At 54.5% G+C, this 54,622-nt stretch overlaps 1 protein-coding gene and 2 long non-coding RNA genes across 6 annotated transcripts; 2 read left to right on the top strand and 1 right to left on the bottom strand.

The window, feature by feature from the left end:
- The first annotated feature begins 3,998 nt into the window (after window positions 1-3,998).
- On the top strand, window positions 3,999-4,591 carry LOC146764196 (uncharacterized). Its single transcript, XR_014950983.1, has 2 exons — window positions 3,999-4,131; window positions 4,413-4,591. It is a non-coding gene; the product is annotated as an uncharacterized LOC146764196 (long non-coding RNA).
- A 16,878-nt stretch (window positions 4,592-21,469) lies between these two features.
- On the top strand, window positions 21,470-36,653 carry LOC146764195 (uncharacterized). 4 transcript variants are annotated; one of them, XM_085565677.1, is made up of 2 exons: window positions 21,470-21,548; window positions 31,648-36,653. In XM_085565677.1, exon 2 carries the CDS (start codon window positions 33,345-33,347, stop codon window positions 34,317-34,319), a length of 975 nt encoding a protein of 324 aa, XP_085421803.1. In that variant the 5' UTR covers window positions 21,470-21,548; window positions 31,648-33,344; the 3' UTR covers window positions 34,320-36,653. The 4 variants fall into 4 exon arrangements, with proteins under 4 accessions (XP_085421803.1, XP_085421806.1, XP_085421802.1 ...); XM_085565680.1 differs by having other exon boundaries at window positions 31,648-32,501; XM_085565676.1 differs by lacking the exon at window positions 21,470-21,548 and adding an exon at window positions 31,188-31,330.
- Window positions 36,654-39,120: 2,467 nt separating this feature from the next.
- Window positions 39,121-40,309, bottom strand: LOC146764194 (uncharacterized). Its single transcript, XR_014950984.1, has 2 exons — window positions 39,428-40,309; window positions 39,121-39,340 (listed from the first exon to the last, which is right to left on the bottom strand). It is a non-coding gene; the product is annotated as an uncharacterized LOC146764194 (long non-coding RNA).
- Window positions 40,310-54,622: the final 14,313 nt, after the last annotated feature.

Here is a 54,622-nt window from a genome sequence, read left to right as displayed (position 1 = left end):
AAGCTAAAACTTAAGGCATCAGCCTGTCCCATGTTCCCTTGGTTCCATGGGGACACACAGTGTTACAATGGCTCCTCCGTGACACTCTGGGCTGCACAGTGTCACCCTGGGCCCTTGGATCCATGGGAGCTTCCCAATGGTCCCCTCTGATTCCACAAGGTCCCCACAGTGTCACAACTGACCCATGGCTCCATGAGGTTCCCTGGTGTCACCAGGGTGTCCTTGGACCTGCCTTGTCACAACTGACCCATGGCTCCATGAGGCTTCATGAGGTTCCCCAGTGTCACCACGGTGTCCTTGGACCTGCCTTGTCCCAACTCACCCATCGTCCCATGAGGCTCCATGAGGTTCCCCAGTGTCACCGTGGTCGCTGTCAGAGGCTGGATGAGATCAATGTCCCCAGACACCTTGGGCTGAGCTGTCGATCAGTCACTCTGCTGGGACAGCGCTGACCCAGCTCTGAACACCTGAGATATCAGAAGTCCCAGCTGGGGGGAGGCCCACAAAGGCCCAGGGGCTTAAAACCAAGGAGCACAAGGTCAGCCCCTGGTATAGACTCTGCCTTCTCCTGGGGTTTGTGTCTCACCCACACTGGAGCCCCGGGAGCTGGGAGCCACATGTGTGTCTTTCTGTGGAGCTTCTGTCTTCCTGTCTCTCTCTCTCTTTCTTCTCCTTCTAATGCTCTTTATATGGAACAGTTTTGGGTACCTGAACAACTTCAGTGTTTAGGGGTTTCCAGGCTAAATGGGTGAGTGAATGAAGTTACTGCTATGACAAGTGATTTAAGTTGGATTGGATTTGTATTAAAAGCTTTTCCAAAGTTCCTTGTTCTTTTGTACTTTGCCAGTAAAATTTTGGGCGTCCCGAATGGGCGCTGAGGGGCACTTGGGGGTCCCGGAGGGTCTGGGGGACACTGATGGGACAGATGGGGGCGGTACCGGGGTTCTGTGGAGCGCGGGGCATGACGGGCGTTGTAGTCCCGGCTTTAATGGGGCTCTATGGGGTCGCAGAGCATGACGGGAGTTGTAGGCAAAAAAAAAAGACGGCGCAGGCCCCAGGCACCGCCCCCAAAGTCATGATCCCTGGCGCTGATTGGTTGCAATCGTGATAGGCGGGTGCCTCGGCAAATGGGAGGCAGTGCAGGCGGGAACAGCCATTCAACCCTTCCAGTCCCTCCCAGCCCAGCCCAGTTCATCCGCAGTACAGCCCCAGTGCCTCCCAGTACAGCCCAGTACATCTCCCGTGCCCCTCCAGTCCCTCCGAGCCCAGCCCAGTTCATCCCCATTACAGACCAGTACAACCCCAGTGCCCCTCCAGTCCCTCCCAGTACAGTCCAGTTCATCCCCAGTACAGCCCAGTACAGCCCCAGTGCCCCTCCAGTCCCTCCCAGTACAGCCCAGTCCCTCCCAATACACCTGAGTTCATTCCCAGGCCCTCCCAGTTTCCCCCAGTTCCATCCATATCCCGCTCCAGTGTCCCCCAGTCTTCCCCACAGCGTTCCTGCCCATTGCGGGGCAGCGGCGCAGACGGAATGTCCTGTGGCCCAAACCTCCTGCTCCTGCCACACAGCGCCAGCCTTCTCCCCTCCTCCTCCTCTCCCAGCACGGCACAAATTCCAGCTCGGAGGAGGCTTCCCCAGAGAGGGCTCCGGCTCCTGTCTCAGCCCGAGTGTCCCTGCAGAGGAACAGGGCATCTTTCAGGCACTTCCACAAGCTCAGGGTTCCCATTTCATGGCGAATCTGGGATGCCGGGGGAGAACGCCGGGGCATGGCCGGCCCGGGGCGCTCGGGCGGCGCTCGGGGCCGCTCCTGGCCCGTGCCGAGCGCTGACAGCCGCGTCCCGCCCGCAGGGAAGGCGCAGGAGGCCCGGCAGGAGCGGCCCCGGCGGGTTCGCTGCTGGGCAGCGGCGGCTGCGGCGGCGGCTGCGCGGCCACGCGGCTCTCGGACGGCGCCCGGGGAGCGGCGGGGCCGGCGGCGGGCACGGAGGAGGGGAAGGAGGAGGAGGAGGAGGGAGAGAAGGAGAAGGAGGAGAAGGATGGGGCTGTGCGGGGCAGGCGGCGAGCTCAGCCCGCTGCTGCCCTCGGCTCGCAGGTGGCCATCAAAAGGGTGCCAGGGAACCGCGTCCGGCGCCGGGGCGAGCTGGTGATGAGCCGGGCCAGCGGCAGAAGCCGGGCCGTGCCGGGCGGGGCTGAGCCGGGGCCCGGCAGGGTGGGAGCTGCCAGGATGCCTGGAGGGAGAGCGGGCGTGGGGCCAGCGCAGGGCGCAGAGCATCCCGGGCTGGCTGAGGGGTTCCCGACCCCCGGCACGGCATCAGCCCCACTGACGGCATCGTGCTCCTCCCGCAGCCCCACGGCACCAGCGCAGCCCTGGAGATCGTGCTGCTGGACAAGGTCTCCTCTGGCTATGCTGGTGTCATTCAGCTCCAGGAGTGGCCTCAGCTCCCCGACAGCTTTGTGCTGGTGCTGGAGCATCCGGAGCGGTGCCAGGACCTGTCGGGTTTCCTGGCGGAGCGGGGGTTCCTGCCGGAGGAGGAGGCACGGGGGCTGCTCCTCCAGGTGCTGGAGGCTGCAGCATCCCCCTGATGAACTGTGTCTGTGTTCCACAGGAACCCTGTCCTACAGCCCACCAGAGTGGATCCACCAGCAACACTACCACGGCGAGGCAGCGACGATCTGATCCCTGGGCCTCCTGCTGCACCACCTGGTCACGGGGAAGCTCCCATTCAGGAGGGGCCAGGAGATATCTGGGGTCAGATCTTGTTCCCACCATGGCTCTCTCAAGGTGGATCCTCATCTCTGGCCTCGGGAGCAATACCAGTGCTGGGAGACAGCAGCAGCTTATGGGCATTCTGCTCTGGCAGCTGCTGAGGAGGTGGCACATGTCCTGCTCTCCTGCTCTCCTCCAAACAGAAAATCCATGGGGAAGTTTAGGCCCACCTCTAAGCACACCCAGCATGGCCTGGGCACGGGAAAAGGGGGCAACTTCTCCAAATGACTGGTGATTTCTGGTTTCTCTCCCCAGAGTGCCAGGATGTCATTAAGAGGTGTTTGTCCATGCAGCCCTTGGACAGGCCATCCTTAGAAGAGATTTTCCGTGATCCATGTTCCTCTGCCCTAGAAGATGGGAGAGATCCAAGTGCACAGTTGGATCCAGGGGCCTGGCAGGTAACAGCTCCACACATCTCTTGGCACTCAGTAGCAAAGCCAACCAGACAGGTTTTGTCCTGCCTGTAGCTCTGAGCAGGGGTCAGCAGGAGGGAACACAGCTCATGGGCTGGAGCTGAGCTGGAGACCTGGTGTGGCAAGCACTGGTGGCCAACATCCCCCTGGTTTTGCCTGCCATGGTTCATGGATGGCTGGGGCCCTGGGCAGAGCCCTGACAGCCTGGTCTGGCCCAGGGAAGAAGGAGCCCCTGGAGAAGCTGTCCCAGGTGGGGCTGCTGCTGGGGACAGTGAGGACACAGGGGAATGCTCCCAGATTTAGGCATTGCACAGCCTGGCTGGGAACCAAAGGTTCCCCCTTTGCTGGGGCGGATGCAGCTGATCCTTCAGTCGGCTGCCAGGCTGCTTTTGGCAGGGCTGGGGGCATGGGCTGGGGTGGGTACGAAATGGGAGTGGGCTCCTGGCCCTGCCAACAGCCCCCAGCACCCACTGTGCCCCGGACTGGGGCTGGGCTGGGGCAGCCAGCCTGACACAAACAAACCCCCATGGTGGGAGCAGAGGTGGGACTCCAGACCCTGTGCAGGGGCTGCTTTGCTTTGCAGGCAAGGAAGGGCTTGGGCTGCTCCACTGCCCTTGTTTGCTTTGGGATCACCATGGGGGCAGTGCAGGGGAAGGGAGAAAGCCTGGGATTCCCTCCCCCATGGTGGGTTTTTCCCTGGCACGCAGGGGTTGGGCCTTCCTTAGGCCCCTGACAGAGATAAGATCTTTGACCTTTTTTCTTGTTCCCCTTTTTCTCTGTAACCTATTTTCCATAATTTGATGTTTGTCTTTCTAGAGGAAGCGTTTCAGGTGGAGTCCAGTCTGGATCAGGACGTGCTTGGGAGCAGCTGCAGCGTGGATGGGCTGTGCCCTTGGAGAAGGCTGAGGGCATCGTTTGGGACCAGCTTTTCTTCCAGCGGGGGATGGCGTGAGGTGGGTCCTGTCTGCTGGGGATGGTGGGATCAGAGCTCTGGGGAGATGGCAGCGAGCACAGAAGCGTCCTGCTCTGGGCAGCTGCTGAGGGCTGAAGGTGCCGTGGCTGGCTGCAGGCTGGGCACATGTCCTGCCCTCCTGCTCTGCTCCCAAAGGCAGCAGTGATGGGCAGCTCTGGGCACAGCTCTGGCACGGCCAACATGGCCTGGGCACCGCAGGTGGCTGGGACAAGGGGACAGGAGCCTTCAGCTGATGGGGCTTTCTGGTTTCTCTCCTTGCAGCCGGGCTCTGCGGGTGCTGAGGCTGGTCTGGGCTCTGCCAGGGCCCTGCTGGAGCTCAGCACGGGGCTGCAATCAGCCAAAGGAGAAATGGGGTGCCCTGCAGCACAGACTGGCTTGAGCATTTTAGCAATACAGCTCAAGAAAACATGCAGCCACCCAAAAAATAAACTTGTTCAATAACTTCTGAAATGAAATCAATCTGGGATGACCCCTAATGACTTTTTGCAGCTTGCTCAAGCAGTAGCTCAGCCCTTCTCTGAACTGTTCTCTCTTCTCCCTGCCTTTTACATCCCAACTGCTTCCTCTTTTCCCCCAGTGAGTTCCCAGCCTATTCCAGTCTCCATCACACTGTTCCCTTCCTTGGTGCCCCTCCCCATGAGGAAGGCTGAGCCCCAGGCTTAGGGACTCATCCTGTCACTGGCTGAGGAGCAGCAATGTCTCAGAGGTCTGGTGGGATTTTAGTGTCATTGAGAGCTGCTCTCCAGCCCCCAGCTCTCCTCACTGCTGAGTTCCCGCTCCTTTTTCCTCGTCCTTGCAGCAGAATGAGCTCTGTGAATCCCCTGGAGCCTCCCCACTCTTTCCAGCCCACGCACCCACCTCAGTTAGGCTGAAGCTGCAGCTTCTCTGTCTCCTCTGGCACACCAGTGCAGTCCCCTGTGCAGGGAGCCCCAGCCCCAGAGCACAGCACTCAGCAGTGCAGTTGGGGCTGGAGCAGCTGCCCTGCAGCCCTGCCTTGGCTCTTTGTGGCAGGGAATGCTCCCTGTTTGCAGCTGTCCCTGCAGGATGGCCCCAGGGCAGAGCCCAGCCGGGCTCCCACTGCAGCCCCTGAAGCTTGGGGCAGACAGTGGTCCCAGAGCTGAGGTTCACGGGGAGCCCCCGGAGCTGTGCCTCGCACTCTGGTGCCGTGTGTCACCGTGCAGGCTGGCTTGTACGGGGTGAATGTACCAGCCCTGGTTTGACTGACAGGGGCCGGGCCCATCACATCTCTCCCAAGGCTGCAGGCATTGCCCAGGCCAGAATCTGAAGGGACACAGAGATCAGAGCAGTGAAATCATCCAGACCGGGTTTTCAAAGGCCCTTTAGAAGGAAGGGCTTGAGAATAAACGTGCTCTGTTTGCCACACAAACATAAGGGTGAGTGGTCTCTTTGGCTCCAACACACTTTCCTCCCCGAGCCAACGTTACCCTCTCCCTCACACGTCCCCCTCGTGCCTTCCCACTGCCTTGTCCTGTTAGGGCTCCCGCAGCCCCTCATCCCTTTGTGGCCCCGTCCCCTCAGGGTCTCCCCAGCCCGGCCAGCCTGCCCGGCAGCAGCGCCACAGCCCCACAGGAGCTCCAGAGGAGCCCCAGCAAGAGGCACCTGGGAGCCCTCAGCAATCCAGCCAGCAACACACGGGCAGGAGGACACGGATGGCGCTTCCTGCCTGGGACAGGGCTTGTGGCCATCTCCAGGCACCGCTCTCACAGTGATCCCCACAGCTCCAGCCCCTGCCCATCTGCTCTGTGGGCAGCACAAGGGCTTCATCAGAGCCACCAAAGGCCAAGGGGCTTCTGGCCATTTTCCCTGCAACCCTGCAAGCCTGGGCAGCTTGCTGAGCCCAGGAACCCTTTTCTCCCTCTTCCCCTCAGCCCTGCAGAGCCTGGGCAGCCAAAGAAAGATCCTGGGAGTCTGTCTATAGCAACACATCCTATATTAACATGCTAAAGAAAAACAAAAAGAAAGAAAAGAACAATCTTAATGAAACAAAACATTCCTGCTGGCTCAGGTGGCCCCAGCAGACAGAGCCTCTGGAATCAGCTCTGTGCAGAGCTCCAGCAGCGCAGCCAGCCGAGCCTCGACAGACGAGGCCGTCTCCTCCATGCCCTGCAGAGCCGATCACGCAGGCTGTCAAAGATGGAATATGGAGCTCTTTCTGCTTCCTGGACGATGTATGGTGTTTGAACTGCCAGGCTTGCGACTTCGACACTGATGTCATTTTCCATGCCTTCAAGGGCTGAAAGAGAGAGGAACAGAGCCATGGTCAGTTCCCACATCTGAGGGGACCCGAGGGGACTCTGTGCCAGGGCCATCCCAGCTGGCTCTGGCCATGGCCAGCAGGGAGCAGGGACCAGCTGGATCAGCCCAAAGCTGCTGGCCACGAATCCCCCAGGTGCCCTGAAAGCTCTGTGTGCTCTGCCCACGCCGGCCCTGGTCCGCACAGGGAGCAGAGCCCTCCGCAGCCGGGGCAGGGCTCGCAGCTCCCCCGGCAGCCCCCGCTGGCAGCCCGCTGCCCTTGGTCACCCTCAGAGAGGAGCTGGAGCTCTTCCTTCCTCCCCCTCAGGTGCCGCCCGGCCGTCCCTGGGAACACAGAGCCTGTCAGGCCCAGGGCACAGCTCCCTGCCAGCGGCGCCGCCAGCCCTGTTCCCACACGCCCTCCTGGCCCGGCTCGTGGCTCACCCATGAACCTGACGGCCGCCTCTCGCAGGGGCTCCTGTGGGCTCTGCAGGTAGGGCAGGGCCCGGCGCAGGTGCTCGGCCATGCTGCTGCTGTCCTCTGCCAGCTGGAGAGAGCGGCAGGAGGGAAGGGTTGGCCCCGCAGCCCCCCGGGCCGGGGCTCCATGGGCACCCGGCTGGGGCCGCAGGAGCCTGGAGCAGAGCCCGGGCGGCCTCGGGCTGCAGCAGCGGGCAGGGGCACAGCTGCCAGCCCGCACACCGAGCACCGCGCTCAGGGGCTGCTCCAGGCTGGGGCTGCGGCTTCCCGGCCCTCCTTACCAGGCACTCGGGGAACTGCCACAGCTTCTGGTTCTTCACCAGCTGTTCAAGGTCCCTCCTCCTGAGGAACTCGGCTGCACAGAGCAGTGTTTCCTGAGAAGCCTGGAGAGCAGCAGAGACGCGGAGATGGCCCCACAGCCCAGGGCGCAGGACCCCGTCCCTGTGCCAAGGCCAGCAGGAGCTGCAGCCTGCGAGGCGCCAGGGCAGGGCCAGCCCAGCCCCTGCCAGGGGCCAGCGGCAGCTGCCGAGTCCTCACCTCTGCCACTCTCTGGTTCTCATCGTGGCAGTGGAAGAAGAGTGGCACCAGGCTCTGGCGCACATGTGCCTTCAGGACCTTTTTTTCCTCTTCTGGAAAAACATCCAGCATCTCCTTGAAGATAAACATGGAGCACAACTGCACCTCGCTGTCCTCCTGTATGGATGGGAGGAAGAAAGGCCTCAGCGTCAGCTGCTTCAGGCCCACCTGGGCACAGCCTATGAGTGCACAGGGCACAAAGTGTGCGGGCAGCACCCGCTGGCCGTGGCTGGAGGCGCAGAGCCTTACGTTGTCAAAGAGTGGCAGGAGCGCCTCAGCCAGCTGCAGGGCGAGGGTGCTGGTTACTGGGGCACCATTGCACAGGAACAAACCCCTGAGGAGAACCGTGGTCATCCTGAGCATGACGCTGTCATCCTCCTTCAGGAGCTCCACGAGCCTTTCATGCAGGCTCCACATCCTTATGGCCATCTACTTGTGGAACACAAGTGTGTGAAACACATCCTGCTGCCACAGGGCCCAGGGGCCAAAGGCCTGTGCCAATGCCCTGGGGCAGCTGCAGCAGGAGGCAGGACAGCTGGCAGCAGCTGCCCCAGTGCCCCAAGGCCAGCCAAGCCCCAGGGACTGCCTTCCCCAGCCCCACGCTGGCAGCACGGCTTCAGCCCCTGCGCTCTTCTCACCGAGACACTGGTGGTGCCGAGCGCCACGAGGCCTCGGAGTGCCAAGTGACGCCTCCCCCTGCACTCGCCCTGCAGGTGCTTGGACAAGAACTGCAGGACGCTGTCCCGGCACTCACTCAAGTTCAGGTGCTCCAGGATCTGAAAGGCACAGGCTGGTGACGGGGGAGCGGCCGGCAGGAGCCCAGAACTGCCCAGGGCCGGGCCCAGGCAGCAGCACAGGGCACGGGCTCCGTCCCAGGCACTGCGGCCAAGAGAGGGCAGAGAGCCGGGAGGCAGCTCAGCGAGGCAGCGCCGGCCTTCAGGCTCACCTCCACAAGGAACGCCAGGGTGGCCAAATCCCGGCACGGCGTGTCCTTGCTGAGCAGCCCGAGCAGGTGGAACGCAATCCTGGAACACGCGGCTTCGGATGCGCGGTGCATTTCTCTGACAGGAGGAAACACGAGTCAAAGCCCTCAGCCAGCGGGGGCAAACCTCTCCCAGGACTGCCTCACAGAGGTCTGGCCTTTCTCCACCACCCTGCAAGGGGCAGCTGAGCCCTCGGGGAGGTTGCTGCTCTTGGGCACGCTCCTCTCCCAGCCTTTTGCAGCCTCCTTGGCCGTCCCTTGGTGACAAGGCCTTCTGGCCCACGGCCACGGGGACTGTGTGGGGCACCTCGGGCACAGGGCACACATGCCGGGGACAGCTGGGGAGCAGGGGGTCTCACCTGGCCAGCACGCCCACAGCACAGTGGTGGGTGTCAGCACAGAGCAGGGTGTCCCAGCCACGCTTGTCTTCCATGGCCACCACCACATCCTCATAGTGAAGTTGGCAGAGCAGGGCCTTGAGGGTCTGCTCTGCAAAGCTGTGCACAGAGCAAAGCTGAGGTTACACTGGGAGCACTGGCCCCTGCCCTGGGCACATGGCAGGGACAGGAGGACTGGCATGGAGCACCTGCTGGGGCTGGTGGCAAGACCATGTTGCTGCTGGCATCCCTTCCAGAAGGTATCGACCTCCTCTGGCACATCCAGAGTGCTGAAGAGCACTTGGAAGAGCAGATGCACAAAGAGGCCGGGGAAATGCACGGTGACTACATGTGGCACATAGGGCAGCTGGAGGATCTTCCACATCACCACGGTTGCCTGCAAAGGACAGAGCAGCCTGAGACAGCGCTCAGTGCCGAGGTGTCCGTGTGGCAGGGCCCGAGCACAGGAGGGAGATGCCCGGAGAGACACAGGGGGAGCACCGGGCCTGGTGGCCCTGGAGCTGCCCCGAGGCCAGGTTTCAGCCCAGCGCCTGAGGCAGGGAAACGCCGAGGGGGAGGGAGGATGGAGAGCTGCTGGAGAGGTGGCCTTGGGGCCAGCAAAGGCAGAAACTCACAGCCAGGGCAAGGACAGCCACATGGTCCCCATCGGAGGTGCACGTGCTGTGCTCTGGCCAGCTCCCCAGCACATCGAGGAGCACGAGCATGGCCGGCTCTGCAGTCCTCAGCGAGCACATGATGTTCTTCCACATGGCCAGAGCAGCTCTGTGGGGTCAGAGCTCTGTCTCAGAGGAGTCTGGGACACAGCAGCGTGGCCTGGGCAGCAGCGGGGAGCTGAGCTGCTCTGCCAGCCCTGCCTCTGCCCACTGCCCCTCACTGGCAGCACGCAGGCAGCCCAGCCCTGTGGGCACTGGCCCCTGAGGGGCAGGGGGAAAGCATGGCAGCCCTGGCAGGGGCCAGGGCTGGCAAAGGGAGCAGCCAGAGGGCCCTGGAATTCTCTGTGTCAGACACCTGGGACAGGCTGCACAGGGGGAAGGGCTGCTGAGCCCTGAGCCCTCTGGGCAGGTGGGCCCCGTACCTGTCACACAATGGGGCCACACGCAGGAGAGCCATCACCACGTCAGAGGGCTGTGCCTCTGTCAGATCCAGAAGGGGCCTGTACAGATTGTATTCAGGAAACTCATTGGCCATGAGCCACTGGTGGATGTACCTCACCATGGCGGGCACCTGAAGAAGGAAGGGGAGACTTGGAAAGCTGCCGGAGGAAGGAATGTGCCCAGCTGCCCCAGAGAAGTGCTTCCCTTGCCTCCACACTGCCATGGCCTCAAAGGCTCCCAGGGAGCAGCAGGTGTGGCTTGGGAGGCCAAGCAATTGCTGGGAGAAGAATAGCCAGGCCACAGGCTGCTTACTTGCTTTGGGCTGGAAGGACCCTCCTCCACAAGCATATCCAGCAGGGCAGCGCTGGTCTTGGTTTTGAAGATGGGAGAGTACGCTCTGAGCACGGTGCCCATGGCGCTGCTCTCTTCCTCCCGAATCCTCTTCATGAATTTGCAAACCATCTGCAGCAGAAGGGCAAGAAGCCCGGGATGCTGCATGGAGTGCTCCGAGCACAGTGCTGGGCTGAGCAGTGCCAGCAGGCCCAGCCCAGGTGGGGATGGCTGCAGGTACCTGCGCTGTTCTGCGGAAGCGGCCACGGGTGCGTTCCTGCTCTCGTGTGCGCTGCACGGCTGCACCTGGCAAAGAGCGAGCGCAGCCCGAGCTGAGGGGCTGCGGGAGAGGCCGGAGAACACAGCCCAGCCCTGCGCTGCCCAGGCAGGGACAGCCCCGCGACGGCCCAGGGCACGGAGCACGGCTGTGGGGTGTCTGCCCGGCCCCTATTCCAACCTGTCCATGGGCATGGCCCCAGGGGATGGCATGGCATGGCATGGCATGGCATGGCATGGCATGGCATGGCATGGCATGGCATGGCATGGCATGGCATGGGGCCAAGCTGGCTGCAGGCACCAGCCCTGTGGCCCAGCTCTGCCACTCACCCTTCTGCCGTGGCTGGAACTGCTCCACCTCTTTAGGCTGCTCTGCTGGGGCAGATCCAGGGCCTTCTTTCTCCTCCTTCCCCCAGGCCAGCTTGGGCACGCTCGCAGGTCTGTGCTCTACGACACTGCCTGGATTCATGGCTGCTTGCAGAAGGTGAAAAGGAAAAGGTCCAAGTCAGCAAGTGCTGCAGTCATGCCTTGAGGGCACCTGCAAGAGTGAAGTCTTGGCAAGGCTACAGGACAGCAAGTCCTGCACTCTGGTCCTGGGGGCTCCAGCCACAAGGACAGGAGACTCCTGTCAAGGGCAGTGAAAAGCAAATGCCACGGTCTGCCCTCGAGGGCAGCTGCAGAAGAGATGCCTCGGGAAGGCCAGGGGTCACCAAGTGCTCTGGTCTGGCCACGAGCTCACCTGCAGGAGTAATACCTCGGGAAAGCTCCGGGTCAGCAAGGAACGAGTGGCTGTGCGAGGGCTCCTCACAGCACCGCTCTCTCGCGTCCTCTCTCGTCGTGTGCACCGAGCACTGTGGAGTGTAACTGTAACTTGTAACTGCCAACACCTCTGCCAGAGCGTGTCACCAAGGGCCCTTGGAATCCCTGCCCCGTTCCATTCCACGGTGACCATGCTGCACCGTGTCACCAAGGGCCCTTGGATCCCCTGTCCCGTTCCATTCCACGGTGACCATGCTGCACCGTGTCACCAAGGGCCCTTGGAATCCCTGCCCCGTTCCATTCCACGGTGACCATGCTGCACCGTGTCACCAAGGGCCCTTGCACGCACTGCCACCTGCCCTGGGGCCAGCCCCAGCCCCCCAGAGTGGCCCAGGGTGGAAGGAATGCCTTGCCCCAGGTGTGTCAGACAGCCCAACAGGATCTTTAGGAAGGGCTCAGCCCATCAGCAAACGCTGCCCTGCTCTGCGGCTCAGAGCAGCAGGAGCCCCCGCAGCTGCCGACGCAGCCGCGGCGGGAATGGCACGGGGCCTCCACAGAAGCTGGCACGGCCTCCTCGGGACACGTCCCACATGGTGGCCATCCTGAGCACAGCCGTGGGACACAGACCGGGAACGTGTGGGCCAGGGCAGGAATGCTGCTCTGAGCCCTGGGGCCCGGGCAGCGCTGACAGCAGCAGGTGAGGCACAGTCCCTGCCCAAGCAGAGTTCCCCTGAGCCCTGGCAGCACCGGTGCCCGTCTCCTGCCCAGAAATCTGTGCCCCAAAAGGGCTTCTCTGCCAGAGGGCAGCCAAAGCTGGTGTGCACTGGGGGCTGTGCTCCATCCTACAGGGGCTGTTGGGAGCAGCACCTGGAGCAACTGGTGGCAACACTTGGTGAGTGTCAGATGTTGTTGCTCCTTCCTGGGATGATTTTTTCATGGAAGGGATTAGCAGCAGCACAGAAACACCAACAGCTACTGAACTTCACAGGACAAAGAGACTCCACCAAAACACTGTCATGTTTCCTTGTGCTTTTGTGTCTTTCTTGCACTCTGAAAGAAGAAGAATTGGCCCAAGCCCTGCTATTCAAATCTCCAGCTGCTGTGTGTCTGCCTGTGGCAGCTCCCTGCAAACACAACTGGCTGCCTGCTCAGCTGGGCAATGGACAGCCACAAACAGGGAGGGCCCTGGTGAACATCTCTTTGGTCTCGTGGGGCAGCGAGGGCACAGGAGACAAAGACTGCTCCTCCCGAGTTCATGGGGCAACAGAGAGATTTTATTTCCCAAGCCCCCCCTTACACAGGGCATTTGAAAGACCAGGCCTGGAAGCTCTCATTGGTTTGAGCTCCATGCCCCTTCAGGTTCTGGCCCGTGAGGTGCCTGCAGTTTTGGGAGATATTTGATTGGTCAAGACCCCTGTCAATCATGGTAACACCTCACCCTTCTTTTCTTTATAAAATTCTGTGTATTGTTCTCTGTCACCCATCTGCAAGGGCCCTTTGCCAACATGCTGACAGAGGACAGCGTGCATCTAATTTGCACTGGAGCTGCAGCATTCCCCTCCAGGAACTGTTAGGGGAGAACTCAGGCCACAGGCATAATGCTTCTTGGTTACAAATTGAACTTATCTCTAAAAGCAGAAAGCTATTTAACCCTGAGCCCATTTAACCCTTAGAGAAAAACCCAATTTTAAAAAACAACCTTTAAGCACTTGATCCCTTGGGGAAAAACTGAACTCCCAGAAAACAATCTGTAAACAGAAAAACTGTTTGTAAACATGAGAAATAATTTGTAAACAAATCAAGTCCTTATATGAACTGTCCATGAGGCAGGTGATCATTTGTAATGCTGTCTGTGGTTTCCAGTGTCCATATTTTAGGCAGCTGTATTGTACTGTTGTAGGATTTATTGTAAAACATGAGAACAGACTCAGAGGGGAGGAGGGTGTACCCTCAATCCAACCCCTTTCCCCTTTTTTCGTTGTCTAAGAAATAATAATAGGATTAGAACATGGATTTTGAATACTATTAACTTATGCAAAATTTCATCCACGTTTACTGATAATATTTTTCTTTACCAGCCAGGTTCAGGGTGAAGAACTTGATTGGGAGATGTTTTGATCAGGGCAAGGAACTTGGTTAGGAGACATTTTCTGTATTTCTATTTTTTCTAGTGCAAACCATATACTTTTTTCCCTTTGTTCAAAGTTAGAAATTTTGTTGTTGACTTTAATAGCTAACTTTTAAAATGATGACAAGTGGCAGAATTTCAGTGAAAAAACTTTGCAACTGCAATTTGCTTATGATAAATCGATGTTCTATGTGTACCTCAGTGGATATTCTTTGAATCATACCAGTTTATCTTAAAGCAATGCAAGAATAATTACTCGAATATTAAGAAAAGACATGTTAATGCACATACTAGGACTTCTTTAGGACAATGATTTACTGAAATATGAGTATCAATTTAATATCTATATCCAACTGAGATGGACAAAAACTCTCTAAGGGTTTAAAGTTAGAAAGTGTATGTTTATTGAGACAGCCGGGCAGTACATGGGATAATTCCCTAATGCACACTGCAAAAATCACAGGTATTACAAAGCTTTTTTATTTGCAGAAGTCTTGAATACACAAATATGAATGCATATTCATATCCCTGTCACTTCCTCTGCTCCGCTTCATGTGCTAATTGGCAAAAAGGCAATTAAGCATGTGTAGTTCTGTTCCCTGAAATGAGTTGGGGGTCCATTTTGGGGAGGGGTCTCCAAAATGAAGAAGCAAAATAAGTCTTCCTCGTTCTGACCTTTCTGCCTTTCCCATGCATACGTGACAAATGAATCTTTGCCGTTTTCCTGTGCTTAATGGATCCCTAAAGTATGGGAAGTCTGCAACTGTTTTTGTGCCCCTGAAATCTATCACCAGGAACGGGGCTGGGATGTGCCCTGGTGCCTGGGACATCACCAGGAGCGGGGCTGGGATGTGCTCTGGTGCCTGGGACATCACCAGGAGTGGGGCTGGGATGTGCCCTGGTGCCTGGGACATACCAGGAGCAGGGCTGGGATGTGCCCTGGTGCCTGGGACATCACCAGGAGCAGGGCTGGGATGTGCCCTGGTGCCTGGGACATCACCAGGAGCGGGGCTGGCTCTGATGCTCTCCGGTGCCTGGGACATGACAAGGGGCGGTGCTGGCTGCGGTTTGTTTGGTGCCTGTGCAATCCCAAGGGCAGTGTCACAGCGGGGCAGCTCTCAGTGTCCCCAGCAGGTCACAGTGTCCAGGGCAGCCCGTGCCAGCGGTCACTGCGCACACGGGGCAGGCTGGGCTGGACAGGGGACGGGTCAGAAACGCTGCCCTGGGACTGGGGTCTCCCCCTGCCTCTGGGGCCCAGCCCCTGCTGGGAGCGCCTTGGGCAGGGCACGGGGCTGCTGCTGGGCCAGGGGGACAGGCCGTGCCCCCTGTCCCCTGCTGCTGGGCCAGGGGGACAGGCCGTGCCCCCTGTCCCCTGCTGCTGGGCCAGGGAACAGGCCGTGCCCCCTGCCAGCTGCCCAGGCCCCTCTGATGCCTGTCCCTCGTCCCTGTGGCTTCTGTCCCCACCACTCCCCACCACCTTCACTCCCTCTGTCAAAGCCCCACTCAACCCCTTCACAGTGACCTCTGGAAAGAAAGAATGAATGAAGGAAAGGAAGTGTTGTCTGTTCACCCTGGCTGGATGTCAGGCACCCACCAAAGCTGCTCTCTCACTCCCCTCCAGAGATGGACAGGAGGGAGAAAACAGAATGAAGGCTTCATGGGTTGAGCTAAGGACTGCGACAGATCACTCAGCAAATGCCATCATGGGCAAACCATTTTCAAAATTGGAGATATTAATGGAATTTTTGCTATCTGGATCAGGGCAGGATAGTGAGAAGTAAAACAAAGCTTTAAAAACACCTTCTGCCCTTTCCTCCCTCCTTCCCATCTCTACCTCCCCCCGCAGTGGGTGCAGGGAGACAGGGAATGGGGGCTCTGGTCAGTTCATCCCCGGTTGTTTCTCCTGCTGCTCGGGGAGAGGAGTCATTCCCCTGCTGTGCCAGGGGTCCCTCCTGGAGACACTTCTCCATGAACTTCTCCACAGTGAGTTCATCCCACGGACAGCAGTTCTCCACAAGCTGCTGCAGCGTGGCTCGCTCCTCCATGGGCTCACAAGTCCTGGCAGGGCCCTGCTCCAGCGTGGGCTCCTCTCCAGGGGTTTGCAGGTCCCTGCCAGGTCCCTGCTCCAGCACAGGTTTCTCATGGGGTCACAGCCTCCGCTCAGGCATCCCCCTGCTCCAGCACGGGCTCCTCCAGGCGCTGCAGGTGCATCTCTGCCCTCCGTGCCCTCCATGGGCTGCAGGGCCAAGCTGCCTCCCCAGGGACTGACCAGGGAATCTCAGGGCAATCAACTCCAGCAGCTGGAGCAGCTCCTGCCCCTCCTGCCCTGCCCTGCCCTGGGGGTGTGCAGAGCTGTTCCCCTCACAGGTCCTCACCCTGTTCCTCCCTGCTCACAGCCACAATTCCAGGATCACCCATTTCCTTAAATCTCTTATTCCAAAGGTGTTACCACCATTTCTAACTGGGCCAGCCTTGTCCAGCAGCCAGTCTGTCCTGGAGCCAGCTGGAATTGACTCTGTGGGACATGGAGGAACAGCTGCTCTCACAGAAGCTGCTCCTAGATCCCCTGCCTTACCAAAACCTGGCCATGCAAACCTGGTATAAGTATGGTAGGGTTTTTATTACCACTATTAATTCTTATTATTTCTATTCTCTCAATTTTTTGCTATTAATGGTACAGTTGTTGTTATTATTACTAGTATTTTTAGTCTTTTGGACTCTATATTAATAGTGGCTAGATTAGAACTGGAAACAAAGGTACTTCATTGCAAGTAGCGGTTAGAGTTTTGTCAGCCTCTTGCCCTGCCCTGTTCTCTGTCATTGCTGTGTGTGAAGCTGCTGCTGCCAGGCCTCCCTATTTCCCTGGTTTGAGAAATTCCATGGCATTGCTCACATGTCAGAGAGGGCTTATTCCATTCAAACACATGCTCTTAGCTCTTTGAGTCCCATTGTTGGAAGCTTGTTTTCTAACATTGTTGACTTTCTCAGCTTCTGTTAATATTTGTGATTTTATAACAAAATGTTCTTGGGTGTGATTGTGCAAGATTCTCTAATCAGCTTTCAGTTTGCTCTTGGGTTTCTTACCGGTGTGTCCGAGCTGAAGGCAGCATTTTGGGTGGGAGGCTTCAGTGGGAGCTGGGATTGCCTCGGCAGCAGCTGGTTTTGCAATGTGAGCAGCGCTGACAGAGATTCCGTGCGCTGAATATTCCGCCTGGTTGGAGCCGCAGTGCCCGGCTGGAGGGAGCCGCGCCGGGCGCTGCGGGTTGTGCCGGGCCGGGCAGCGGCCGCAGCCCCGGCAGGGCCCGGCCGTGGACACGGAGCCTTTGCTGGGCAGGGCTCGGCCCTGCGGCGCCGGGCGGGCGGTGCCGCTCCCGCCGGGAGCCTGCGGGAGCCGGGACAGCGAGAGAGCCCGGGCCGAGCATCAGCCCCGGGGCACGGCCCGGGAGGGGGCACAGCCCGGGGGTCCCGCAGAGCCTCCCTGCTCCAGAGCCGCGCCTGCCGCAGCGGGGCAGCTGCGGCACCTGCGGGGCACGGAGGAGCCGCAGGCGGCGTTCCGAGCACTCCTTCGGGGCAGGATTTTGTCCCGCTGCGGGGAATTCCCGCGGGCCGGGCGGGCCGGGGCCGCTGCCGAGCGCCGCCGCCTTTCCCGGGAGCCGCCGGGCAGAGCTCTCTGCTCGGGGCTGGGAAAAACACCTTCACTGCCCTGGGAACATTTAAAAAGTTTAATACAGGACAAGAGGAGACAAGGCCATAGAGCAAAGGTTCTTACGGCCGGGTGCATCTCGGCACTGAGCCAAGAGCACACGGTTATCTCCGGAGATACCCCTTGAATACCTTTTCCCTTACACCAGCCTGTTGCATATTCATAGTCCCTTATGCATAGTAAACTTTTTCCCAAGCTAGTTTACATATTCCAAGAACTGTTCAGCATGGCTCCTCCTCGGTTCCACCTTTTTAGGGCATGTGTATTCCTTGGTTGTGGTTTTGGTCCTTTTTTATCATCATCTTCAGTTTTGGCCCCGGCCGACACTGCCTTCAGACGGTGAGTGCTGATGGTTGGCAGATCTGTACAGGTGTCCTCATCCTGTGCTCACTGGATGTTATCCCATCCAAGCAGGAATTTTAACACAAGCATGCTTCTATCAGCTATGGCACTACTATGTCTGAGCGTAATCAATGAACAAGAGAAATAAAAACTATATAACAAAGTTATTGTAACACCACACATATAAAATCCAATGGAATATTTGCAAAAAGCCAATATTATAATATGTATCTATAACAGGGCCAAGGGCCGGGTGCCCGCTCGGTGGCCCCGGGACAGCAGAATTTTGGGGTCCCGGTGCTGGCTGCCGGCAGAGCCCCGGCGCTGGGCCGGGGATGCGTGGGACCCTCCCGCGGTGGGGTTGGGCTGCCCGGGGCAGGCGCTGCATCGTCAGCCCGGAGCCACCGGGGATCGCCCGGTACCGGCGGGGCGGGGCTGGGGAGCGGAGAAGGGCGGCACCGGAGCGGGGGGACCCTCTGCAGCCTGCGATAAGGCCTGCAGCCAGACCGATAAGGGGGTCCCCGGGAGCCTGGAACGTTGTGAAAAACGCTAATCACTTGGTTTTTAAATTTTTAAACGTTTAATAATAATAAAATGGTTATAAAAATAGTAACACAATTAGAGTAATCAAATTTAGAGTTAGGACAATTACAAGACAATAAAAAGCAAAAAATTATAGATGTCCAGATGCTCTCAGACACTTAAGCCAGGACAAGCATGCCTTGTGAACAAAGGAATAACCTTAAAAGCAATAGCCTATTGCATATTCATGTATCTCATACATGATGCATAAATTACTTGCAAATTAGGAACTTTTCTGGATTTTGTCAACTTCTTTCCCTTAATCCTGGTGCTTCCATAAAGATGGAGACAAGATGGAAGAATGTTTGTCTTTTCTGATAAGGAGGTTGTAACTCTTTATGTGCCCCAAGTCACTGCCATCCCTGTGTGAAGAGTTTATTGATTATCTCATCTCTTGCTTGGGCAAGTAAAAAAATCCTACATAGCAGAGTTTCTATTTTAATATTATGTTGTTACCTAAAACTCTATTTAACACACTACTTAAGAGAATGAATACAGCATAACTTTCTAACATTACACATATAATATTCATGGTAACATTTGTGAAAAGCCAATCATAAAATAAGCATTCTACACAGAAAGTGTTGAAATGGTAAAACCAGTCAAAACCCCTTAGGAATTGGAAGGAAAACCAGAGGCAGTGGCAGCTAACACCTCTGAAACCCGTGGCTTTTGCTCCTCTCTTTGACCTGAGAGCTTCCTGGGCAGGGGCGACTCTTCCAATTGCACCAGCGTGGCCATGGCTGGGAAGGGCAGCGAGCAGATGGGTTGAGCTTCTCCTGCCAGCCCCTGAAGTGCCAGCTGTCATTTGTGTGCGCTGAGGATTCCGCTTCAGGCTCGGAGCTGGCGCAGCTGCTCCTGGGCGCTGCTCGCCCGCGGGCGCAGCGGTGCTGCAGCCGCTGTCCCGCACACAGGGAGGGCTCTGGAGCCTCCCAGGGCACCAAGGAGCGGAGCAGGGAACGTGCCGGGATCTGCTGCAGGACCGTGGGGCTGTGGGGGATCCTTCGGTCTCTTGGATGGGGCAGGGAGGGGGCAAATGGAATCAAGGTGAGACAGGGATCAGGCAGCCCCACGCCAGGCAGCGTTTTCTCCTCTGAGAGCTCCTCTGAGCTGAGCGAGCTGGTGAATCCTGCGGAGCAAATGAGACCCGGGAGCGAGGGAAGGGCTGGCTGGGAAGGAGTCAGATAAACCCAGTGGGTATTTCCCTTTCCAAGGGGCTCCTGGGGAGACAGAGGAGACAAGAAGGATTCCCCATCTCATGACATTCCCTTTTTTCCTTCAGTAGCCCTATTGCAGTCACTGCATACAAGAGTTTAGTTGATCCCTTTGATGCCAGGGAGAACCCAGAACTTGAACCTCGCTGGATCCAGCCCTGTCTGCCTATCACCGAGCAGAGGGAAAAGATAAAGAACCTGGGTGGGGGTTGAGCCAAAATGGCATTTTGCCACTTCTGATCTGCTCCCAGCTTTTGCAGCAGGGCACCAACCCCATCGCTGCAAACCACTCCCTTTTGCAAGGCACACGTGGACCTCGCTGGTAGCTCAGGGCTCCTGAAGGGGCTGCTGCAGTTGGCAACTGGAGCTGTTGTTGAACTTTTCACATTGCTAAACCCCCCCTGCCAAATGCCATCAACTGTCTGAGGAAGGACACAAGAATATTACCCTGGAGGGGCCAAAAACTTGGAAAAGGATGAAAGAAATGTTCTGATGATGACAATGACAATGACAAAAAAACACAATTTATTTTTGACAGCAAATGAGTACCCACAGCCCTCCAGCCCTCCCAGACTGGCAGCCGAGTGGGGCCGTTTCCATGGCATGAGGAGCTGGCAGCCTGCAGAGAGAAACCAGAGAGCCACGGTCAGTCACAGAAGGCTCCTGTGCCCCTGTCCCACCACGGCCTGTGCCTGGGCCAGGCTGCTGTGTGCTCAGAGCCCAAACCTCCTGACCCATTCTCCGTTTTTAGAGAAGGGCAGAGTGTTAAGCCACATTCCATCTCCTCTGCTGAAGCACAGCCCAGCAGCCTCCTCAGCAGCTGCAAGGGCGGGATGCCCGTGTGCCTGGTTTCCAGGCTCCCTGGCAGACCAGGGGTTATAGGTTGGGTGTCTCCTGGATTGTTCCCGGAAAGGGCCCATCTCTGCACAGAGACACCGTTTTTCATTTGTAAATTAGGTCTTTCTTTCTCTGCCAACTGTGGTTTCTCCAGCCCCGGCTGCAGCCACTGGTCATTTAAAACTTTAAGAATCTTTTTCTACAAGCACAACTGACTTGATGTATATTTTACAAAATCACGAATTGTGCCATAACATATATTACAATGGGGCTGCAGAGATCCCCCTGCAGCTCCATGGGGAGGCAGAGATCCCCTGCAGATCCATGGGGAGGCAGAGATCCCCTGCAGGTCCCTGGGGATGCAGGGATCCCCTGCAGGTCTATGGGGATGCAGGGATCCCCTGCAGGTCCATGGGGATGCAGAGATCCCCCTGCAGGTCCATGGGGATGCAGGGATCCCCTGCAGGTCCATGGGGATGCAGAGATCCCCCTGCAGGTCCATGGGGATGCAGAGATCCCCTGCAGCCCCTGGAGGAGCCGGGCCGGAGCTCGGCGATTCCTGAGAGGAGGCTGTGAGCCCGCGGGCAGAGGGGCCCCGCTGGAGCAGCCTGTCCTGGCAGGACTGAGCCCGTGGCACAGTGACCCACGCTGCAGCACTCGGAGGGGGCTGTGCCCAGGGGATGGACTCCGCTCCGAGAAGTTCCTGGAGAAGTCTCGGCCGGGAGAGAGCGCAGGGTGCAGCAGGGAACGACTCCTGTCCCTGAGCAGAGGGAGAAGCCCCGGGGGATGAGCTGAGCATGGCCCCATTCCCTGTCTCCTGCCCTGCCGGGGGAGGAGGTGCAGCTGGGAGCAGGGAGGCGTGGGGAAAGCTGCATTTAAGGCTCTGCACTGACTTCTCCTTCTCCTGCTCCGAGTCTTTGGAGTTTTCTGCCAGAAATCTCTCCCCTGCCCCACCCACCCACAGGGCTTCGGGCAGGTTTCCCTTTTCGGGGGAAATCAAAGCGAAGCTCTGATGCATAACGAGGGGCAGGAGAAGTGAGGCTCCTGGGCTTCCCGCAGAGGCGGAGGCACGGGAGGCGCAGGGCCGGGAAAGCCGTGGCGGGAGGCGCGGAGAAGTTTGTTTGTGTGGGCAGCTCAATCCCGGCTCGGCCCGGGCCCGTGCCGGGGCTGTTCCTCATCTCCGGCTTTCCCCTCACGCAGCCCGGGGGCGCCGAGAGCGCGGGGCGAGGCGGGGCCGTGCGCAGAGCCCGCCCCGAGCTCGCTGCCATTGGCCGCCGGTGCCGTCAGTCGCGGTTGCGGCGCGCTGATTGGTGGGAGCGGGGCGCGGCGCGGCCCCGGCGGCGGGCTGAGGGCGGCCGTGGCCGCGCAGCGCCGCCATTGGCCGAGCGGCTGTGCGGGCCCGGCAGCGGCGGCAGCGGCCGGAGCTCGGAGGCGGCCCCGGCGCAGGTGGGAGCCGCGCTGGGCTCTGCGGGGGCTCGGGGCCGGCTGCGGGCGGAGGGGGCGGCAGGGGGCTCCGGCGGCTCGCCGGTGCCGTGTCCGGCCCGTGCCGGCCCCGGGCTGAGGGCGCTGCGGGAGCGGCTGCCCGCGGTCTCCTTCCCGCCGGGGCCGGGCAGGAGCCGCTGCCGGAGCAGCGCTGGCTCGGCCCGGCTGCTGTGGGTAGGACAGAGGGGCTGCCCCGCGGCCGGGAGCGGGCGGGGAAATTCCCGTCGCCGGAGGTTCGTGTGCCCGGGGAGAGCGAGGAGTCCTGTCAAAGTGACTTTATTGCCGAGCAGGGGCAGAGGCCGTGGGGCATTTGCCGTGCGCTCTCTGCCGTGGCTGTAGCCCGCAGCCTCCTTTTTATCCTCATTTTCCCGGCCGCATCTCCCGCTGCCTTTGCCCACCGGCTGAGTTCCTTGGAAGGTTCCGACTTCCCGATGCGCCTGGAGCCTGTCCTCGTTAATGTGCACCCTCCTTTTGTATAACAGCCGATATTCATGGCTCTGTTAAGTCTTTGTTCTTCTCCTCGAAGTTCGGGAATGTAGCGGGACTTTGAGCAGCTGTCTGGGTCAATTTGTACCATTTATTGGAACTGATGGTTTCTCCCCTTCTCTACAAGTGCCCGGCCCTATCTCCAGGCAGATTGACTCCTTGACTCTGTTTTGTTCTTCCCGGGTCCTCTTTGGTTTTGGGATTATTCTCGGTGCCCTCATTCCCTGTCCTTTTGTAGCCGTTTGTGGATCAGGAGGCCTGGCTGCCACCTGCATGCCCTGGCTCAGCTGCTGGATGAGCTGCACTGCCAAGGTGTGGAGCATGGTAAAAAGATGAGAGTTGCTGCAGCACAGAAGAGGAGAAGCAGCATTCCTTTAACCCCTGGTGTGCTGGGGAGCCAGGAAAGTGTGTCCCATTCCCATCCTTTCCATGTTTGGACCAATACATAAACTGCTCTCCTATTTCCTTTCTTATAATTTTTAGCAGTTTTCTCGTCATCTCTTTGCCAAGAGCAGTTTGAGCCATTTAGTTTTCCACAAACTCCTCCTTTTTCTGTTCACAGATAATCTGATCCCATCTCCTGCTGAAATGTTGTGTTCCTCATTTCAGTGGCTTGGTCGGCAGGAAGGTCAGGAGCTGGAGCTGTCTGGTTGGTTCTTATTCTGAGGACAGCTTGTAATCAAATTATGCCATTCAAATGAAAAATGGGTTCTCTGTCTCCTGATATGAATTTGTGAGAAACGCCAATCACTTGGTTTTTAAAATGTTAGAAGTTTAATACTAGTAAAATGGTTATAGAAGTAGAAATACAATTAGACTACTAAAAATTTAGGGTTAGGACAATTGCAAGACATTAAAAAGCAAAGACTTACAGATGGACAGATGCTCTCTTGGGTGCTTAAGCCACAACAAGAATACCTTGTGAATAAAGGAATCGCCCCTAAAAAAATACACTGTTGCATATTCTTATATCCTTCATCGTTATGCATACATTCTATTTCAAACAAGAAACTCTGTCTGTTGTATGTCAGCTATTTTTTTTTAATCCCCACGGCATCCTCCAGTCTGAGCATGGCCTGAAGAAATTAACTTCTTCTAGTAAGAAAACCATAAATTCCTCTTCTCTGGAGAATTTAGGTGTTCCTTGAGCGAATTTAGGTGTTCTCATTCCTTTACCCCCCCCCCCCCACACACACACACATGCATATTTTCTCTTTTAATTACTAAAGCTTAATTTTATCTACAAAGCTACGTTTACCATACTATTAAGATGTTCATACAGCACAAGTTATCATTATAACATAATACATATAGTAACTATCTGCACAGAGCCATATAACATGCATTTTTCACAAAATCATTTTGGTTCCCAGGGGCTGGTCCATGGTGTTGTAGGATTTGTTCTGGTGGCCGTTCATCTTTTCCCCACCTTTGGGCGCTCCCTCAAGCTGGGGCTGCATCAATTGACCATTTTTTTTCTTACTCCTTCATATATACTCGAATTCCAACTGATTTCCCTGAACTTGTTCTAGCAAAACCCCCAGTGCTCTGATACACCCTGTACAGCACAGACAGGGACAGCAGATGTTGGAGTGGGCAGAGGGATGATCCCCCCCTTATTTTAGTGAAGTTTTCCCAACATTCTCCATTTGCTGTTTCCCTTTGCAGCTTCAGCCATTTCTGTTGCAGAGTCAGAGATCCTCAGCATGGGCTCTGCCTTCAGCTGTGCAGATTCCATCTGTGCAAGCAGGCAGAGCTTGGGGTGTGGGGCAGAGGGAATCAGCCAATTCCTGCCCCAGGCAAGAAGAGCCAGGTACATTGTCCCCAGTTTGCCCCAGCAGTGTTAATTTGCATTTCTGAAGCTCCTCCTGGGTGCCTGGAATGCAGCTTCTCTTCCACAGCAGCCTTCAGCAGCCTCAGTTGTGCCCCCCCCACAACCTGCTGCTTTTTTTTTTCCTTCAAATGATCTATTTATTGTTTATGAGTTAAAGGGTCACCTTTAAATCTCATCTAGTTTTGAAAATTTTGAAAAACTCTAATCACTTGGTTTTTAAAATTTTAAAAGTTTAATAATAATAAAATGGTTATAAAAATAATAATACAATTAGAGTTAGGACAATTACAAGACCAAAAGAGCAAAGAATTACGGACGTCCAGATGCTCTCGGACACTAAGTCAAGAAAAGCTTGACTTGTGAACAAAGGAATCACCCTTAAACCAAGACACTTGTTGCATATTCATACATTCTTCATGGTTATGCATACATTCTGTTCTAAACAAGAAACTCTGTTGTATGTCAACTGTTCCCTTTAATCCCCTGGTGTCTTCAAGTCTGAGCAAGGCCTGAAGAAATTAGCTTCTCCTGATCAGAAGCCATAAATTCCTCTCCTTTGGAAGATTTAGGTGTTCTTCGAAGGGAGCATCTCATTCCTAAAAAGAAAACTCCCCCCACATACATAATCTCTATTTTAACATAATGTTGTAACCTAAAACTACACTTAACACAATACGTAAGGGAATTAATACAGCATAACTTTCTAACATGACACATATAATATTCATTGTAACATTTGCGAAAAGCCAATCATAAATATGCATTTTTCACAATCTCACCTCTTACTGCTCAAGCCAAATGATTTATAAAGAATATTTCCTGTCCTCTTGCATTCTTTGGACTCTGTTAGTAATCAAATAAAACATGGGATTAAACAAAGAAGAAATAACAAAACACTTGTAACACATAAAAGGAAGAATCCTAATTTCTTCCAGCATCCCATTCTCAATACATTACCCCACCTGCTAGTTTTTAACATTATTTTCCCATTTTTGGACTGATACCTGGGTCATAATTTTTTTCTGATATCCTTTGTTTTTTCTAGGATGACATCCTCATTGCCATCTATTTTCAACAATCTGTACACCCCATTCTTTAGCCAATAAATAGTGTAAAGCCAACCTATTTTAATGCACTGCAGGTGATGTTTGGCTTTGCAGACTCAATATTAATTCCAATGCCTGAGCAGCTTTGTTTATTATCTTCTCTATAACTGCTTGGAGTCATTTAATATGACTCAGGATATAATTTGGGGTTAACACAGAGCTAGACTGCTGTGCTTGTTTTACCTTTTTTTTTACTAACTGTCTCTTTACCGAATCTTGGACTATATTGGACTATATTTCTAAGATCAAATGTAAAACAAATCCATCTCTCCTTTTGGACATTCCATGCCCCAAGTATTACTACTTTTTCCTAAGTTCTTTGTAATGTGATAATTTTCCCCCTTTTTCCTGAAGGTACTTAATTTGGATGGGTTATAACAGTGGCTGTTGACATGGGTGTGTGTAACAAAAAGGAACTTTGGTTTCTTTCCATGTGATACTTTCTGTAGCATTTGTGACACGATCTTGCTGCTATCTCAGAAGGGAAAAGACAACAAATGAGAGACAGAAACAGGAATGACAGAGGTCTGGCGTGGCTTATACCCCCACCTCCCCTGCCTGTGGGGCTGCTGCCCACAGCAGGTACGTGTGATCTTCTCGCTGGTGAGTACAGTGCTCAATCCAGGCTTGCCCTCTGTTTCCCTTGTCACTCCTTTTTTACTCATTTCCAGGCAAATTGTTTTTGACACCTTTTAACTGTGGTTTTCCACCATTCCTCAGGTATCTCTCAGTCCACAGGCATTGATAATCCCCATCTACAAAAGCAGTTTATTACTTCAGTTTTTGAGGTCTTTCTGTATAGGGGATTGATTCAGTACTCAATACTTCTTGCCACAAGAACATAGATTTTGTGAGCTACAATGCCAATTATTCTCATAATTTAAACATTCACTTATAACCCAGCTGCCATGTCCAATATGGGGATGAATCAAATAAAGTATACAGCATAGTATTAATGGTAATTTCCCTTCTTGCCTGTACAAGTCACAGGCTAAGGCCAGACTATAAGAACTCTTTGACTCAAACACTCCCGACCCTCCTGTTTGAAGTGGCAGTGTTCCTCTGCCAAGGAGGTGTCGGAGGCGTCTCAGGGCTTATTCAGGCAGGGCTTAGAACCAGTGATGCAAGCTTTGCCTTATTTCTCAGTTAGGTGTTATTCTTTGTACCTGCCTTGGATCATTTGGCTCTTCCCAAACCATTACCACCCAGTCCTGGTTGAAAGTCAATTTGGTATCACCTGGTTTAGATGTGATAGTCCATTCCTCACGTTTCTTCACAAATTCTTTTATTTTGCTGGCATGAATTCACCCTCTTTTCCATGGTTGGGATTGCTGCTTTAGTAGTACCTGGAAAGGACTTCTTAATAACACAGTGTTAAAAGAAAAGAAAAACAATACTGCATTAACTTTCACCATTAGTTTTCTTCAAAACTTTCTGGGTTTAACTAAAAACTTTTTCTGTAGCTGCTTCTTCTTCTTGTATCCAGCTGTGCTAATTGCTGCAGAGGCCAATTCTTCTTCTTGTGAGCTATAATTAGTTAAATAAAAAAAAGACTAGCCCAAATTTAACACAAGATGTATCACATCTCTTGGTTTTTTGCTTTTTAGGCAACATCCAACTGTTTTAGTCTTACAGACCCATTCTTCAGAACAAAAGCCTCCTTTCCTTAATAACAAAAATCAGAAGGAAAAAAAAGAAGTCTTGTTTAAAAAAATAAAGCACATTGTGAGAGTCAGCTATCTCTGCTTTGATCTTATCTCTATTGGTGGTCCAGCTCTCCCTCTTTTTCACAGCTTTGCCTTTGTCTGTACTTCCTCACTCCCCTCCCCTTGTTGTCACTCTGTCTAGCAGGAATGGGGGAGAACTTACAAATAGCGACGGTATGGGGATTTTGGGGTGTATTTCACTCTTTCTCTTTCTCTCTCTTTCCCTTTCTCTCTCTTTTTCTCTCTTTTTTTCTTTTTCTCTTTTTCTCTCTTTTTCTCTTTTTTTCTCTCTTCTCTCTTCTTCTCTCTTTTTCTCTCTTCTCTCTTTTTCTCTCTTTTTCTCTCTTTTTCTCTCTTTTTCACTCTTCTCTCTTTTTCTCTCTTTTTCTCTCTTTTTCTCTCTTTTTCTCTCTTCTTCTCTCTTTTTCTCTCTTTTTTTCTTTTTCTCTTTTTCTCTCTTTTTCTCTTTTTTTCTCTCTTCTCTCTTCTCTCTTTTTCTCTCTTCTCTCTTTTTCTCTCTTTTTCTCTCTTTTTCACTCTTCTCTCTTTTTCTCTCTTTTTCTCTCTTTTTCTCTCTTCTTCTCTCTTTTTCTCTCTTTTTCTCTCTTTTTCTCTCTTTTTCACTCTTCTCTCTTTTTCTCTCTTTTTCTCTCTTCTTCTCTCTTCTTCTCTCTTCTTCTCTCTTCTTCTCTCTTCTTCTCTCTTCTCTCTTCTTCTCTCTTCTTCTCTCTTCTCCCTTTCTCTCTCTTTCGCTCTCTTTTTCTCTCTTCACATTTCAACATCCACATTCCAATATCAGTCCACTTTCTAACATTAGTCCTACATCCTGGAGAGGTGAGTCTGCCAATCACCTCTCCCTCCTTTTTCAACTTCCTTACAAATTTAATTACTTTTGTTATGTGTGTTCTGCAGGCCTTTAATTCACGGCACCCTCCGCCAAGGGCTACCAGCTACCCACACCTGACAGTGCTAAAACTAAAGACTTATTTTGCTGTCACAATTTTCCATTCACAAACTTGAAAGGGTTGTAGGAACAAGGTAAACAAAAACTTACTTCTGAAGTGATCTTGCCTGCAATAAAAAATTTGAGGCAATGCTTGTTAGTGCAATGTAATTTGCAAAGAAGCCAAGGTTTGATTTGGGAAGGGCATCTGAGGACACAGAGCATGAGTTTTACAAATCTATAATTTGAAGAGGGAATAGACAAAATGTGGATACAGTGGGGGAGACAGCAAGTAAGGAATTCATCTCTGCAATACTCTCTTTTTGACTGCCAGGAGACACTCTCTGAAGGGGTTCTTACAGTACAAACAATAACTGGATGGGAAGAGGCACTCTTGAATTTAAGCTTTGGTGTCAAAATAGGAAACTGCCCCTGAGCACTGCAGTGCTGGAGCACCCTGCCTGCAAACTCACCAGAGGCAAGCCACTGCTGCCACGCTGCAGGGCTGCCTGCAGCACAGAGGGAATCATGGCCAAGCCCTCCCTGCAGGCTTGGGCAATCCACACAAGGAATCACAATTGCTTCATAGCTCTCTAACTCATTCAAGAAATAGGAAACTGTAGTAAACAGAGATCTCCCTCACCATCTTTTTCATATGTGTGTGTCACACACCCACTGTGATGCTGGAAGTAACAAATTGTTTACATTAGAAGATACTGAAACTTTTTCTTTATTTAGCTTTGTAGTTTCCCTTTTCTATATGTAGCCACCTCCCATTGTGGGAAAAAATGAGCCCTATTTTTTTACAAGTGTTTTGTATGCACAATTTTATTTGCTGTTCTAGATACACTGCAAGTAGTTAGCACTTCCAGAAAAAACAGCAAACAAACAAAACAAAAAAACGAAGAAAGCAAAACACATTTGGGTACATGAAAAAAGAACTGGTTGGAAGGAAAATTGTTTCTCATTGACCTACCAAGCAGCTGGTGTTGCCTTTAGTTTAACTTTACACACTGAGAACACTTGATTGAACAGCCTGCGTTGACTCAAATTAATAGCAGGTTTTGCTATGTCACAGCTGTAAACTAGTTTTTCAATCCTAGAGTACAGTAAGTTATGTATTTCAAGATAAAAATCACAATGCAAATTGGAAGAAATTTAGTACTGCATGAGGTGTGCACACAATTAATTTACCTCTAGAAGTCAGTTTATGGCTTTCCTCTACCAGGATTGCAGTAGCTGCTATAGCTTGAATACACACTGGCCAGCCTTGATTTACTGGATGCCACATCTTTGATAAATAAGCCACGGGTCTCTTTACTCCTCCCCACTCTTGAAACAAAACCCTATGAGCTACCCCCTTTTTTTCATTTACATACAAATGAAAGGGTTTTGCTAGTGAAGGTAAGCTTAAAGTTGATATTGGGGCTAGTTTTAACTTCTTTTTTCTTAGTTTTTCATTACCCTTTTTGATCCATTTTATATCATCTCCCTCTGTCAGTTTTTTTTATTCAAAAATTTTACTGCCTGTGTATATCCTTCAATCCATAATCTATAATATCCCAATAATCTGAGTATCTTTCTGATTTCCCCCTTTGAAGAGGGAGGGGGAAGGGATAGAATCCCTGTGTTTCAGTCTGGGTTGAGCTTCCAACTACCCTTACTAAGCAAGTGTCCAAGATATTTTACCTCTGATTCTACAAATTGCAGCTTCCCTTTTGATACCCTTAATCTTTTTTCCCCAAGAAAATTCAAAAGCTTTATAGTAGCCTCTCCAGCTTCAGCTTCCCCAGAAAGTAAAAGATTATCCACTTATTGGATAATTTGTATTTCAGGGGGAGTGGGGAAAGTTTGTAGTATTGTTTCTAAATCTTGTCCAAATAAGTTTGGGGATTCTGTAAGCCCCTGTGATAGTTTTGTCCATCTTAATTGCTGTTTTCTCCAGTTAGTGGGTCCTTCCATTCAAAAGCAAAGATAACTTGCTCTCCTGGGCTAATGGGCAAGCCCAAAAGGCATCTTTAAGGTCTACTGCACTAAACCACTGATGCTGGGGAGGAACTTTACTGAAAAGAGTATAAGGATTTGGTACCACTGGATAGCGGGTCTGAGTTCCTTTGTTAACCTCCCTTAAGGCTTGTACCAGTCTATAGCTCCCATCAGGCTTCTTTACTGGGAGTATTGGGGTATTATGGGGAGACATACAAGGTTCTAATGTCCCATCCTTTGTTAGTCCTTCTATTACTGGCTTTAAACATTCCCGTCCTTCTAAAGATACAGGATACTGCCATACATGTATGGGACAATTTTTTTTTCCTCAGTTGTAATCTTTATGGGGTCAATATTTAATCTTCCCCTATTTCCCTCCCCAGCCCAAACTTCCTTGTTAATTCTTCTTCCATCCTCCTGGCCTAGTTTTAAAAGTCTAGCTGTCATCTTCCCATCTTCTGGAACAACCCCTATTCCTAATTTCACTTGTAAATCTTGTCCCAATAAATTGCTACCTGCCCCTGGGACCAAGAAAACATCCCTCATCCAAAATTTAGTTTCTCCCTCTATTACCACATTTTTAATAACGGGTACTGTGAAACTCTCTCCTTTTGCTCCTGTTACTTTTACAGTATCTTTGCTTACACTATAACCTTTTGGAATATTTAACATAAAGGTTCTTTTTGCCCCTGTGTCTACCACAAATTCCAATTCTTCTTCTTGGGGACCCACTCTTGAAATTATCTCAGCATTCCCCACCTGGACCAACCTGCGCCCCCCCTCGGCCCCATGGCCCCGCGAGGGGAATTTGGGGAGGTGGGAGTGGGGCAGCGCCAAGGCCGGGCCCCCCCGCGCTGTCCTGGCGGGAGCGGCTGCAGTGCGGGCGGGACCGAGTGCGGGCGGGAGCGGCCGAGAGCCCAGCGCTGCCCCAGCCCGACCTGCCCCAGCTCCATCCCTGCCCCTGCGCTGGGATGCTGTGGGGCTGGGGGGAAGAGGGAGCCGGCAGTGGGTGCTGGGCCTGGAGGCAGGAGGAGAAGGGAAGGAGAAGCAGGCTTGAGGAACAGAATGGTCAAAGGATGCAGGTGGCAGGAGAGGGTGGGATTGTGCAGGAGAAGGAGGAATAGCAGGAGGAAGAGGAGTGTGAGGAAGAGTAGAGACACAAGAGGAGGAGGAGGAGGAGGAGGAGGAGGAGGAGGAGGAGGAGGAGGAGGAGGAGGAGGAGGAGGAGGAGGAGGAGGAGGAGGAGGAGGAGGAGGAGGAGGAGGAGGAGGAGGAGGAGGAGGAGGAGGAGGAGGAGGAGGAGGAGGAGGAGGAGGAGGAGGAGGAGGAGGAGGAGGAGGAGGAGGAGGAGGAGGAGGAGGAGGAGGAGGAGGAGGAGGAGGAGGAGGAGGAGGAGGAGGAGGAGGAGGAGGAGGAGGAGGAGGAGGAGGAGGAGGAGGAGGAGGAGGAGGAGGAGGAGGAGGAGGAGGAGGAGGAGGAGGAGGAGGAGGAGGAGGAGGAGGAGGAGGAGGAGGAGGAGGAGGAGGAGGAGGAGGAGGAGGAGGAGGAGGAGGAGGAGGAGGAGGAGGAGGAGGAGGAGGAGGAGGAGGAGGAGCAGAAAGAGGAAGCAGCAGAAGGTTCCACCCCTCCCTGTGTCTGCAGCCTCCCCCCAGCCCCAGGAGCGCTGCTCCCCCCACATGCAGCAGGTGACTGTGGAGGGGAATCCACGATTTTCACAGGGTGAATCTTGGTGTTTCTGAGCTTGCTTGGGCTAAATGTTGGTGCTTTGGTTTTATGTGGCAGCTGAATCTTTATTTTTGGGGTAGGTTTTTGCTGACTTGTGATGTTTGGGGAGTTTTTGTTCTGTGTCTTGAAATTTGTGAGATTTGATTTTTGGGCTGAATCTTGGTGTTTTAGAGGTTCTTACAGATACGAGATTCCCAATGACTTCCTGAGATGAACTTGGGCAAGGAGGAACCCCCAGTCCAAGGAGCTCTTCTCTTGTTTTTTTCCCTCAAACCAGGATTTTTAATTCCGTGAGTGTGGCTGGATGGAGGAGGAGGAAAAGCCCCGGAGATGCTGCAGGAGGAGGAGCTGCAAACCCAGCCCAGGGAGCTGCAGGGATGAAAGAGCCCCCCTGAGCCAGGAAGGCGGGTGGAGATCCAGCCAGAGCTCGGAGCTGGTGGAGAAGCCTCATGGCAGGGAGAAGCCCCACAAGTGCTTGGAATGTGGGAAGGGTTTTAGCCAGAGATCCAGCCTGATCAAACACCAGAGGATCCACACTGGGGAGAGGCCCTACGAGTGTGGGAAGTGTGGGAAGGGCTTCAGAGACAGGTCTGGCCTGATGATGCACCAGGTGATCCACACTGGGGAACGGCCCTATGAGTGCTTGGAATGTGGGAAGAGCTTTGGGTGGAGCTCTACTTTGAGAAGACACCAGCGCATCCACACTGGGGAGAGGCCCTATGAGTGTCCCCAGTGTGGGAAGAGGTTTCAGACCAGCTCCAATCTCCTCCTACATGAGCGGATTCACACCGAGGAGAGGCCCTACCGCTGCCCCGACTGCGGGAAGGGCTTCAAGCACAACTCCGACCTCACCGTGCACCGGCGCATCCACAAAGTGTGGGGAGTGTGGGAAGAGCTTCTCCATGAGCTCAACCTTGGCCAAACACCAACGGAGGCACCAGTAAGGGAAGCCCTGTGAGTGCCCCAAGTGAGGGAAGAGTTTGGAGTGAGGGAAGAGAGTGCAGGAAGAGCTTGGTGCACTGCTGCAGCTCCATTCCCCATGGGAGGATCCGGGCTGGATGATCCCCAGTGACCCCCGTTGGGCAGAGCCCTGGTACCCCGGTATGGGGAATAAAACAGAGAGAAAAGCAATGGAGCTGATAAGGGGGCCTGATATCTGAGGCCTGACTGAGCAGAAACTGTGGGAGACACAGACACAGTTTGTCTCCCTGGGCAAGAAGAGGGGACAGTGGGGGGTGGCAGGGGTGTGACAGAGGGGATGAGGGGGTGACAAAGGGACAGAGGGGACAGCAGAGCCCTCCAGGGAGGGGACAAAGCGGACCCTGGGAGGACACTGGGGCCACCACAGGAGGCCACAAGTGCCACCAGGTCTGTGACACCTCCCCTGTCCCTTCCCCAGGTGTCCCCGTATCAGCTGGAGTCACGGGTGAACGTGGTGGCCACCCTGGGTGAGGTGGCAGCCACCGTGACCAGGTTACAGAGGGACGAGCAGCAGCTCATGTCCCCAGAGTCCCTGCACGGGAACCTGAGGAACTTTACCTGGAGTCTCGGTGAGACCCTGGAGCAGGGCGGTGTCACCTCCCTGGGCCACCATGGTGTCCCCTCCCTGGGCCAGGCCCTGGCCGTGCTTGGGGCCACCCCAGGGGCCACCTGGGCCGATGTGAGAGCTGCGGGCTGGGCCTGGCAGGAGTTGGTGGTCAGGCTCGAGGACAGCCGGGCCCTGCTGGCCTGGGATGCCACCGAGCTCCATGACACCCGCTGGGACGCGGCCATCGCTGCCATCCGGGCCGGGGACCTGCAGAACGTGGCCACCCGCAGGAGGACAGCTGGGAGCAGCCTGGTGGCCACAGCCCAGCAGCTGAAGGTGGCCCTGGGCAGGGAAAAGAGGGCCTTGGCAGGGCCACGCACAAGGCCCAGGTGGCTGCGGCCACCAACGAGGCCGTGGGAGAGGCCGTGGTGGCCAGCAGCCAAGCTATGGTGGCCACCAGAAGGGGACATTGGGCACAGGTGGCCCTGGGGCCGCTGGAGCGCTTGGTGGAAGAGTGTGAAGGAGGCAGGTGGTTCCCCGAGGAGCTGCAGCGCCGGCTCAGGGACATCGAGGCCATCCTGGAGGGGACAAAGAAGGCGTCCCCCGATGTCCCTGAGGCCTTGGTGGCCGAAGTGGCCGAGTTTGAGCAGCCGTGGGATGCCAGTGCCTGCCTGGGCAAGGATCACCTGCTGGGGACACTTGGGGACATCCACGACCTCCTCTTGAGTCCCTGTGGTGGCTCCGGCGGCCCTGGTGGCCCCAGCAGGCACGCCCTGGCCCAGCGGTGCCAAAAAGCCATGGAGGATCTCCCGAGGCTGCTGCAGCGATGGCACCGCTCTGATGCCATCAGGGACAGTGACATCCTGGTGGACAGCGCTGGCATCACCAGTCCCCTCCTCGTGAGGGATCTGAGACCAATTCGGAGAATTTTCTGGGAATTTTCATGGGCATTGTCCCACATGCTGATGGGAGTTTCTGGGATGACGTTACCAGCCGCACCTGGGGCCATTCTGAGAGGACTCAGAAGGCTTTTGCATTCCCCTGCTGCCTTTTGCATTTTTCTGCTTTTTCTGTTGGGTTTGGCATTTCTCTGTTGCCTTTTGTACGTTCCTATTGACCCCCAGCATTTTGCTGAGGTGCTCATACTGATACTGATTATTGATAATTCCTTGCAGCTGCTCGCTGGCACAATAAAATCTCAGAGTTTGCATGGACAAGTCCAAGGCAGTGTGAGCTTTCTGCCAGGATTTGGGAATCCTTTACGAATCCAATTCTCACATCCCTGGGCCCCCCCGTTCCCGGCGCTGTTCCCGGGGGTCCCGCGGCTCTGGGGGTCAAAGGGGAGGGGGAGGAACCCCCGTGATGGGTGGGGGGCACAAAGGGGGGTCCGGGCCCGGTGCTCGGGGGGTCGGGGGCACTGAAGGGGTGCAGGTGCGGTTTTTGGGGGGTCCCGGTGCTCGGTGAGGGGGGGTCAGTGCTCAGCAGCGGGGGCTGTCCAGGGACCCCCCCGGCCCCCCCAAATCCCAGCCGGGTGTGAAAAACAAAGTTCACTAAGGGATTACTAAACAAAGTTTAATCAGGGATAAAAAAGGGTTTTGGGGCTGGCCAAAGAACTCGCCCTCAACTTAACCCTTCGTTCTCCGGATCCGGTTCCACTGCAGGGCCAGGAACACACTCCTGAGTTTTGACATTATTCAAACACTCCCGGGAGGTTTGTGTGTCCCAGGAACTCGTGTTTGGGTCTCACCTCTGACTTGTCTGCAGGACATTCTGTAGATTAAGTCTATATTTTTGATTTCTTCTCATGGTTCCACCCTGTTGTTTCAGGCCCCCTGATAAATTCATAAATTCTTCTGAGCTTTGTGTCACTGGTATCACCTGGTGAGGCTGGTCCACAGATGTGGGAAACAACTGAATTGTTTTACACCTGAGTCAGTCACACAAAAGCATTTTAACATTGCATAGTCGCTATTTCAATGTTTATTATTGATCTATTTAATGTTTATCTATTTTTAATATATTAAGGCCTATGATATAATATCTGTTCATTACTCTAGCAGTAAATTTGTTATATGGTGCACACATAAATGGATCGATTTTGTTGTACCAGCGAGCAGCTGCAAGGAATTATCAGTAATCAATATCAAGTACCACAGCAAAATCCTCGTGCTCAATAACAACGTGCAGAAGGCAATACAGAATTTCAAAAGCTGATTATTCTATTGTCATTTATAACCCGGCTCTGCTGCAAGGCACCGAGGGGCTCATTCAGCCCCTGACCCACCGGCACCCCCATCAGTGTCCCCAGAGCGTCCTCAGAATGTCCCCAAGTGTCCCCACTGACGTCACCCCAGGAATTCCCATCAGCATTTGGGACAATTGCAATGAAAATTCCCAGAAAATTCCCCGAATTCGTCTCAAATCCAGTGTGGTTTGGGGAGGGGGGAGAAGTGACAGCAGCGATGTCCCTGAGGATGTCACCGTCCCCGACGATGTCACAGCGGTGACATCGCTGTCCCTGCAGCAGCCTCGGGATGTCCTCTGTGAAAAATGCATATTTTATGGTTGGCTTTTGCAAGTATTAAATTGAATAGGATTTGTATTATGTTACATTGATTAGTAGTGCTGTATTAACATTTTAATGGTAGGGTAAATGTAGATTTGTGGTTAAAATGGAGCTTTTGTGGTTAAAATAGAAACTCTGTGCGTGGGAAGAAAGGAATGAGGTACTTGCACCGGGACGGCAGCCGCAGGACACCGAAATCTTCCAGAGAAAAAGAATTTACAGCTTATTGTAAATGCAGGCGAGCCGGGGGGAAGAAATGACAATGCCTGACTCCAGCTCAGAAGGATGAATGGTTTCTTTATTAGAACTATACTAATATACATTAATATACTGTTTAAAGGAGATACTAAAACTACAAACCCACTTTTTCTATTAATATACTATTTAAAGGAGATACTAAATTACAAACCCACTTTTTCTATTAATATACTGTTTAAAGGAGACACTAAAACTACAAACCTACTTTTTCTATTAATATACTGTTTAAAGGAGACACTAATACTACAAACCTGCTTTTTCTATTAATATACTGTTTAAAGGAGACACTACAACTACAAACCCGCTTTTTCTAACTCCCAAATCTAACTCCTCACAACTCGTGACCCTCTCTGAGATTCCAGCCCCAGGTGGGTTGGATTGGCCCCAGGCTCAAACGATCCTCACCAGAACCCAACCCAGCAACCACCCCACAACAATTTGGGTAACAAATTGGTAAACAATTCTCCAAACACATTCCACATGCTAAAACAAGGAGCAGAAACAGAAATTGATTTCTCTTTCGTTTCCCTCTGTGCTCCTCTGTGGAAAATGCTGGGAGGCAGAGCAATGTGCTGCCACAAGCGCTCCCTGATTAAAGGAAATTCACTCTCCGTGCCCCGCTCAGCCCTGCGGGCGCCGCGGGATTGAGAAGAGGCTGCCACTGCTCCGGGCTCTGTGACTGGACAGGATTTATGCATCATGCATGAGATCGATGAATATGCAACAGGCTGCTGCTTTTAGGTTATTCCTTGTTCAAGGCGTGGTTTTGGCAGCTCAGTGCCCGAACCATCCGGACGTCCGTAATCCCTCGCTTTTTATTGTCTTGTCACTGTCCTGACCTCATTGTCCACATTCTTATTACTCTGATTTTATCGCTGTTTTTTTACTAACTGTTTTATTACTAATAAACCTTTACAATTTTAAAAACCAACTGACTGGTGTTTTCCACAGTGCCCAAAAACATCCGGATGTCCGAAATTCTTCACTTTTTATTGTCTTGTCATCGTCCTGACCCTCATTGTCCAGATTCTTATTGCTCAGATTTCATTGCTATTTTTATAACTATTTTGTTACTAATTAACTTTTTGAATTTGTAAATTTTTAAATTTCAAAAACCAGCGAGTGGTGCTTTTCACAGTGCCCAAGAACTCCTGGATGTCCAAAATTCATTTTTTATCATCTTGTGGTGTTCTCATCCTCATTGTCCACATTTTTATTACTCTGATTTTATTTAGTATTTTATTATTTTTTGGTTTGTTTGTTTGTTTTTTTTTACTCACTATTTTATTACTAATAAACTTTTAAAATTTAAAAAACAACTGATTGTTATTTTCCACAGTGCCCAAAAACTCCTGGATGTCCAAAATTCTTCATTTTTTATCATCTCGTGGTGCTTTGACCCTCATTGTCCAAATTTTTATTACTCCTATTTATTGCTATTTTTATAACTATTCTATTACTAATTAACTTGTTTGAATCAGTAATTTTTAAAATATTTTAAAGAACCAGACTGGCATTTTTCACGGTGCCCAAAAACATCCGGGCATCCAAAATGATTTTCTTTTTATCGCCTTGTGGTTGCCTAAATGTCATTGTCCAGATTTTGATAACTCTGATTTTATTTTGTATTTTAATTTTATTATTTTTATTATTTTAATTTTTTATTTTATATTTTTAATAACTATTTTATTATTAATAAACTTTTAACATTTAAAGAACAAGTGATCAGTGTTTTCACAGTGTCCAAGAACTCCTGGGTGTCCAAAATTCTTCATTTTTTATAATCTCGTGGTGTCCTGACCCTCATTGTCCACGTTTTTATTGCTCCGATTTTATCGCTATTATAATTATTATTTCATTACTAATTAACTTGTTTAGTTATTTATTACTAACTAACTTGTGTAATAATTAGTTTATTATTAATTAACTTGTGTAATTAGTGATTAGTTTGTGATTTTACAGACCCGCGATCGGCGCTTTCAGAGCTCGCGGCGAGCGGGAAACGTTACACAGGAACGAGCTTTGGATCGATTCCTGTGTGATACTGATCAATAATCAATAATCAATAACTAATGCTGGATCGATTCCTGTGTGACACTGATCAATAATCAATAACTAATGCTGGATCGATTCCTGTGTGACACTGATCAATAATCAATAATTAATAACTAATGCTGGATCGATTCCTGTGTGACATTGCTCAATAATCAATAATAAATAACTAATACTGGAGCTATTAATTTGTGATATTGATTAATTAATAATAAATAATTGACATTGGATTGATTCCTCTGTAGCATTGATTAATAATAAATAATAATGAAGAGTGGATAAAAGTTTCTGTAATATCGAGTGATTAATAATTAATAATTACTAATATCTAATAATATAGATTGATTCCTTTGTGATATTGATTAATAATTTATAATTTATATTGGATTATTTTATTTTTAACATTGATTAACACTATTGGATTTGTTACTTTGTAATATTAATAATAATTAATAATATAGGATTGATTTCCTTGTAATATTGATTAATAATAAATAACTAATAACATAGGATTAATTTATGTGTAATATTGATTCTTAATAATCAATAATTAGTAATTAATTTTGGATAGATTTCTTTGTAATATTGATTAATTAATCCTTAATAATTAATAATAGATCAACTTATTTTTAGTGTTGATTAATTAATAATCAATAGTTGATATCGGATAAATTTATTTGTAATGGTTAATAATTAATAATAAATTATCAATAATCAATAATCAATAAATAATATTGGATTGATTTCTTTGTAATATTGTGAAAAATGCCGATTGAATGATGCACTGCTATTGATTATTGATAACTCCCTGCTATTGATTATTGATAACACCCTGCTATTGATTATTGATAATCTGCTATCGATTATTGATAACTCACTGCTATTGATTATTGATAACTCACTGCTATTGATTATTGATAATCTGCTATTATTGATAACTCCCTGCTATTGATCATTGATAACTCCCTGCTATTGATTATTGATAATCTGCTATTGATTATTGACAACTCACTGCTATTGATTATTGATAATCTGCTATTGATTTTTTATAACTCACTGCTATTGATTATTGATAATCCACTATTGATTATTGATAACTCACTATTGATTATTGATAACTCCCTACTATTGATCATTGCTAACTCTCTGCTATTGATTTGGATTTGTGGACATGAAGGAACAATGGGAAAGGAAATCTCCTTTTTTTTCCTTTTTTTTTCCCATTTTTTTCTCCTTTTTTTGCCCCTCTCCCATGACAAAAGCGAAGATTTGATGAAAAATCGATAAAATGGGAAACGGAACTTTTTTAAAATTGCTTTTTAAAAAAAATCCAATGAACAATTGGAGCTGGGTAATTGGTTCTTTAATGACTTTAAATTCGTGCTTTGGGTTTTTTAATCAATGCTTTAAAAAAGAACCTTAAAATCCAAACTGGAACAAACTCCCCAAGTGTCACCAACCCCACCGGTGTCCCCAATGTCCCCAAACTCCCCAAATGTCCCCAAACCTCCCCAAATGTCCCCAAACTCTCCAAATGTCCCCAAATATCCCCAAATATCCCCAAACCTCCCCAAATGTCCCCAAACGCCCCAAATGTCCCCAAACTCCCCAAATGTCCCCAAACTCTCCAAATGTCCCCAAATATCCCCAAACCTCCCCAAATGTCCCCAAACTCCCCAAATGTCTCCAAACCTCCCCAGATGTCCCCAAACCTCCCCAGACCTCCCCAAATGTCCACCAGGGCCATCCCCGCCATGTTCTCCACGCTGGGACTGGTGGCACCTGTGGGGACATTGGGGACGTGTCACCGACACACCCGGGTGGCACCGACACCTCCGGGTGGCACCGAGCCCGTCCTGGTGGCACCGGCCACCCCCCGATGTCCCCAGCTCTGCTCCTGATGTCCCTTAGGAGATCCCAGTCGTGTCCCCAGTGTCCCAAACCCCATCCCCGGTGTCCCCAACCCCATCCCTGCTGTCCCCAGCCATATCCCAGCTGTCCCCAACTCCATTCCTGATGTCCCCAACCCTGTCCCCAGTGTCCCCAGACATCTCTGCTGTCCCAAGACCCTCCAAACCCGATGTCCCCAGCTGTCCCCAACCCCACTCTTGATGTCCCCAACTCCGTCCTGGTGTCCCCAACTCTATCCTCAATGTCCCAAACCCCATCCCAGGTGTCCCCAGCTCCAGTCCTGGTGTCCCAAGACCATCCACACCCCATCCCTGATGTCCCCAGGTGTCCCCAACCCCATCCCTGATGTTCTCAAGTGTCCCAAACTCCGTTCCTGATGTCCCCAGCTGTGGCCAAACCCTGTCCCTGATGTCCCCAGGTGTCCCCAAACCCCATCCCTGATGTCCCCATGTGTCCCTCACCCGCCACCACCACAGTGACCCGGTGTGGCACATCCCAGCCGGGCCCCAGGGTGGTCACCAAAGTGTCCCCCTCGGTGTCCCCCTCAGTGTCCCCCGGGCGTGGCCGGGTGTGTCCATGGGCACGGTGCTCCCAGCGGATCTCCACATCCAGCGGGAAGAAGCCGACGGCGTTGCAGCGCAGCTCGGCCGGGAGCCCCGGGGACAGCCGGGACGGCAGCAGGGACACCCGGGGAGGGGCTGGGACACGGGACAGTGAGCTGGGGATACTGGGAGGGACTGGGAAGGAACTGGGAGGGACTGGGAGGGACTGGGAGGGTCTGGGACATACTGGGAGGGACTGGGACATACTGGGAGCCCCGGCCCCGCCCATTCCCGGCACTGACCAATCACGTGCAGCCGCAGCACCTGCTGCACCTGCCCTGGGGTGCGCTCACGGAGCAGACGAAGGCGCCGTCGTCCGACACCGAGAGCGGCGGCAGCTGCAGCGACACCTCCCTGGCGCCCCCCGGCGGCTGGGAGGACCGAGGAAACGTTCGGCCTCAGCGGCGCCCCCCGGCGGCTGGGAGGATCGTGGCCGTGCCCAAAAACCCCCAGAACCCCCCCCCAAAAAAAAAAACAACACCAAAAATGCTCCCAAAACCCACAAAAATCACCCGCTAAACCCTCCCAGAAACACACAAAAAAAGCCCCCAGAAATCACCCACAAAACTCCCCCCAAAAAACCCAAAAAATGCCCCAAAACCCCACCCCACAAACCCCCCAAAAATCACCCACCAAACCAGCCAGGACTTCCCAAAAAGCCACAAAAAATGCTCCCAAAACCTTCAAAAAACTGTTCACTGCCCACAGCGCCGCCTAGCGGCCAGGAGGACCGAGGCTGTCCCATGCCACTAGGGCCCCCTGGTGGCCGGGAGGGCCAAAATCACCCACTGCCAGTGGCGCCCCCTAGCGGCTGGGAGGACCAATGCAGTTCCATGCCTGCAGCGCCCCCTAGCGGCCGGGAGGACTGAGTTTTTTCCAGTGCCCGCAGTGCCCCCTGGTGGCCGGGAGGACCAAAGCGGTTCCATGCCCACAGCGCCCCCTGACAGCTGGGAGGACCGAGGCTGCCCAGTGGCGCCCCATAGTGGCCAGGAGGCGGCCGGAAGGACCCGACCCCCCCCCCCCCGCTCGGTGGCGCCCCCCACTGTCCCTGCAGGGCTCCGCAGCCCCTCCCCTCCCCTCACCTGCGCGGTGCCGGGGGGGCTCCCGTGGCCCCCCAGGAACAGCAGCACCCCCAGCGCGGCCTCGGTGCGGCGGGTGGCGGCCGAGTCGAAGGCCAGCAGGCGCCACGTGGCGCCGTGGCGGTGCCGCAGCCACTGCAGCGTGAAGGGCTTGAGTGGGGCTTTGACAGAGGGAGTGAAGGTGGTGGGGAGTGGTGGGGACAGAAGCCACAGGGACGAGGGACAGGCATCAGAGGGGCCTGGGCAGCTGGCAGGGGGCACGGCCTGTTCCCTGGCCCAGCAGCAGGGGACAGGGGGCACGGCCTGTCCCCCTGGCCCAGCAGCAGGGGACAGGGGGCACGGCCTGTCCCCCTGGCCCAGCAGCAGCCCCGTGCCCTGCCCAAGGCGCTCCCAGCAGGGGCTGGGCCCCAGAGGCAGGGGGAGACCCCAGTCCCAGGGCAGCGTTTCTGACCCGTCCCCTGTCCAGCCCAGCCTGCCCCGTGTGCGCAGTGACCGCTGGCACGGGCTGCCCTGGACACTGTGACCTGCTGGGGACACTGAGAGCTGCCCCGCTGTGACACTGCCCTTGGGATTGCACAGGCACCAAACAAACCGCAGCCAGCACCGCCCCTTGTCATGTCCCAGGCACCGGAGAGCATCAGAGCCAGCCCCGCTCCTGGTGATGTCCCAGGCACCAGGGCACATCCCAGCCCTGCTCCTGGTGATGTCCCAGGCACCAGGGCACATCCCAGCCCTGCTCCTGGTATGTCCCAGGCACCAGGGCACATCCCAGCCCCACTCCTGGTGATGTCCCAGGCACCAGAGCACATCCCAGCCCCGCTCCTGGTGATGTCCCAGGCACCAGGGCACATCCCAGCCCCGTTCCTGGTGATAGATTTCAGGGGCACAAAAACAGTTGCAGACTTCCCATACTTTAGGGATCCATTAAGCACAGGAAAACGGCAAAGATTCATTTGTCACGTATGCATGGGAAAGGCAGAAAGGTCAGAACGAGGAAGACTTATTTTGCTTCTTCATTTTGGAGACCCCTCCCCAAAATGGACCCCCAACTCATTTCAGGGAACAGAACTACACATGCTTAATTGCCTTTTTGCCAATTAGCACATGAAGCGGAGCAGAGGAAGTGACAGGGATATGAATATGCATTCATATTTGTGTATTCAAGACTTCTGCAAATAAAAAAGCTTTGTAATACCTGTGATTTTTGCAGTGTGCATTAGGGAATTATCCCATGTACTGCCCGGCTGTCTCAATAAACATACACTTTCTAACTTTAAACCCTTAGAGAGTTTTTGTCCATCTCAGTTGGATATCGATATTAAATTGATACTCATATTTCAGTAAATCATTGTCTTAAAGATGTCCTAGTATGTGTATTAACATGTCTTTTCTTAATATTCTAGTAATTATTCTTGCATTGTTTCAAGATAAACTGGTATGATTCAAAGAATATCCACTGAGGTACACATAGAACATCGATTTATCATAAGCAAATTGCAGTTGCAAAGTTTTTTCACTGAAATTCTGCCACTTGTCATCATTTTAAAAGTCAGCTATTAAAGTCAACAACAAAATTTCTAACTTTGAACAAAGGGAAAAAAGTATATGGTTTGCACTAGAAAAAATAGAAATACAGAAAATGTCTCCTAACCAAGTTCCTTGCCCTGATCAAAACATCTCCCAATCAAGTTCTTCACCCTGAACCTGGCTGGTAAAGAAAAATATTATCAGTAAACGTGGATGAAATTTTGCATAAGTTAATAGTATTCAAAATCCATGTTCTAATCCTATTATTATTTCTTAGACAACGAAAAAAGGGGAAAGGGGTTGGATTGAGGGTACACCCTCCTCCCCTCTGAGTCTGTTCTCATGTTTTACAATAAATCCTACAACAGTACAATACAGCTGCCTAAAATATGGACACTGGAAACCACAGACAGCATTACAAATGATCACCTGCCTCATGGACAGTTCATATAAGGACTTGATTTGTTTACAAATTATTTCTCATGTTTACAAACAGTTTTTCTGTTTACAGATTGTTTTCTGGGAGTTCAGTTTTTCCCCAAGGGATCAAGTGCTTAAAGGTTGTTTTTTAAAATTGGGTTTTTCTCTAAGGGTTAAATGGGCTCAGGGTTAAATAGCTTTCTGCTTTTAGAGATAAGTTCAATTTGTAACCAAGAAGCATTATGCCTGTGGCCTGAGTTCTCCCCTAACAGTTTCTGGAGGGGAATGCTGCAGCTCCAGTGCAAATTAGATGCACGCTGTCCTCTGTCAGCATGTTGGCAAAGGGCCCTTGCAGATGGGTGACAGAGAACAATACACAGAATTTTATAAAGAAAAGAAGGGTGAGGTGTTACCATGATTGACAGGGGTCTTGACCAATCAAATATCTCCCAAAACTGCAGGCACCTCACGGGCCAGAACCTGAAGGGGCATGGAGCTCAAACCAATGAGAGCTTCCAGGCCTGGTCTTTCAAATGCCCTGTGTAAGGGGGGGCTTGGGAAATAAAATCTCTCTGTTGCCCCATGAACTCGGGAGGAGCAGTCTTTGTCTCCTGTGCCCTCGCTGCCCCACGAGACCAAAGAGATGTTCACCAGGGCCCTCCCTGTTTGTGGCTGTCCATTGCCCAGCTGAGCAGGCAGCCAGTTGTGTTTGCAGGGAGCTGCCACAGGCAGACACACAGCAGCTGGAGATTTGAATAGCAGGGCCTGGGCAATTCTTTTTCTTTCAGAGTGCAAGAAAGACACAAAAGCACAAGGAAACATGACAGTGTTTTGGTGGAGTCTCTTTGTCCTGTGAAGTTCAGTAGCTGTTGGTGTTTCTGTGCTGCTGCTAATCCCTTCCATGAAAAAATCATCCCAGGAAGGAGCAACAACATCTGACACTCACCAAGTGTTGCCACCAGTTGCTCCAGGTGCTGCTCCCAACAGCCCCTGTAGGACGGAGCACAGCCCCCAGTGCACACCAGCTTTGGCTTCCCTCGGGCAGAGAAGCCCTTTTGGGGCACAGGTTTCTGGGCAGGAGACGGGCACCGGTGCTGCCAGGGCTTGGGGGAACTCTGCTTGGGCGGGGACTGTGCCTCACCTGCTGCTGTCAGCGCTGCCCGGGCCCCAGGGCTCAGAGCAGCATTCCTGCCCTGGCCCACACGTTCCTGGTCTGTGTCCCACGGCCGTGCTTAGGATGGCCACCATGTGGGACGTGTCCCGAGGAGGCCGTGCCAGCTTCTGTGGAGGCCCCGTGCCCTTCCCGCCGCGGCTGCGTCGGCAGCTGCGGGGGCTCCTGCTGCTCTGAGCCCGCAGAGCAGGGCAGCGTTTGCTGATGGGCTGAGCCCTTCCTAAAGATCCTGTTGGGCTGTCTGACACACCTGGGGCAAGGCATTCCTTCCACCCTGGGCCACTCTGGGGGGCTGGGGGTGGCCCCAGGGCAGGTGGCAGTGCGTGCAAGGGCCCTTGGTGACACGGTGCAGCATGGTCACTGTGGAATGGAATGGGACAGGGGATCCAAGGGCCCTTGGTGACACGGTGCAGCATGGTCACCGTGGAATGGAACGGGGCAGGGATTCCAAGGGCCCTTGGTGACACGCTCTGGCAGAGGTCTTGGCAGTTACAAGTTACAGTTACACTCCACAGTGCTCGGTGCACACGACGAGAGAGGACGCGAGAGAGCGGTGCTGTGAGGAGCCCTCACACAGCCACTCGTTCTTTGCTGACCCGGAGCTTTCCCGAGGTATTACTCCTGCAGGTGAGCTCGTGGCCAGACCAGAGCACTTGGTGACCCCTGGCCTTCCCGAGGCATCTCTTCTGCAGCTGCCCTCGAGGGCAGACTGTGGCATTTGCTTTTCACTGCCCTTGACAGGAGTCTCCTTTCCTTGTGGCTGGAGCCCCCAGGACCAGAGTGCAGGACTTGCCGTCCTGTAGCCTTGCCAAGTCTTCACTCTTGCAGGTGCCCTCAAGGCACGACTGCAGCACTTGCTGACTTGGACCTTTTCCTTTTTACCTTCTGCAAGCAGCCATGAATCCAGGCAGTGACGTAGAGCACAGACCTGCGAGCGTGCCCACACTAGCCTGGGGGAAGGAGGAGAAAGAAGGCCCTGGAGCTGCCCCAGCACAGCAGCCTGAAGAGCTGGAGCAGTTCCAGCCACGGCAGAAGGGTGAGTGGCAGAGCTGGGCCACAGGGCTGGTGCCTGCAGCCAGCTTGGCCCCATGCCATGCCATGCCATGCCATGCCATGCCATGCCATGCCATGCCATGCCATGCCATGCCATGCCATCCCCTGGGGCCATGCCCATGGACAGGATGGAATAGGGGCCGGGCAGACACCCCACAGCCGTGCTCCGTGCCCTGGGCTGTCGCGGGGCTGTCCCTGCCTGGGCAGCGCAGGGCTGGGCTGTGTTCTCCGGCCTCTCCCGCAGCCCCTCAGCTCGGGCTGCGCTCGCTCTTTGCCAGGTGCAGCCGTGCAGCGCACACGAGAGCAGGAACGCACCCGTGGCCGCTTCCGCAGAACAGCGCAGGTACCTGCAGCCATCCCCACCTGGGCTGGGCCTGCTGGCACTGCTCAGCCCAGCACTGTGCTCGGAGCACTCCATGCAGCATCCCGGGCTTCTTGCCCTTCTGCTGCAGATGGTTTGCAAATTCATGAAGAGGATTCGGGAGGAAGAGAGCAGCGCCATGGGCACCGTGCTCAGAGCGTACTCTCCCATCTTCAAAACCAAGACCAGCGCTGCCCTGCTGGATATGCTTGTGGAGGAGGGTCCTTCCAGCCCAAAGCAAGTAAGCAGCCTGTGGCCTGGCTATTCTTCTCCCAGCAATTGCTTGGCCTCCCAAGCCACGCCTGCTGCTCCCTGGGAGCCTTTGAGGCCATGGCAGTGTGGTGGCAAGGGAAGCACTTCTCTGGGGCAGCTGGGCACATTCCTTCCTCCAGTAGCTTTCCAAGTCTCCCCCGCCTTCTCCAGGTGCCGGCCATGGTGAGGTACATCCACCAGTGGCTCATGGCCAATGAGTTTCCTGAGTACAATCTGTACAGGCCCCTTCTGGATCTGACAGAGGCACAGCCCTCTGACGTGGTGATGGCTCTCCTGCGTGTGGCCCCATTGTGTGACAGGTACGGTGCCCACCTGCCCAGAGGGCTCAGGGCTCAGCAGCCCTTCCCCCTGTGCAGCCTGTCCCAGGTGTCTGACACAGAGAATTCCAGGGCCCTCTGGCTGCTCCCTTTGCCAGCCCTGGCCCCTGCCAGCCCCCCAGCGTGCTGCCATGCTTTCCCCCTGCCCCTCAGGGGCCAGTGCCCACAGGGCTGGGCTGCCTGCCTGCTGCCAGTGAGGGGCAGTGGGCAGAGGCAGGGCTGGCAGAGCAGCTCAGCTCCCCGCTGCCGCCCAGGCCACGCTGCTGTGTCCCAGACTCCTCTGAGACAGAGTTCTGACCCCACAGAGCTGCTCTGGCCATGTGGAAGAGCATCATGTGCTCGCTGAGGACTGCAGAGCCGGCCATGCTCGTGCTCCTCGATGTGCTGGGGAGCTGGCCAGAGCACAGCACGTGCACCTGCGATGGGGACCACACGGCTGTCCTTGCCCTGGCTGTGAGTTTCTGCCTTTGCTGGCCCCAAGGCCACCTCTCCAGCAGCTCTCCATCCTCCCTCCCCCTCGGCGTTTCCCTGCCTCAGGCGCTGGGCTGAAACCTGGCCTCGGGGCAGCTCCAGGGCCACCAGGCCCGGTGCTCCCCCTGCGTCTCTCCGGGCCTCTCCCTCCCGTGCTCAGGCTCTACCACATGGACACCTCGGCACTGAGCGCTGTCTCGGGCTGCTCTGTCCTTTGCAGGCAACCGTGGTGATGTGGAAGATCCTCCAGCTGCCCTGTGTGCCACATGTAGTCACCGTGCATTTCCCCGGCCTCTTTGTGCATCTGCTCTTCCAAGTGCTCTTCAGCACTCTGGATGTGCCAGAGGAGGTCGATACGTTCTGGAAGGGATGCCAGCAGCAACACGGCCTTGCCACCAGCCCCAGCAGGTGCTCCATGCCAGTCCTCCTGTCCCTGCCATGTGCCCAGGGCAGGGCCAGTGCTCCCAGCGTGACCTGGGCTTTGCTCTGTGCACAGCTTTGCAGAGCAGACCCTGAAGGCCCTGCTCTGCCGACTGCACTATGAGGATGTGGTGGTGGCCATGGAAGACAAGCGTGGCTGGGACACACTGCTCTGTGCTGACACCCACCACTGTGCTGTGGGCGTGCTGGCCAGGTGAGACCCCCTGCTCCCCAGCTGTCCCCGGCATGTGTGCCCTGTGCCCGAGGTGCCCCACACAGTCCCTGTGGCCGTGGGCCAGAAGGCCTTGTCACCAAGGGATGGCCAAGGAGGCTGCAAAAGGCTGGGAGAGGAGCGTGCCCAAGAGCAGCAACCTCCCAGAGGGCTCAGCTGCCCCTTGCAGGGTGGTGGAGAAAGGCCAGACCTCTGTGAGGCAGTCCTGGGAGAGGTTTGCCCCCGCTGGCTGAGGGCTTTGACTCGTGTTTCCTCCTGTCAGAGAAATGCACCGCGCATCCGAAGCCGCGTGTTCCGCGATTGCGTTCCACCTGCTCGGGCTGCTCAGCAAGGACACGCCGTGCCGGGATTTGGCCGCCCTGGCGTTCCTTGTGGAGGTGAGGCCGAAGGCCGGCGCTGCCTCGCTGAGCTGCCTCCCGGCTCTCTGCCCTCTCTTGGCCGCAGTGCCTGGGACGGAGCCCGCGCCCTGTGCTGCTGCCTGGGCCCGGCCCTGGGCGGTTCTGGGCTCCCGCCGGCCGCTCCCCCGTCACCGGCCTGTGCCTTTCAGATCCTGGAGCACCTGAATGTGAGTGAGTGCCGTGACAGCCTCCTGCAGTTCTTGTCCAAGCACCTGCAGAGCGAGTGCAGGGGGAGGCGTCGCTTGGCACTCCGAGGCCTCGTGGCGCTCGGCACCACCAGTGTCTCGGTGAGAAGAGCGCAGGGGCTGAAGCCGTGCTGCCAGCGTGGGGCTGGGGAAGGCAGTCCCTGGGGCTTGGCTGGCCTTGGGGCACTGGGGCAGCTGCTGCCAGCTCTCCTGCCTCCTGCTGCAGCTGCCCCAGGGCTTTGGCACAGGCCTGTGGCCCCTGGGCCCTGTGGCAGCAGGATGGTGTTTCACACACTTGTGTCCCACAAGTAGATGGCCATAAGGATGTGGAGCCTGCATGAAAGGCTCGTGGAGCTCCTGCACGAAGATGACAGCACCATGCTCAGGATGACCACGGTTCTCCTCAGAGCGTTATTTTTCTGCAATGGTGCCCCAGTAACCAGCGCCCTCGCCCTGCAGCTGGCTGAGGCGCTCCTGCCACTCTTTGATAACGTAAGGCTCTGCCCCTCCAGCCACGGCCAGTGGGTGCTGCCCGCACACTTTGTGCCCTGTGCACTCACAGGCTGTGCCCAGGTGGGCCTGAAGCAGCTGACGCTGAGGTCTTTCTTCCTTCCTTTCATACAGGAGGACAGCCAGGTGCAGTTGTGCTCCCTGTTTATCTTCCGAGAGATGCTGGATTTTTTTCCGGAAGAGGAAAAAAAGGTCCTCAAGGCACACGTGCGCCAGAGCCTGGTACCACTCTTCTTCCACTGCCACGATGAGAACCAGCGAGTGGCAGAGGTGAGGACTCGGCAGCTGCCGCTGGCCCCTGGCAGGGGCTGGGCTGGCCCTGCCCTGGCGCCTCGCAGGCTGCAGCTCCTGCTGGCCTTGGCACAGGGACGGGGTCCTGCGCCCTGGGCTGTGGGGCCATCTCCGCGTCTCTGCTGCTCTCCAGGCTTCTCAGGAAACACTGCTTTGTGCGACCGAGTTCCTCAAGAGGAGGGACCTTGAACAGCTGGTGAAGAACCAGAAGCTGTGGCAGTTCCCCGAGTGCCTGGTAAGGAGGGCCGGGAAGCCGCAGCCCCAGCCTGGAGCAGCCCCTGAGCGCGGTGCTCGGTGTGCGGGCTGGCAGCTGTGCCCCTGCCCGCTGCTGCAGCCCGAGGCCGCGCGGGCTCTGCTCCAGGCTCCTGCGGCCCCAGCCGGGTGCCCATGGAGCCCCGGCCCGGGGGGCTGCGGGGCCAACCCTTCCCTCCTGCCGCTCTCTCCAGCTGGCAGAGGACAGCAGCAGCATGGCCGAGCACCTGCGCCGGGCCCTGCCCTACCTGCAGAGCCCACAGGAGCCCCTGCGAGAGGCGGCCGTCAGGTTCATGGGTGAGCCACGAGCCGGGCCAGGAGGGCGTGTGGGCACAGGGCTGGCGGCGCCGCTGGCAGGGAGCTGTGCCCTGGGCCTGACAGGCTCTGTGTTCCCAGGGATGGCCGGGCGGTACCTGAGGGGGAGGAAGGAAGAGCTCCAGCTCCTCTCTGAGGGTGACCAAGGGCAGCGGGCTGCCAGCGGGGGCTGCCGGGGGAGCTGCGAGCCCTGCCCCGGCTGCGGAGGGCTCTGCTCCCTGTGTGGACCAGGGCCGGCGTGGGCAGAGCACACAGAGCTTTCAGGGCACCTGGGGGATTCGTGGCCAGCAGCTTCGGGCTGATCCAGCTGGTCCCTGCTCCCTGCTGGCCATGGCCAGAGCCCGCTGGGATGGCCCTGGCACAGAGTCCCCTCGGGTCCCCTCAGATGTGGGAACTGACCATGGCTCTGTTCCTCTCTCTTTCAGCCCTTGAAGGCACAGCCAATGACATCAGTGTCGACGTCGCAAGCCTGGCAGTTCAAACACCGTACATCGTCCAGGAAGCAGAGAGAGCTCCATATTCCATCTTTGACAGCCTGCGTGATCGGCTCTGCAGGGCATGGAGGAGACGGCCTCGTCTGTCGGGGCTCGGCTGGCTGCGCTGCTGGAGCTCTGCAGAGAGCTGATTCCAGAGGCTCTGTCTGCTGGGGCCACCTGAGCCAGCAGGAATGTTTTGTTTCGTTAAGATTGTTCTTTTCTTTCTTTTTGTTTTTTTTTAGCATGTTAATATAGGATGTGTTGCTATAGACAGACTCCCAGGATCTTTCTTTGGCTGCCCAGGCTCTGCAGGGCCTAGGGGAAGAGGGAGAAAATGGTTCCTGGGCTCAGCAAGCTGCCCAGGCTTGCAGGGTTGCAGGGAAAATGGCCAGAAGCCCCTTGGCCTTTGGTGGTTCTGCTGAAGCCTCCGTGCTGCCCACAGAGCAGATGGGCAGGGGCTGGAGCTGTGGGGATCTCTGTGAGAGCGGTGCCTGGAGATGGCCACAAGCCCTGTCCCAGGCAGGAAGCGCCATCCGTGTCCTCCTGCCCGTGTGTTGCTGGCTGGATTGCTGAGGGCTCCCAGGTGCCTCTTGGTGGGGCTCCTCTGGAGCTCCTGTGGGGCTGCGTCGCTGCAGCCGGGCAGGTTGGCCGGGCTGGGGAGACCCTGAGGGGACGGGGCCATGAAGGGATGAGGGGCTGCGGAAGCCCTGACAGGACAAGGCAGTGGGAAGGCACGAGGGGGACGTGTGAGGGAGAAGGTAACGTTGGCTCAGGGAGGAAAGTGGGTTGGAGACAAAGAGACCACTCACCCTGATGTTTGTGTGGCAAACAGAGCACGTTTATTCTCAAGCCCTTCCTTCTAAAGGGCCTTTGAAAACCCGGTCTGGATGATTTCACTGCTCTGATCTCTGTGCCCCTTCAGATTCTGGCCTGGGCAATGCCTGCAGCCTTGGGAGAGATGTGATGGGCCCGGCCCCTGTCAGTCAAAGCAGGGCTGGTACATTCACCCCGTACAAGCCAGCCTGCACGGTGACACACGGCAACAGAGTGCGAGGCACAGCTCCGGGAGCTCCCTGGGAACCTCAGCTCTGGGACCACTGTCTGCCCCAAGCTTCAGGGGCTGCAGTGGGAGCCCGGCTGGGCTCTGCCCTGGGGCCATCCTGCAGGGACAGCTGCAAACAGGGAGCATTCCCTGCCACAAAGAGCCAAGCCAGGGCTGCAGGGCAGCTGCTCCAGCCCCGACTGCACTGCTGAGTGCTGTGCTCTGGGGCTGGGGCTCCCCGCACAGGGGACTGCACTGGTGTGCCAGAGGGGACAGAGAAGCTGCAGCTTCAGCCTAACTGAGGTGGGTGCGTGGGCTGGAAAGAGTGGGGAGGTTCCAGGGGATTCACAGAGCTCATCCTGCTGCAAGGACGAGGAAAAGGGAGCAGGAACTCAGCAGTGAGGAGAGCTGGGGGCTGGAGAGAAGCTCTGAATGACACTAAAATCCCACCAGACCTCTGAGACATTGCTGCTCCTCAGCCAGTGACAGGATGAGTCCCTAAGCCTGGGGCTCAGCCTTCCTCATGGGGAGGGGCAACAAGGAACGCAACAGTGTGATGGAGACTGGAATGGGCTGGGAACTCACTGGGGGAAAAGAGGGAGCAGCTGGGAAGTAAAAGGCAGGTGGGGGAGAGAACAGTTCAGAGAAGGGCTGAGCTACAGCTTGAGCAAGCTGCAAAAAGTCATTAGGGGTCGTCCCAGATTGATTTCATTTCAGAAGTTATTGAACAAGTTTATTTTTTGGGTGGCTGCATGTTTTCTTGAGCTGTATTGCTAAAATGCTCAAGCCAGTCTGTGCTGCAGGGCACCTCATTTCTCCTTTGGCTGATTGCAGCCCGGTGCTGAGCTCCAGCAGGGCCCTGGCAGAGCCCAGAGCAGCCTCAGCACCCGCAGAGCCCGGCTGCAAGGAGAGAAACCAGAAAGCCCCGTCAGCTGAAGGCTCCTGTCCCCTTGTCCCAGCCGCCCGCGGTGCCCAGGCCATGCTGGCCGTGCCAGAGCTGTGCCCAGAGCTGCCCATCACTGCTGCCTTTGGGAGCAGAGCAGGAGGGCAGGACATGTGCCCAGCCTGCAGCCGGCCACGGCACCTCCAGCCCTCAGCAGCTGCCCAGAGCAGGACGCTCCTGTGCTCGCTGCCATCTCCCCAGAGCTCTGATCCCACCATCCCCAGCAGACAGGACCCACCTCACGCCATCCCCCGCTGGAAGAAAAGCTGCTCCCAAACGATGCCCTCAGCCTTCTCCAAGGGCACGGCCCATCCACGCTGCAGCTGCTCCCAAGCACGTCCTGATCCAGACTGGACTCCACCTGAAACGCTTCCTCTAGAAAAACAAACATCAAATTATGGAAAATAGGTTACAGACAAAAAGGGGAACAAGAAAAAAGGTCAAAAATCTTATCTCTGTCAGGGCCCTAAGGAAGGCCCAACCCCTGCATGCCAGGGAAAAACCCACCATGGGTGAGGGAATCCCAGGCTTACTCCCTTCCCTTGCATGGCCCCCATGGTGATCCCAAAGCAAACAAGGGCAGTGGAGCAGCCCAAGCCCTCCTTTGCCTGCAAAGCAAAGCAGCCCCTGCACAGTGTCTGGAGTCCCACCTCTGCTCCCACCATGGGGGTTTGTTTGTGTCAGGCTGGCTGCCCCAGCCCAGCCCCAGCCCGGGGCACGGTGGGTGCTGGGGGCTGTTGGCAGGGCCAGGAGCCCACTCCCATTTCATATCCACCCCAGCCCATGTCCCCAGCCCTTCCAAAAGCAGCCTGGCAGCCGACTGAAGGATCAGCTGCATCCGCCCCAGCAAAGGGGGAACCTTTGGTTCCCAGACAGGCTGCACAATGCCCAAATCTGGGAGCATCCCCCTGTGTGTGGACTCATCTGCAAATTCCCTGTGGAACCTGGCTTTGGAGAAGGTGTCAGAATCAAAGTCCACCATCTCCAGCCTGCCAGAGACCAGGTGGAGCAAGAGGTTGTCATCCTTGACGTCATCCTCACTGTCCCCAGCAGCAGCAGCCCCACCTGGGACAGCTTCTCCAGGGGCTCCTTCTCCTTCCCTGGGCCAGACCAGGCTGTCAGGGCTCTGCCCAGGGCCCCAGCCATCCATGAACCATGGCAAGCAAAACCAGGGGGATGGTGGGCCCCAGTGCTTGCCACACCAGGTCTCCAGCTCAGCTCCAGCCCATGAGCTGCGTCTTCCCTTCTGCTGATCCCTGCTCAGAGCTACAGGCAGGACAAAACCTGTCTGGTTGGCTTTGCTACTGAGTGCCAAGAGATGTGTGGAGCTGTTACCTGCCAGGCCCCTGGATCCAACTGTGCACTTGGATCTCTCCCATCTTCTAGGGCAGAGGAACACCCTGCACCCAAGGATCACGGAAAATCTCTTCTAAGGATGGCCTGTTCAAGGGCTGCATGGACAAACCCCTCTTAATGACATCCTGGCACTCTGGGGAGAGAAACCAGAAATCACCAGTCATTTGGAGAAGTTGCCCCCTGTTTCCGTGCCCACGCCATGCTGGGTGTGCCCAGAGCTGGGCCTAAACTTCCCCATGGATTCTCTGTTTGGAGGAGAGCAGGAGAACAGGACATGTGCCACCTCCTCAGCAGCTACCAGAGCAGGATGCGCATGAGCTGCTGCTGTCTCCCCGCCCTGGCTTTGCCCCTGTGCCCAGAGATGAGGATCCACCTTGAGAAAGCCATCCTGGGAACAAGATCTGCTCCCAGATATCTCCTGGCCCCTCCTGAACGGGTGCTTCCCCATGACCAGGTGGTGCAGCAGGAGGCCCAGGGACCAGATCGTCGCTGCCTCGCCATGGTAGTGTTGGTGGTGGATCCACTCTGGTGGGCTGTAGGACAGGGTTCCTGTGGAACACAGATACATTCATCAGGGGGATGCTGCTGCTCCCAGAGCCTGGCCCCAGTACCCCTGGGCATGTGGGGGCTGCCCCAGTGGCACACGGTGTGACCGCTGCCCTCTCGCCAGCACCTGGGACTTGTGTACAGACTCAGGCCTGGAAAAGAAGCCACTGGTGCTGTAAGAGGGCAGTAGAAGCCCTGGGAAGGCACAACCATGACACACAAAAGAAACTCACCCAGTGGTGGAGAAAACCCCCTCTCCTCCCTGCTTGCATGGCCCCACAAAATGTTAATATGCCAAGGCAAACAAGGGGAGCAGAGCAGTCCAAGCCCTTTCTCACCTGCACACCAAACTGTCTGGGGCATGGGGTCAGACCCCCCTCTCTGCTACCTCCATGGGGGTTTTTGTCGGGCTGGCTGCCCCAGCTCCAGCCCCAGCCCAGGGCACAGTGGGTGCTGAAGGCTGTCGGCAGGGATGGGAGTTGGTCCCCCTCACAGCCCACACAAATCAACCTGGCTCCAGCATTAATCCCATCTTGGCTGCAATAGGGGAAGCCCCGGTGCTGCACCTCGGCTGGGCCATGAGATGCCCAGGAGCATCCCCTGGCAGGGCTCACCTGCAAACTGGGTGTAGGCTGTGTCTTGGAGGAAAGTGCCACAGCCAAATTTGATCAGTGTCAGCTGCCCGGTGGCCAGGTCG

Source organism: Lonchura striata, chromosome 36, assembly GCF_050655825.1.
Source record: "Lonchura striata isolate lonStrDom1 chromosome 36, ASM5065582v1, whole genome shotgun sequence".
Taxonomy (NCBI): domain Eukaryota; kingdom Metazoa; phylum Chordata; class Aves; order Passeriformes; family Estrildidae; genus Lonchura; species Lonchura striata.
Note: the sequence above shows the minus strand (reverse complement) of the source record. Positions and strands in the feature narration are given on the sequence as shown.

Excerpts from the sequence above, each read along its gene's own strand:
- LOC146764195 (XM_085565677.1), top strand. The coding sequence starts at position 33,345 with ATGGTGGCCACCAGAAGGGGACATTGGGCACAGGTGGCCCTGGGGCCG.